This window comes from Nicotiana tomentosiformis, chromosome 1 (genome assembly GCF_000390325.3).
Source record: "Nicotiana tomentosiformis chromosome 1, ASM39032v3, whole genome shotgun sequence".
Classification (NCBI taxonomy): domain Eukaryota; kingdom Viridiplantae; phylum Streptophyta; class Magnoliopsida; order Solanales; family Solanaceae; genus Nicotiana; species Nicotiana tomentosiformis.
The window spans coordinates 73809358-73881446 of record NC_090812.1 but is presented as its reverse complement, the minus strand read 5'-3'; the positions used below and the strand labels follow the sequence as shown (position 1 = coordinate 73881446).

Sequence of the window (72089 nt, the reverse complement as noted above, 5' to 3'; positions counted from 1 at the left end):
CATCAATTTACTTCACGTTTTCCTCCTCCTTCCAAGATCAAATATTCAAATCGTCCTCCGTCGATTTCATGGTTATAACATCGATAAACTATGAATCTTAACAATCCGAATATTACTTTGTAATGAAGTAAGGTATCGGGAAGCTTTAAAGAGGTGATCTAAGTTTGATCCATTGTTTACGATCTTCTACGAGCTCATACGATCAATTAAGGTATGTTAAGGCTATGCTTTCTTTCTTTTTGGTATGATCCAAATGATACAAACGAAACGAGCAAAATACGCAACTTTCATAAATGACTCTATTCATAAAATACTAGGGATATCTATATTCTTGATTCTCCATATGAATTATTATTATATCCTCTGTTCATGGGTCTCAGAAAAATACGTATTTGATAAAGTTTATCCGAAAGGCATATTGATTTTATGATATTCCGAGAAATCTTATTTACGTATTTCTTATGCATTTCCTGCAATTATACATGTACATTGAACCATGACCAGATGGCGTTAGATACGCATATATATATATATATATAATATGTATATGGGATATGGGAAAAGGTTACGGTGTTATATACGCACCACCACCTGATCAGCTGGTATACGTTTATGATTTGCCCATAGTGGCCGAGATGATATGATGGGATGCCCTTAAAGGCTTGATGATGTTATGAACGCATATACCTATGCATGGTATGACATTTATATGCATATGCATGACATTATAAATATAAAATGATTTACAGAGCTATTCAGACTTACATGTTGAGTCTTTTAATCCATGTTTCTCTCATGTCTATTGTTTACTGATTTTCATTCCTTACGTACTCGGTACATTATTTGTATTGACATCCATTTTGCCTGAGGACGCTACGTTTCATGCCCGCAAGTCTCGATAGACAGGTCGAGAGTCCTCCAAGTAGGTTGTCAGCTCAGCGGAAGATGTTGGTGCACTCCATTTGCTCCGGAGTTGCTTATTTAGTCAGTATGATTTGGATGTGTATTGTTTAGTATGGCGGGGCCCTGTCCCGACCTTTATAGTATTTATCTACTCTTAGAGGCTTGTAGACATATGTCATGTATATGAAAGATTGTATGGCCTTGTCGGCCTATGTTTTGAATGTACAAATGATCATGTCAGCCTTATAGGCCAGTATGTCACGTGACATAAAATTCTATATCATGTCGGGTCGTCATACGAAATATACATTACGTTGCTATTCGGTTGAGTAAGGTGTCGGGTGCCCGTCGTGGCCCATCAGTTTGGGTAGTGACAAAAGTGGTATCAGAGCAGTTCTGTCCTAGAGACTCTACAAGCCGTGTCTAGTAAAGTCTTGTTTATGGGTGTGTTGTGCACCACGCTTATAAGCTGGAGGCTACAGGGCATTTAGGATTGTCACTCTTTCTTCTTACTCTAGATCATGTGGTAGAGCTTAGTTGTAAGAACTCAATATCCTAAACTTTATCTTATTCATAATACGACGATGCCTACATCTAGAAAGGGAGTTGGTAAGGGATTGAATGTGGCTATGGAAGAGTTAATTCAGAGGAACTCGATTTTGCATGATGCTCATGATGAGTAAATATGAGATCTTCAGCAGATCATGTGTGTACTAAGACGTGTAAGTCTCTTGATAAGGAGCCTTAAGGCAAGAATATCTATCCATCCCTATGGTGAAAGGCAATGAGAGATTCAGAAGCTAGATACCAGTTTCAACAAGTAAAAGAAGCATGGTGAAGAAGGGTATGAGACGCATAGTTAATAAAGATTATTAGTATTTACAATTCAAGCAGAGAAATATAAGCATTTTGAGTTACCTTCAGCAATAACAGAGGTATGTACAATTAGCCACACCTACCTCATTTATGCCATATGGGCGCTAACAGAAGTAGTATAAGAGAAGGCAGGATATTAGGATCTAGCTAGGGTTAGGGTAACCCAAATTGGTGGATGGATCGTTACGTTAGCTGACATTTCCGTAGGATATTACAAATGTGCTAATAAATCTCCTTGTGAGACACCCAGATAGAGCACTCTAGAATAGTAAAGCTAGATATGAATACTAGAATGTTCAAAAATAGGCACTGGAATCCCGAAAGGATAAATATTACCTTAGTATGGCTCCCGTCCCTAGTAGAGAGAGAATGTTAGGCAACCCGAAGAGCTAGTGGATGGAGCAAGGGGAGCTAAAAGCAAAAAAAATGTCTTGTTGAAGTTTTCAGAATAAAGTAATAGACAGAAATGTTAGCAGGGAAATAAGAAGAGGATTAATAAAGCATTATGAGTAAGATTTGATACATGGATGACAATGGTAGAAAAATAAATACAGTATTATAGAGTCTATAGTCAAGTGAAGGAAAAGACGAGAGGTGACAGGCCTTGAGACAACAAAAGAGTATAGGCCATATAGTCATACCCTCATTTTGTGAAATAAGTTCATGACTCTAACGCGACTACCAAAAGGAAAAGTTAGACCGCAGAGTAACAGAAATCAGTATGGACTGGTGAACAAGATAAACTAAACATGAATTAGGGACTGAGTGATTTGATAATAGTCAGCATCATGGGAGATTCAGAGATTGCGTTCCGGCGATAATTGAATAGACAACAGAAGAATACCCTTTATAGGTCATTCAGGAAGACGCTTCCCTAAAAGCAAGCAAGGTGAGCAAAGTTTAGCTTAAGGGACTGTATGTGCCAGTTACACTAAGTGTCACCCTCGCGAGTAAGGAATTTCGTTATCCTTGGTACAGAAGGATTACCGCGAGGTGAGTAAGGATCATCGATGATGTGGAAAGACGCCAAAGATAAGGAGGTAAAAACATCTATACGTAGATCATCGTAGCACTAAATATTAGTACTCCCCTAAAGGGGAAATATGGAGTGATGTGGCATTAAGTCAGAATTAAGCGGTTCTAGTAACTATGGAATGGTAAAGCAAGAATGCGATAAAGATGAGAAAAGGGATGAGATTGCATTGATTCAAATCCTACAGATATGCTACGATTCTAGAACATTATGCAAACACCACGTCTAAGAAAGGAAGTAAGGGTTCCTGCCCGAGATGTTATTGGTAGATAGGGGGCCAGTGCGGCACGTAAGTTAAGACAAAGAAAATAACCCAAGAAATATTACGCGTAATATTGATATGAGAATGGGCTAACGAGTAGTTAGTAGTTGATTCAGGAAGAGCCTAGTTATGGCTAGACAAGAGGATACAGACAAATCAACAGATCGTGCAAGACAAACATAGTGACCCCAACATGGGAATTCAGTCTCGCAGATATGACATCGTGATCCTTGAGAAATATTCAGATAGGAGTTAGGATAGTTAAAGGTACCGTATGAGTGTTACGGAAATAGAAGAGAGTGCCACTAGGAAGACAGTCAAAATATCAGTTCAGAAGCAACCCTACAAGCATAATGGCGTGGAGGTAAGTAACTACGGATAATTATAGGCAAGGAAGAACATCAAAAATTCCGTCGAGTATACGTTGTAATAAGCTCACAGCTTTACAAGAATCAGAGGGTCCTCCCTAAGCACTACAATGAAGGACTAGCTAAGGAAATAAGGAAGAAGGCTTCAACCTAAACATAGTAACTTGAAGAAGAAATGGTCTTGTAATAACAGTCTCACTACAACATTGTATGCACTCCATAAGAAAGTGGTCTGGCACCTATCGTGACTAATGAGCGGGAAGAAAAATCAAAAGTAATAGTCGAGATCATATGAGTTGCACGAAAATTTTGGCATGCGTGGGAACTAAGATAAGCTATGTATGCATGCAACAAGTGGCAAAACGACCAGGAAAAGTAATTGCTTACATTTAAAGAAAGTTGAAAAGGAACGAAAGGAATTATTCGATCAATAATCCAAAATGAGGTACGTTATGAATGCACTTAATATTTTAGAGTATTATTCATGCAGCATATATGTTGACAATCATACAGCTGTAGAAGACTCTGGTATAAGTTAAAAGAAAAAATTGAGTCCAGGTCATAGACAAATGATTGAATTGTTAGATGATGGTATCATGGATATTCCATAGTGTCTATGAAAGGCTAAAGTAATAACTAATACCATGAGCCGCAGATTGGAAGATAGCTTAAGCCTACATACAGGCTGATCAGAGGGAAGAGGAAACGAAAAGAGTTACATCAACTAACTAAATCAGAAGTCTGATTATTGGACCCGAAAAATTATTGAAAGCGTGATTGAGATCATTATAGAATCACTCTTAATATCAGAGGTACAAGAGAGATAGTACAACAACCATATTCTATAACGGCTCTATGTGAAATCCAGTTAGAAGAGTACCAGCCTCATAAAAAGTCAGTATGAAGCTCCCACTGGATTGTGTATGCACCATAAGGATGTCTCGCTTGATGTCCCAGAATAACATAAGGAAATCTATGGTGCAAGCAAGTTGAAGGAAGGTTGTGTGTAGTATAAATGGATATGTGTAGATCGCAAGCTAAAGTATGGTAATCGACAAGGTTTTAGGAAGACATGAATGAGGATAAGAAAGGGAGAAGTAAGAAGGTGACGAGAATCGATAAGTCCTCGGGATTAAGCCCATGAAAACAAGAGAGATGATGGGTTCTTTAAGTTATAGAAAGCTCAGTATAACCTGAATGAACTCAAAAGAGTCTAAGACTAGTAGTATTTAGAAGAAATGGAATGCTGCCCTGGTAGTAGAATAAGGGTGTAATTATGATAGATGAAGGATGACGTTTGGTCCTTCGATTGAGTAATGATTTCATGAATTGTACAGGATTAAAATACCCACGTAAGGTGAATCACATTGGGATGCTATGAAATACAGTTATAGAAGTATAGTATCGCCCCTAGGTGGATCAGGAAAATGTTCCCCGATGAGACGTGAGCCCTAGCGGCAGTGTTACATAAGAGGTCAAGTTATCAGTATTAATTTATCGATAAAATTTACAAAGTATGAGATGAGAATAGGCCATCACTCTTAAAATGAACAGCGATGAAGAAACATTAAAGGACTTAGATTTATACATATAGGATAAGCAACGAAAGTAACCTGGAGTTTGGTAGCAGACCTCAGTAACGATAAATCAAAGTAAGAGTTATGGTATAGTATGACTTACCTTAATACAGTAAAGTCATACGGATGGATAACCGGGTCTATGAAATAAGGTATAACAATATTCGTAAGTTTAAAAAAATACCGAGAGAAGAACTTCAGTATACCTATAGATGCCTAGAGGGATATCTTATCAAGCTCTGTATATGTTTACAAAGTGAGGCCTAGAGATTGGCTAAAAACTGAAGGAAAAAGGAGAGAAGAGTCGCATAGACACATTTACAAGGTCAGAGTCGTGGTGTGAGAAAGAGGCCTAAAGGGGAGAATGCCCTGGCCCTTGGATTTATTCACAAAACGGTTGCCTAGATGGAAAGAAGAGTACTAAAGTATTCGCAAGAACTATAGGTGATGATAATGATAAGTGCATCAATCAACAATCAAGGACGAATGTTCCAAAGGGAGGAATGATGTTAGATCCCGCATTTTTGTATGTTAAAGTTTCATCGTAAGCTAATCGGCGTAAGCTTAGGAATGAGATTATTTGAGATTATAAGTATTACGCTATTTCAAACAAGTGATAAGTAAAGTCATGAATGGACTAGGCGCAAATACGGTCCAAGCTGTAATACCCCGTATTTATGGACTAGTGCCATACCACATGATCATGATAGTAAGGTATATGAAGTATATTTGTACTTAAGGGAAATAAGTGTAAGAATTGTATTGTCCACGTGGGACCATGGCAACTAAAGAAAGAGGTGACTAATTTGTATTAAAGTGTGCCATTTATCTGACAATCATGATTTTTAAAAATGGGGGGGACCCCAAACGGACCCCAAACACACACACATATGCTTTAAATTATACATTTGATTTGAGAAAGTTTATACATGGGATTTTCTTTGTTATAAAGATAGAAATTATTTTCTCACAAGAAAAGAAGGTTATCTTTTTACCGTTTTGAGAATTAAGCGTACGGAAATTTGTACTCTTTATATGAGATTAGAAAAATTAGAAGTTGATAAAAAATATATATTTTTATATGGATATTTTAATAAAATATTAGTGTATGTATTAATTTTATATGGTACATGATTTATTGATATTTTAATATTTGAATAATAGTACTTTAGGATGAGGACAAGATTTCTAACTTTTTTTTTGACATTATCCATACTAGTTCACGTGATAGTGTCTACTCAATTTGATATCTATATATTATTATATTAATAAAATTGTTAGAGGATTCAATCAACCTCGTGGATAGGATCAAAGTCCCTTTTCTTTAATTTAATGAAGGACTTGACTTTATATGCTTATAACCCGTGTGACTATCATTTTTGCTTAGTTGATATCTCTTCTTGAGAGTTAATAGCTAAGGCTTTTAAAAAGGAAATGTCGGTGCCTTATACAAGATCCATAGGCAATAACGTTCCCTTATTCATCTCTGTATCAACGTACATTAATGGTGCCTTATACAAGAATTATTTATACATGTACATTGACCCATGACTAGATGGCATTATATACGCATATATATATAATATGTATATGGGATATGAGAAAAGGTTACGGCGTTACATATGCACCACCACCTGATCAGCTGGTATACGTTTATGATTTGCCCACAGTGGCCGAGATGATATGATGGGATGCCCTCAGAGGCTTGATGATGTTATGAACGCATATACCTATGAATGGTATGACATTTATACACATATTCATGACATTATAAATATGAAATGATTTACAGAGCTATTCAGACTTACATGTTGAATCTTTTAATCCATGTTTCTCTCATGTCTATTGTTTACTGATTTTTATTCCTTACATACTCGGTACATTATTTATATTGACGTCCCTTTTGCCTGGGGACGCTGCGTTTCATGCCCGCAGGTCTCGATAGATAGGTCGAGAGTCCTCCAAGTAAGTTGTCAGTTCAGCGGAAGATGTTGGTGCGCTCCATTTGCTCCGGAGTTGCTTATTTGGTCTGTATAATTTGGACGTGTATTGTTTAGTATGACTGGACCCTGTCCCAACCTTTATTGTATTTATTTACTCTTAGAGGCTTGTAGACATATGTCATATATATGAAAGATTGTATGGCCTTGTCGGCCTATATTTTCAATGTACAAATGATCATGTCGGCCTTATAGGCCCGTATGTCACGTGCATAAAATTCTATATCATGTTGGGTCATCATACGAAATATACATTATGTTGGTACTTGGTTGAGTAAGGTGTCGGGTGCCCGTCGTGGCCCATCGGTTTGGGTCGTGACACGAACCATGGCCAAATCGAGTACATGACAAACTCATTTTCCCCTTGTGTACGGTGCTAAAGCCCTAATCCCGGTGGAAGTAGGTGATCCCACTTTGAGATATTTTCACGCGGATGAAGAATCGAACAACGAAGCAATGTTAATAAACTTGGAACTGCTCAAGGAACGCAGGGACTTGGCGCATATAAGAATGATAGCTCAAAAGCAGAGAATGGAGCGATATTATAATCGAATAGCCAACTTTCGTTATTTCAAAATAGGAGACTTGGTTCTGAGGAAAGTAACTCAAAATACCCGGGAGCTCAACACATGGAAGCTAGGTCCATCGTGGGAAGGTCCCTACCAGATTTCAGCTATCATTGGGAATGGATTATACGAGTTAGAGAACCCAAATGGAGACAAGTTTCCTAGCAACTGGAACGTGGCACACCTCAAAAGATATTATTGCTCATGAAAATTATTCAAACGAAAAATATGTGCTACACTCTTTTTCCCTTCGTTCAGTTTTTGTCCTAATTGGGTTTTTCTGGCAAGGTTTTTAATGAGACAGCAACAGAAGAGCATACTACGAAGACAACAACAATAATACTTTTGATAGCAAGGCAAACGAGCAAGCTTACACTCGGGGATGGTTAGATGATCTTTGGTTCGATAGCAAATTCTCACTAGGAAGTTAAGTTTGCTATAGAACAAAGGTTACCCAACCGTTCACGAGCACAAACCACTAGAGAGTTTTTAGATATTCCTTCGCTCGATAGCATAAATTCCTGAGGGGAAATAAATATTGTGTTACCAAGTTGAAGATTATCTAGCAATTCATTAGTGAAATCTTCGAAGATACAAGACTTTAAGTGTTCTAATTCGCACTCTTCGCATTCGAACACTGGGGAATGATATGAGGATACGACAACAACGGCTGCCACGTCAAACGGGGAACAAAAATCCTAAAACTAAATGCATCATCGGAACCGGGGAATGCGCAGGTAGACCCCGTAGAAACAAGCTATACAAGATAGGCCACAAGTAATGGCAATTTCTTTTCAGCATAGCAAATGCTTATGTATCTTTTGAAAATAGAAGGAATAAAATGAAATTCTTTTGTTTTTATCTTGTTTCTCGTCTGAACGATGAATAAACTATCATTTGAAAGTTAAACAAGTACTTCAAATGTTAGTGTCGTAATGAACATGAGACGTCCTTTTCAAGAGCACCGTAAACATAAGAGGGCCCTCTCTTATAAAAACCCCCATGTTAAAGGGTTGATTATAGAAGAATCTATGCCCGGAATCAAAAATGCCTTCGGAAAAAAATACACCTGAAGCCACATATGAAAAGGACGAAAAAAGTAAACTTGCGCAAATACTTATAGAAACCCTCACATAAAAAGGGATAATGCTCGGAACCAAAATGCTTCGAGGAAAACACATTCAAGACTACACATAGCAAAGCGCGAACAGGAAAACGTGCGTTGAACTCTTGAGCAAATGCAAAGATTAAAGACTTGCATGGATATTCAAACAAAAGTAAGACTCAAACGATACTTGAGCAAAAATATGTCTTTATTTACAAGAACGTGCCAAAGCAGTAAAACTTCAAAATGGGAAAAAAAGAAAAGAAAAGAAAAGCTAAACTGTAACGCCTCCAGAACCAGGAGGAAGAGAAGTGTCTGCATTCCCGGGAGAAGTAGGTGAGTCCACCGATGGCTCGACGTTTTCCCCAGTTTGGGTGTGTTTCTCCCCCACAGTAGTAAGCTCTTCGAGTTTGGAGTTCAAGGCTACTTCTAAGTTAGTTACTTTTTTGGCAGTAGCAGCCTCGCTTGGTTGCAGCAAGAATGACGTCCTGGATTTCAGCCCATTTGGCCTTAGATTCATCAAAACTAACCCTCAACGGGCCAATTTCTTGGCTAAGGGTTACCTCCTCCTGCTCGCTTTGCTGCAAGCAAGCCTCCAAAGCAACGACCTCAGTAGCTTTGGTTTCCAGTTCCGAGAGGCAGATAACAGTTTGGTCTGGTTCCACCAAAAGCTGATTCCATTCAAAAGTAAGTTCTTCCTTTTCACGAATCAACCTTTGAGGGCCCTCAGAAGAAAGAAAGTTGGCCTATAAAATAAGAAAAAGTAAAACTAAAAATACATTCATACAAAAGTAGAAGAAGTAATAAAGGAAGAAAAGAACGTACCGTTGCGGCGTTATGCATGGCATTGTTCAACAAGCACTCTCTCGAGAGTGCCTGGATATTTTTTCATTCTTTTTCTGATGCCAAAGGCTTCATATAGTTAGCAAGCTCTACCGGCCGGGATAGCAAGTTGCATCCGGTAGAGACCGAAAGAGTAACGTTCCTCTTCCTTTATGGATCTTTAGAAGGGGCAGCATAATATTATCCCAAATTCTCATGAACTAGGGACTGTGGAGGAGGAACACCTTCTTCATGGTCAGACGCGACCGATGGAGGTGATGTAACAACTGTTGGTGAAAGAGTGAATGAAGATGAAAATGATGTAGCCATTGCTGGTGTTGGTGAAGGTGAAGATGAAGCTGATGGAGTTGAAGAGTGAGAAGCAGCTGCATCAAATGCAGTGCTGGTTGTTGGATGCTCGCCAACCAAATATGGCAAGGTCCCGATAATCAGTCCCGCAATACCAGTTACCACAACTGGGGCCCGAAAACAGGAGTTGGCATTTTCTACCAAATTAGATTCTCCCCAAAATGCTGAGACATCATCTTTAATTGGTTTAACTATCTCAACAGGTCGAGCATCCTGTTGAGATGATGAGAGTCGTCGCCTTCTATGTAGAGAAGCTCTCTCATCACTAGCTTATTCATCATCATCAATCATCACGGTGTCTATGACCGACCCGGAAGGTGGACCAGTTGTCATTGCCACCAGAGATGGCTCGGAGGCATCAGTCTTTGCCCTCTTATTTTTCTCCCTAACCACGAAGGGACGTCTTCTCTTTGGCTTCTTATCCTCCGGTCGGGGACTCCGTGAAGAGGTGTTTGCGCCCCAAATAGGCCCGGAGATACCTGTTCTAGTAAATGTTTCCTGAAGCAGCCTCACTGCATTAGCAGGATCTGCCAAAACGTCTTTCTTGGGGACAACAACAGAGCCCGCAAGTAGACCTAGTTTCGTGAACAAGTCAGAACGATTCAACCAAGTTCTCCATATACAAAAAAAAATGCAAGCAAGGTAAACTAGAATTACCATGATTTTTGGCCTTCCACCCGTATTTAAGGGCCAGTTCTTTCCACAAACTAGTTTCGGGCGTCGTGACCTCCAAGATCTTTTGAATCCACCGGTCCAAAACTTCCACCACCGGTGGGATCCATCAAGTTGCTGAAACATGCGAAGGGTGAAGAGTTGATATAACCATAAAATAATATCTAGTAAAAACAAATACTAAACAAAGAGCTTGCGAGTGTGGTTCCAAGCGACCGAAAATGATGAACACTACAAGAAAATTCACTATTTGAGAGGGACACTTCCGTCACAATTTAAGGTTTGTGGCAGATTTGTGACGGAATCGATGGCGTATCAAAATCTGAGTCCAGAACCAAAGTGTGGTTCTTTTGGACACAAGAGACCGAAATAGGTGAAAAAAATTGGTAATCTTTCTATATATAATGCCCTTTTAAAGGGCGCTATACTTTAACGTCAGTTTTGTCCGTTAAGGTATAGCGCGGTAAATAACCGCGCTATACCCAGTGTTTGCATTTTAAGGCATAACGCTTTAAATAAATGCGTTATGCATCTGCCTCTTTTGTTCATTTTTATTATTTATTGATCTCACCTTTTATCCTTCTCATTCTTTTCAATTTCCTTCTCTATTTTCATTAGTTCTTTTCTCTCTACTTTGAAAATTACATTTTCTAAAAATATTTTTCTAAAAAAATACTTTTGATGATAAATAATTTGTGCTAATTAATTTAAAATAACTTCTGAGCAGTAATTAGTGTTTGACCTAGTTTTTAAAAGTTATTTCTAAGTATTTTTTTTAAAAAAATAATTTTAAAAAATATATTTTTGGGAAGAAGCTACTTTTTTCTGCTTATCAAAAATTTCTTCTGCTTATACTCAAAAGTATTTTTTTTGTTCCTTCTAATGGCTTGTTTGGATGGTTGTTAAATAGGTTCACATAAATTGAAACTGAGGAAATAATATTTATATCAATAATAAAATTCAATACAATAATATATTCTATCATGGGATTAGTATCTTTATCTTGATAATCAAATATGAAATTTTTTTATCTTAATATATCACTAACAATTTCTTTTTTCTTTTTGAATTATTTATTGGTCAAAGTTTAACTTGAAAAGCCAAATATAGCAAGAATACATTACTATTTGCAAGAAAAAGGAAAAATAATAGCATAAGAAAATGTATTCGAATTTTTTTAATAAAAGTCAAGAAATTATTTTATGTAAGCACTATCTTAGGACCCGTTTGGCCATAGAATTATTTAATAATTATGAAGGGTGAACTAAGAGAAAAGACAAGATAACAACGCGACCACATCAAATCGATCATTACGTAAAGTGGTACATTTCATCACATGTAACAACCATCCAAACAGGTTGTTAGAAGGAACAAAAAAAAATACTTTTGAGTAGAAGCAGAAGAAATTTTAGATAAGCAGAAAAAAGTAGCTTCTTCCCAAAAATATATTTTTAAAAATCATTTAAAAAAAATACATTTAGAAAAAACTTTTAAAAACTAGATCAAACAATAATTACTGCTCAAAAGTTATTTTAAATTAATTAGCACAAATTATTTATCATCAAAAGTATTTTTTTTGAAAAATATTTTTAATTTTCAAAGTAGAGAGAAAAGAACTAATGAAAATAGAGAAGGAAATTGAAAAGAAAGAGAAGGATAAAAGGTGAGATCAATAAATAATGAAAATGAACAAAAGAGGAAGATGCATAGCGCATTTGTTTAAAGCGTTATGCCTTAAAATGCAAACACTGGGTATAGCGCGATTATTTACCGTGCTATACCTTAACGGACAAAACTGACGTTAAAGTATAGCGCCATTTAAAAGGGCGTTACATATAAAAAGATTACCAATTTGTTTATTCACCTGTTTCGGCCTATTGTGTCCAAAAGAACCCCACTTTGATTCTCGACCACTCAAAATCTTGGGTCGCAAATCAGTTTTGACGGATTTATTTTCCGTCACAAATTCTCGTGACCCGATTTGACGGATTATCTGTCACTACATTTTGGATCTCCACTCTGTTTGATTCCGTCACAACTGTTGACTGATTTGTTAGACTCTGTTCGTCATTAAATTTGCAGAAATTTATCCGTGACAATTTTATTTTTCTCACCAACCCATTCTTGATAGAAAGTTCCATCACAAAAAATATTTGCCACGGAAAAATTTGCATCACTAATTTAATGATTGGTTAAATAGTTGTGACAAACTAAATCCGTCACAAATTTAACTTTTAAACTTTCACATCTAATAAAAAATAAATACATTCAATAAGCTAAAACCATAAAATAATTAACAACGACAACCAAAATATAACAAAAATAACTTCAATATATTAAGCAAAAGTTTGAAGTTAAAACATAAAAACTTCACATGTTCAATTAACAAAGTCTGCTAATAACACTAATCCAGTAACAAAAATAGCAAAATATTCAATAGTTAAGCATGAGTTAATCCCCTCTTAGAGGGACAAACATGATCACCAGATGGCCAGGGTGATAAGCCCATCTTACCCATCATGCTCTTCCATTGTTCCATCAAAGAACGAAGCCCATCTTCACTTTGTTGACTCAAACGCGAAACCTCCTGAGCAATGTGTTGTTGCACCTCTTGCTCGACGCGTTGTTGCGCCTCTTGTTCGACGCATTGCTAAAGAATCCTCTCTTGAGTTTCTCTCATACGCAACACCTCCTCCTCAGGAACTTTAATGCGTTCTTCAGCAACATGATCTGGCACATCATGTAAAGTGCGTGAAGTGGCAGAGTTGGAGTCTGGATATAAAGTCAAAGCTTGTGATCCCAAACCATACACACGTCGTTTCTTCTCTCCACCCACAACCTCAAAATATAGACGATTCACATCGACTTCCTGTGAATCATCTGATGAGTTCGAATTAGCAGCAGCCATCACAACCTTCATTTCTAATAATAAGTGTTCAGATATGACTTTATGTTCTTTTAGCTATGAAATCTGATGAGTTTTTCTTATACAAGAAGTCACATAGGTAATCCAATATGGTTTTGATAACTTAGTCTTTTATGGCACAGTCAATTCCACCTGCAAGTGATCAAGGAGGAACATTCTCTTAAAAGCCAAACTATTTCTTCTTAATGATGTAATTTCAATATTTGCTCTCACATTTTGCTAACTAAAATGAATGGAGCAAGAACAAATTTATTTAACTAAGTGTACTAGCTAGGTAGTTTCCTCTTTGAAAGCTAGGAAGAATCTTGTTAATGAAAACTTCTACAATTAAGTACTCAACTTTTAATAGAATTTGGTTGCTTAATAAGTTTTGGCTTTTTAAAAATCTTTTTGAAAGATAAAAAATCTGATCTCATGTTATTTTCTTGGATATAAAGAGATGCATGGGTCATCTAATCCAGAGGGTGAAAAGGACCAAACATATCGAATCTATCCATTTTTAGAAGAAAGAATCGCTTTTGTCCGATTAAAGGGCCGATCAATGATTATGCTGAAGTGGGAGAAATATATAAAAAGATAAAGATAAGTTAGAAAAGATATTTGAATAGATAAAGGTGACAATAACATAGGAAAGAATGGTGTTTTCCTAATCCAACAGATAATATACTAAGCACATAGTAAACCTCACTAAGTTTTTACATGTATTTAAGTTAAAGTTGCTACATGGAATTAATGACCATGAAGTTATCAACGTACCAAAGTTTACCAGAAACTAGGAAAGCTGACAATTAGAATAAATTAGCACTCGAAAAAGTTGTCATACAAGATCATGAATAAGGAACTTACATGAACGCTTATAGATTTAGCATCAATAAAGTTGCCATCTTTTCTTTGATGCAGCTTATTGAATATATCCCATGAATTTGGTGGACGACATAGCTCTACTACATGTAAATAAAATCTAATATTAAAATTAAAGATAAGAATAGGTAATTACTCTATTAAAAGGTTAAAAGAAATACCAATTTTATAGTATGCTCCACCGTAGACTTAGAACCACCAGTATGCTTGTTTGGACAGTGCCGGACCACCTGTATCGCTGCACCGGTTCTAAACAGCAATACGAGATTTTTCAAGCCACTTATCAGAGGACCAATGTGTATTCAATCTATTCCATACATCATGTGGAATCCAAGTAGGCCTGACTTTACCTTTTCACCAAACGTACATCTTCTTATTGTACAAGGTGGATGTCACTTTATTCCAGGTATGTTTAATTATTGCATTTTCAGTAGCAGTCCACTGATACAATTTTTATTAAAAAAATATCAATGAGTGACAACAATATACACAAACATATACATAATAACAACCAATAGTTACCATAAATTCATGCCAATATAAGTCACGAGTGGATTAAGAAACATCCTTCCATGAGTTACCAGTAGCATTTTGTCGCTCCTTGAAGGTCTCCGTGATAGTTGTCGAGATAGCATGACCATTAGGAATGAACCTGGAGCATAATTAAAAATAAATACTTTACAGATTTCATGATATTTACACTTAGAAAAGTTAAAGCATATATACATAAGTATTTTTTCATACTTTTCTCCCTTAAATGAAATGACCGACCGACCAGATATGCATAAGTTGGTAGTTGATCCAATAGAGACATCTAGAGTACTAGGAGTACTGAGAGTACCAGGAGTAGCCGGAACTGATGATGTCGAATCACTCATTCTTAACTAAATACACTTGAAGATCAAATTTACCAAAACGATCAGTAGTGGGACACTTGAATCAAAAAGATCATGACTCTTCACACCAAACATTTTAAGGTTACACATATCGACACATCTACCACCCATGTTAGACACATAACCATAAAAAAATCTCAACTCTTGCAACTAGTTATAAAGCACTTCTTTTTTATTCTTCTCCAACATATAACAAGCTTTCAGATTGTCATGACCCAAAATCCAACTAGTCGTGATGACACCTAACCCAACCCGTTAGGTAAGCCAACTTTTAATTATCCAATTCCAATAATAATTATTAAAGCAATTTAAGTGAATAAAGATCTTAATCTTATACATCCCCCAAGAACTGGTAGTACAAATCATAAACTTCTAAGAATAGAGTAAACAAAGCGAAAATGAAATAAATACATAGTTTGTTTGAATAATTCATAAACACAGCTTTTATAAATCTAAGGCTACTCTGAAGAAGAGGCAGCTACAACAGGAACGCAGGTACATCTTCAAGTCCCGCAACCATCGAGCACAGCAACAACAACAGCCAAAATCTGCACATAATGTGCAGAAGTGTAGTATCAGTACAACCAACCCCATGAACTGAGTAAGTAACAAACCTAGCCTTAGGTTGAGAGTAGTGACGAGCTTCTACCAAGGTCACGTCCAAAACCACTAGTCCACAACAGTCCATAACAATATAAAGCAAATAATACCAGAAGTAACTCAGAGATAAAATGCTCAGCCAAATCATGATTTCAAAAATAATAGTTCTTCCTTTCAAGTACATCAGTGAAAAACCCAAATCGTTTACCGAAATTTCCAAAAATATGAATAAGTTTGAAAGCAATAATTTTTTCAAAATCCTTTCAATAATAAATAAAATATCTCATTTTCTTTCCGAGATAACCAATGTAAAATAAATGCATCATTATGCCCATCTGTCAGCATGTGTGATATATCATGAATAATGAGATACCGTGCAGCATGAGGAAAACATATCTCTATGCATATATGTCATGTGTGCATGTCAATGCAATGTATCTCAGAGATTGTACTCACACTCTCAGAGTTCTCAATCCCACTGTCTCGCATTCTCTCTCACTGTGCTCATCACACTCAATCACCCAGCGCTACACAATACCTGCTGCGGCGTGCAGCGCGATCCCTGTTTATAGCTGACTGCGCTCACTAGGGGTGTACAGACTCATGAGGGGCTCCTACAGCCCAAGCACTATAAGCACGGCCAACTCACGTGCAATAATAATATAAGGATTCGCATGGCCAACTCACATGCAATAATAATATAAGGATCCGCACAGCCAACTCACGTGCTGCACGACTAACTCACGTGCAATAATAAGCCAATAAGGCCTGCTGCAGGCGGGCAGCCCCGATCCATATAATAGTAATAATATATATAAAGCCAACATGACCTGCTACGGCGTGCAGCCCGATCCCAAAAATATCCTCACAATCAGGCCTTCGACCTCCCTTAGTCATCAATCTCTCCAGTCTCTCTCTCATGGGCTCACAATGTCATGAGAATAGCCCAAAAATGATGATATGATGTATCGATAAATAAGAACAGAGACTGAGATATGATATATAATGACATGAATATGACTGAGTATAATTTTCAATTTAAAACAAATAATTCACAGTTATGACCTCTGTGGGTCCCAATAATACTGGCACATAGCCTCAACATGATTTTTAATATGCTTTTCAGCTCAATTTCTTTAACACATAAAATCGCATGGAAAATGGCAAGATTATTTAACTACAAAATTTCACAGAAACAATTATGTCACAATTTCTATAGTGCACGCCAACACGCCCGTCACCTAGCATGTACGTCACCTCCCAACAATTCACGTAATACATATATTCAGGGTTCATACCCTCAGTTCCAAGATTAGAAGAGTTACTTACCTCGAACAAGCCAAATCCAATGTCGAGCAAGCTAAGCAATGCTCCAGAAATTCCATTATGCACGTATAACTTCCAAACGGCTCGAATATAGTCACAATTAATTTGTTTCAGCTCACAAAAATTAGAGTAATTAATTCCATATCAAAATACTAATATTTTTCAAAAATTCAAAATTACGCCCCAAAAATTACCCGTGGGGCCCACGTCTCGTAATCCGATAAAACTCACAAAATCCGAACCCCATTCAACCACGAGTCCAACCATACCAAAATTACTCAAATTCGACCACAACTCGGCCTTCAAATCCTCAATTAAAGTCTATGAATTTTTCTACTATTTTCAACCCAAAACACTAATTTGTTGATAAAAACAATAATAGATTCGTGTAATTTAACCAAAACCGAGTTAGAATCACTTACCCCAATCCATATGGTGAAAATCGCCTCAAAAATCGCTTCAATCCGAGCTCCATAACTCCAAATGTCTTAAAATGACCGAAACCTTAAAATATATCTTTTGTCCAGGCATTTACTCTTCGCGATCGCGAAACACAAAAATTGTCAGCCAAAAATTTGCCTTTCGCGATCGCGAAAAAGAAATTCTCACCACTTCTAGACAACCTCTAATATAATGGTCTTAACCTTTTGTATAAAACTCCAAATTGCAAATGGTTTATCTTTCTGAAAACTAGACACCAAGGGCTATAATTTTCATTTGTTTCTCATCTCCCAATTCCTTACATATTTCTAGATATAAGCTTCAAAAATCAGCCCTGTGCAACGGAGATTTCCAAACTCTTCCCGAACAGCCTATAGTGTATCTACCATAACTCTTTGTACACAACTCCAAATGACAAATGGTTTATATTTCTGAAAACTAGACATCAAGGGCTACAACTTTCAATTTTGGATCATCTCCAAATTCATTATAGATTGCGAGATATAAGCTTCCAAAGTCGGGTCAGTGCAACAGAGATTTTGTTCTACGCGATCGCGAAAGAGCTTCCGCGATCGCGATTCACAAGGTTCCAAATTGTTGTTTGCTATTCGCGAATGCGACCAAATGTTTGCGATCACGATGCACACCTCTGTAGGCAGAAACCAGCAACTAAAAATGGCCTAGAAATGGTCTGAAACTACCCCGAAACTCACCTGAGCCCCTAGGGACCTCAACCAAATATACCAACAAGTCCCTAAACATCATACGAACTTAGTCTAAGTCTCGAATCACATCAAACAACGCTAAAACTACGAACCGCACCTCAATTCAAGCCTAATGAACTTTGAACTTTCAAATTCTATATCTTGTGCCGAAATACATCAAATCAATCTGGAATGACTTCAAATTTTGCACACAAGTCATAAATAACATAACGAAGCTATTCCAATTTTCAGAATCGGATTCCGACATCGATATCAAATAGTCAACCCCCGGTCAAACTTCCCAAAAATTCAACTATCGGCATTTCAAGCCTAATTCTACTACGGACCTCCAAAAAAAATTCCGGACACGCTCCTAAGTCCAAAATCACCATACAGAGCTATTGGAATTATCAAAATTCGAATCCGAGGTCGTTTACACATAAGTCCACATCCGGTCACTATTTTAACTTAAACTTTAAACCTTAGAACTAAGTGTTCCAATTCATTCCAAAGCCTCACCGGACCCGAACCAATTACCCCGACAATTCACACAACAACTGTAAAGTATAATTTGAGCAGTAAATAGGGAAACGAGGTTGTAATACTCAAAATGACCGGCCGGGTCGTTACATTCTCCCCCACTTAAACATACGTTCGTCCTCGAACGTGCCAAGAGTTGTTTCCAAGCCATCAAATCATTGTTCCATCTTACCACACACGTACCCGGGGGTGATCTTATGTCACCCTATTCTATATAGACCTGACCACACAACATAACTAAAAATTATTAATTTAACTTTAGCCCATAAACCTTGGAATATAATTTCCAACCTTTAGAATTTTTTTCAAGACACGAATCTTACATTTATACCCTGTATGAGTTTGAACAAGCTGTATCAAGCCATAACCATAACCATAACCACGGACATGATCACCTAACATATTACACAATGCGCATGCTCATAGAACCATTTCTGACCACAGTGACTACTCCAAAACCAACCAAATACTAGTATTAAACCCATATCGAACCAAACCTCATCCCAAAACCTTCGTACACTATTGATAATAAAAGAAACATGCGAAATTTCATGACCACTTACCAGATCAAAAAGTCACGGAGCTCTCTCGCCTCAACCAAAATCATAATCACTTTTTGAACCGACCCACAATATTATACTTTCGAATATACCGAAATCAAACCTGATACTACTCATTCTAGGTTCAATGACCTTATATTACTAAACATAACTGTTCCATAGACATACCACACCAATATAACTTAGAGCCACGACCCGTGCAATTCCTGCACCAATAAGCAACAATTCAAATGTACCCAGTCATGGAAAATTACTCAAATGAGAAAATTGCCCCGCCAGATTAACAAGTACCGCCACAACGAAACGCTGAAAATTCATCATACACCATAGAACCATCACCCGATTCTAACACAAGGTTCATACCTTAACATAACTCTGCTGCAATGCGTGACCCCATCCAAACGCTGGTCCATAATATATACCTCGAGCCACCCCGCTCAAAATCAATAACCACAGAGAGGCAAAGGACAAAAATGCCACACAAAACCTGAAAGAACATAACCATTACGCAATCGCTCATGCAATACCCAAATATTCTCAAATTCCTTTATAAAGCTTAAATAGAACCGCATCATCTGTGCACATAACCAATGAATCACAACTCCTCGTAGCATAAAGGAGTAACTCACAGATCATTTCAGAATACGAATAAGTTCAATATCAACCGAATGAAACATCCCTCAACAATAGCAGTATGGAGCTAACCATTCCGGCTCGGTGTAGAATACACATCTTAATTGGGACTACCTATGGACCCCAAATCAACTCTCGTCACGACAATAGATAAATAACCCTCCGAAAATTCACCGCGACTGATTCATAATACATCATATCATCTAACTCGCTTCGGTCACGACTTCACAGTCCACAACCATAAAACAATCTGCTCCTGAGAACTCCCAGTCTCCAAATCCATAGAATACACGAATCACTATTTATGATTCTATCAAATTTAAATCTCTCTAACTCAACCAAGCCGCGCAGGTCACCAAACCTAAGAGTATTGCCACAAAGCACCTGTAGAAAACCCCCACATCATAAGCACTCAAAGAACCGATCATATCCATTACCATACTGATCCAACCTACTACCAAGTTGTCCTATTTCTCCAAGTCCCTTCTGAATTTGTCTTGAAATTGATACTTCTCCTTGCTAAAACACCATGATCTTTAACCATAACTCACCCCACAAACCTTAGCAACTGTATTCTTCTTAAGCACCTTCAAAAATATCACAATTGTAACACTTGCTCTGAAAATACCTTATGTGAATTTCAAATTGTTCTCCTCACCCTCCTTATACTAAAACATAAAATCCATAGTCATACAGAATTTTTGCAAATCCAGGCACCATCCAGTGTAAATCTCAGGTTTTATCCATACACAAATCCGGAGAAATTCTCAATTGCTATATAAAATTTTCAAACCCACTAGAATTTTCTCGGGAGTCACCCACTTTGTTCAAATCTAATTGCACTACCCAAATGGGTCAAAAGACACCTGCCCCATTAGCACAATAACACTCAAAGAAGTAACTCTACTTTAATACCCCCAATCAAATTCATACTCCGTGCGTACTACGTATTTTGAAAATAACAACTCACCCATCCCATGATTTTTCACATACTCATAAAGTACAATATAATCCGTATCTAAGAATTCGTTTATTCAAGTCATTCTCGAACTCCATCTCTGCAACTCATAACTAATCCACAAGTATGCTTCAAACCAAAACTAAAATTTAATATATAACCATGAAATTAAGCCGTCTGCAGCAGGCTCCCCCACTTGGCTCAAAGCCATAAATTTAAACACTCCGTAACTCACAATATCCACACTCTACTACTGCCCTAATACTTCCGTCAGTTCAACGAAAAATTCTTCTCAAGCTCATACAACGCCAACCATAAAAATACCCCAAATTATCTGCTAAGCTCGCAATCATTCTCTTGACACTCAAGTCAACTTTCTCAGCCATATTCAAATTCAAATCTCCACACATACGCCCTGCTGGCGGAAAAGTAACTCTCCACTCACATATAATGAACACACCTACGTAGATTACTCTCCAGGAGATAATCCACCTCCTTAGCCTAAAATTGACATCTTGTTATATCTTTTCGCAATCAAAATTACTATGCAATCACTTAGTCAATATGAGTCCAAACTCATTAACCAGACATGAGAATTTAATTTACCCCAAAATTGAACAATATGAAAGATCCTTCAAAATATTCATACTCGAGACTGTACGTTACATTAAAACGAAAATCAAGCACTCAATGGCCATTTCTTTACATTTCAAGAAAATACTTCTCGTCACATTTAAATCGTCTTAACACATCCCGCGGTCACATCATATCCATTATACCGCTATTCCACCGCTCATCGAGCCACAAATTCCACTGCAAGGTCATTACCGGACATATGAGTCCACCTGTACAAGTTATAACTGAAGCTACCGAGCTTAAACCGCGGTCTAACCATGGCCTCAAGTCTTCCAGACTGGCCCATCACCAAAACGTAGAATTCTCATCTCGCGCATCATCCCGGAAATCACAAGCCGACGATACACAACTGATACCGAGGCGCTCATGTGCGCATACGAATACGTGGAAGGAAATTCAAAGAGTTATGTCCCAAGCTGAATCAATCCCACACGATAAGGAAAGAAAGATGGGAAGTATATATCCTAAATGCCCTGTAGCCTCTCGAAGATAAGTATGTGGTCATCATACCGATCCGCAAGACTCTACTAGACACTTGCTCATGACTTGTAGAACCTATGAATCCTAGATCTCTGATACCACCTTGTCACGACCAAAAATTCAACTAGTCGTGATGGCACCTAACCCAACCCGCTAAGTAAGCCAGCTTTCAATTATCCAATTCCAATAATAATTATTAAAGCAATTTAAGTGAATAAAGATCTTAATTTTATACATCCCCCAAGAACTGGTAGTACAAATCACGAGTTTCTAAGAATAGAGTAAACAAAGAGGAAATAAAATAAATACATAGTCTGTTTGAATAATTCACAAACAGAGCTTTTATAAATCTAAAGCTACCCTGAACAAGAAGCAGCTACAACAGGAATGCAGGTACATCTTTAAGTCCGGCAACCATCGAGCACAGCAACAACATCAGCCAACATCTACACGTAATTTGCAGAAGTGCAGTATTAGTACAACTGATCCCATGTACTGAGTAAGTAACAAACCTAGCTTTAGGTTAAAGTAGTGACGAGCTTCTACCAAGGTCGGATCCAAGACCACTAGTCCACAACAGTCCATAACAATATAAAGCAAATAATACCAGAAGTAACTCAGAGATAAAATGCTCAGCCAAATCATGATTTCAAAAATAATAGTTCTTCCTTTCAAGTACATTAGTGAAAAACCGAAATCGTTTACTGAAATTTTCAAAAATATGAATAAGTTTGAAAGCAATAATTTTCTCAAAATCCTTTCAATAATAAATAAAATATCTCATTTTCTTTCCCAGATAACCAGTGTAAAACAAATGCATCACTATGCCCATCCGTCAGCATGTGTGAGATATCATGAATAATGTGATACCGAGGAAAACACATCTCTATGCATATATGTCATGTGTGCATGTCAATGCAATGTATCTCAGAGATTGTACTCATTACTCATACTCTCAGATTTCTCAATCTCATTGTCTCGCATTCTCTCTCATTGTGCTCAGCACACTCAATCACTCAGCGCTATACAATACCTGCTGCGGCGTGCAGCTCGATCCCTGTTTATAGTTGACTACGCTCACTGGGGTGTACAGACTCATGAGGAGCTCCTACAGCCCAAGCGCTATAAGCACGGACAACCCACGTGCTGCACGGACAACTCACGTGCCATAATATAAGTATCTGGATCCGCACGGCCAACTAGGTGCTGCACGGCCAACTCACGTGCAATATTAATATAAGGATCCGCACGGCCAACTCACGTGTTGCACGGCCAACTCACGTGCAATAATAATATAAGGATTCGCATGGCCAACTCACGTGCAATAATAATATAAGGATCCGCACAGCCAACTCACGTGCTGCACGGCTAACTCACGTGCAATAATAAGCCAATAAGGCCTGCTGCAGGCGGGCAGCCCCGATCCATATAATAGTAATAATATATATAAAGCCAACATGACCTGCTACGGCGTACAGCCCGATCCCAAAAATATCCTCACAATCAGGCCTTCGGCCTCCCTTAGTCACCAATCTCTCCAGTCTCTCTCTCATAGGCTCACAATGTCATGAGAATATCCCAAAAATGATGATATGATGTATCGATAAATAATAACAGAGACTGAGATATGATATATAATGACATGAATATGACTGAGTATAATTTTCAATTTAAAACAAATAATTCACAGTTATGACCTCTGTGGGTCCCAATAATACTGGCACATAGCCTCAACATGATTTTTAATATGCTTTTCAGCTCAATTTCTTTAACACATAAAACCGCATGGAAAATGGCAAGATTATTTAACTACAAAATTTCACAGAAATAATTATGTCACAATTTCTATAGTACACGCCAACACGCCCGTCACATAGCATGTGCGTCACCTCCCAACAATTCACGTAATACATATATTCAGGGTTCATACCCTCAGTTCCAAGATTAGAATAGTTACTTACCTCGAACAAGTCAAATCCAATGTCGAGCAAGCTAAGCAATGCTCTAGGAATTCCATTATGCACGTATAACTTCCAAACGGCTCGAATCTAGTCACAATTAATTTGTTTCAGCTCACAAAAATTATAGGAATTAATTCCATATCAAAATACTAATATTCCAAAAATCCAAAATTACGCCCCAATAATCACCCATGGGGCCCACGTCTAGAAATCCGATAAAACTCACAAAATTCGAACCCTCATTCAACCACGAGTCCAACTATACCAAAATTACTCAAATCCGACCACAACTCGGTCTTCAAATCCTCAATTAAAGTCTATGAATTTTTTTTACTATTTTCAACCCAAAACACTAATTTGTTAATAAAAATAATAATAGATTCATGTAATTTAACCAAAACCGAGTTAGAATCACTTACCTCAATCCATATGGTGAAAGTCGCCTCAAAAATTATTTCAATCCGAGCTCCATAGCTCCAAATATGTTAAAATGGCCGAAACCTCAAAATATATCTTCTGTCTAGGCATTTACTCTTCGCGATCGCGAAGCACAAAAATTTTCAGCCCAAAATTTACCTTTCGCGATCACGAAGAACAAATTCCCAGCACTTTCAGATAGCCTCTAGTATAATGGTCATAATATTTTTTACAAAACTCCAAATTACAAATGGTTTAACTTTCTGAAAACTAGATACCAAGGACTATAACTTTCATTTGTTCCTCATCTCCCAATTCCTTACCGATTTCTAGATATAAGCTTCCAAAGTCAGTCATGTGCAACGGAGATTTCCAAACTCTTCCCGGACAACCTATAGTGTATCTACCATAACTCTTTGTATACAACTCCAAATGACAATTGCTTTACATTTCTGAAAACTAAATATCAAGGGCTACAACTTTCATTTTTGGATCATCTCCAAATTCCTTATAGATTGCGAGATATAAGCTTCCAAAGTTGGGTCAGTGCAACAGAGATTTTGTTCTACGCGATCGCGAAAGAGCTTCCGCGATCGCGATTCACAAGGTTCCAAACTGTTGTTTGCTCTTCGCGAACGCGACCAAATGTTCGCGATCGCGATGCACACCTCTGTAGGCAGAAACCAGCAACTAAAAATGGCCTAGAAATGGTCCGAAACCACCCCGAAACTCACCCGAGCCCCTCGGGACCTCAACCAAATATACCAACAAGTCCCTAAACATCATACGAACTTAGTCGAAGCCTCGAATCACATCAAACAACGCTAAAACTACGAATCGCACCTCAATTCAAGCCTAATGAACTTTGAACTTTGAAATGCTATATCTTGTATCGAAGTACATCAAATCAATCCGGAATGATTTTAAATTTTGCACACAAGTCATAAATGACATAACGAAACTATTCTAATTTTCAGAATCGGATTCCGATCTCGATATCAAAAAGTCAACCCCCGGTCAAACTTCCCAAAAATTCAACTTTTGGAATTTCAAACCTAATTCCACTACGGACCTCCAAAAAATTTTCCGTACACACTCCTAAGTCCAAAATCACCATACGGAACTATTGGAATTATCAAAATTCGAATCCGAGGTCGTCTACACATAAGTCCACATCCGGTCACTATTTTAACTTAAACTTTAAACCTTGGAACTAAGTGTTCCAATTCATTCCAAAACCTCACCGGACCCGAACCAATTACCCCGACAACTCACACAACAACTGTAAAGTACAATTTTAGTAGTAAATGGGGAAGCGAGATTTTAATACTCAAAACGATCGGTCGGGTCGTTACACAGATACTTTTTGGTACGTTCATCTTGATGTAACTCTGGACGATGGCATAATACTTTCAAATCTGCTCTAAATTTGGCAATCTTTTGTTTTCCCCTTGACATTCATCACAGCGTTAAATATATTATTAAACACATTCTTTTCTATGCGCATTACATCAAGGTTATGCCTAATGAGATTTGTTTTCCAATAAGCCAAGTCCCAAAATATATTTCTTTTTTTCCAACCACATAAATGATTCTTTGAAATTCTAGCATTTACTGCTTGCTTCATAACCAAGTTCTGTGACTTTTCTCAGTCCAAAATCCTCATCTTCTTAAGTATTTCTGAACCTGATTGTTCAATGCATACAACCTTATGTACTGTTTTACCCTTCTTGAACCACCTTTTGTTCCTTCGAAAAGGATGGTCTGGTGGTAAGAACTTTATGTGATTTTCAGACCATGAGGTCTTTCTACCATTTGATGGAGTAAAAGCATCTGAGTCCCCCATACAATAAGGACAAGCTAACTTTCCTGCTGTACTCCAACCTGACAACATTGAGTACGCTGAAAAATCACTTATTGGCCACGTCAATGCAACTCGCATTTGAAAATTGTTCTTACTTGAAACATCATATGTTTGGACCCCTTTGTCCCACAAATAATTCAACTTATCAATGAGAGGCTGCAAGAAGACATCAATTTTCTGTTTAGGATTTTTTTGACCAGGTACAATCACTGTTAAAAACATGTATTCATCCTTCATGTACATTCTCGGTGGCAAATTATATAGTGTAACTATCACAGGCCAAGAAGAATATTGTTGGCCTGAATTACCAAACGGATTAAACCCATCAGTGCACAAACCCAATCTGATATTTCTCACTTCAGATGCAAAATGTGGATGTGTCTCATCAAAATGTTTCCAAGCAGGAGAGTCTGAGCAATGACGCATGACACCATCTTGATTATGTTTAGAATGCCACCTCAAATGTTTTGCTGTAGAGTTAGATGCATACAACACCTTTGCAAACGCGGTGTTAATGGAAAATAATACATCTTCGTAGAAGATAGTAGTTTTTGGCCGAGTACATCTAGTTTTTGATCTCTTGAACCGAGTGTGGCTACAAAATTTGAAACTATCAAGTTCACAATCTTCACGCCAATAAATCATACAACAATCAATCTTCTCTACCAGTAAGCCCAAGCCTCACATTAGATTTTTGGTACTATAAAAGCTATCTGTCATTATATTATCGGCCGGCATCAATTCCGATAAAAATTGACATAAGTCATCATAACACCTTTCGAAAAAATGATGTTCTGCCTTTAGATTCAACAATCGAGCAACGACAGATAATTGTGAATGCCCATGAGGGTTTCCTTCCAAATTTCTTGTTCTGATGCTTTGAGCATATTATAAAGACTTTTAGTTGTTGGATTCGGGGTCCTCTTCCAAGTTTCAGTTATAAGATGGCCCGGCAAAATCAAAAACCATAGACTGAAATGAATTATGAGATTGAAGGTTCTCAGTTTCTTGTTGTATAGTTTCACCAAATATTTCTTCTTCATTAATATTATGTACACTTGGATATGGACAATAATTTTTCCCGTGGTGATACCAACGATCATAATTTGGTACAAAACCGTATTTCCCAAGATGTACCATAACTGTAATCTCATCTAAAATATTTCTATTCCGACATTTATGATGATTACAAGAATATCTTAGCTTTTCACCATCCATGCATTGTGGATGACTTTTAGCAAATGCAACAAACTCCTCAACCCCCGCAATAAACTTACGATTAATGAATCCATTTTCCAATCTAGCATACATCCACTCACGATTGGAATTCATATTGTACACTCTGACACAATTAATAATAAAACATATGTCGTAGGTTACATGATAATAAACAAGAATAGCTTGCATAAAAACTGAAAACTTGAGCAGCAAACCACATATATAAATTTATATAAAACCTTTATATGAACAATCAAAAAGAATTAAGATCGATGTTGCAAGTTGGAGATACCAGATTCTACCAAATTCATATGTAAAAATCGTTATACAATGATTCTCCATCAAAAGTTATTATTAGTGCCATGTAGTTTACATTATACAATCAAAGAATCAAATATGAAGCTGAACATGCCATAGTATTATCTCAAGAGCTAGGAATCCCCCCTCTCCTTTTTTTATATTTGTATTTTTCACATTTTCTTACGCATAGGCAAAATAACATACACGAGTCTGTTAAACCATTAATACAAACATCATTGTATTCTTGAAGAGGAAGAGCAACACAATATCTCATTTTAAGACTCAGAAAAATTAAATCGATTACATACATCAGTGCTACATGGTCAATCCAAACAACTAAAGAGAACTTCTAATAGAGTTCTTTATTTGTATATATACCAGAAATTACAAATTAAAAAACTTTCCATATCTCAAAACTCAAATATAAAATGAAATAAAATAAACTATCTTTAAAAGATCACTTATCAATAAAAATTTAAGTTTCTTTTTATTTTACTAGAAGAGAAACTAACTCATTTAGGTTTTTCACTTCACGATTTCTCTATTCTAGCATGTTTGATGAAGACCCACTAAGATATTTTCACAAATTTGAAGTATTCAGAGATGTGGCAACGATTATATTCACTTCAACATACCCCTTTGTTCAAGCAAAATCTAACTGAGAATTGAGTAAACCATGAAGTAGAAAAAGAACCAAAAATCTGTCTAAATGCTTCTAAATTTATGACCAAATATATTTTCTTTTAAATAGCAAATCAGAGTAAAAGAGATACCAACAACAATAGTATATCGTTGAACAACTGGAAGTGCTCCCTCAAAAAATGGTTCCTCACAACCTTGAAGTAATCACTGTAACTGACCACAAAATACATAATATGAAATTTAATTTTACAACCAAAACAAAAAAAAAAAAAAAAAAAAAGACAAAATGAGAGTGAAAGAGGAGATACTAACAAGGGGAAAGCAGTCGACAGAGCACCAAAATACAAAAAAAATCGAAGCTTGTTGGTTAAAGAACGTTGGTTGAATGTAGTCTACTAATGGTGGTATAGAAGGGATTTGTGAAAGGAGGCTCTCTGTGGGGATTTCATTTTGCGGAGAAACAAAATGGGTCTTTGGACCGTAAGAATTTTGATATGGGTGGAAAAGTAAGGTGGGAACAGTAAAAGTTAGTCCCAAAATTTTCTAAAAATGTGACAGACACATGCTTCACTAACTTTTATATTTAAAACATAAGTGGGTATTTTTATTTTTGTGACGGATTTAAATGACGGTCACAAATTTGAGACGCATTTGGGCGTCACAAAAAAGTTCTATTAACTATACATATTTTTAATAATATTTGTGACGGAATTTTGTCAGACTATTTTACCGCCAAAATTTCGTGACTGGTTATTTTTGTCACAAAACTTTTTCGCTAAATTCTGTTACGAATCAGTCACAAAACCGTCATAAATAGAATTTATGTTAAAGAAATTATTGTTTCCTCAAATTTTCGACTATGTAAGGATGATCCATCATAAATCTGTCAAAAATTCGTCACTAATTTGGGATGGACCTATATGTCACAAGATTTCCGTCACAATTTTGACTTTTTTTTTTTTTGTAGTGAGCCGTTATCGGAATGATGTCGTTGGTGGCGACTGCAACGAACCATTCCATCCACCCACAATCGTTGTCATCATCCATGCTAGACAGCAAAGTATGGTGGCCACGTTTGCAGAAGTTTTATCATTTCCCCGAGGAAGATTTTGGGAGAAAAGAGATTCATCATATGAGCTAAGGTTAGCTCCTTTCTAGTTTCCTGGCACAAGCGTCGAAGACAGGCGACCGTCCTCCACACTGAGAGACTTATGTGCCAAATATACTTGGTAGCGAAGGCAAAAATCCGCAATCACGGAATCAAGCTCTCCACTCAAAGAAAACGCACCCAAAGTAAAGAGATACGTGTAAAGGTATGTAAAACCTTCCTGGGAATGCTCACTCGCTCCGATAGATCAGAAGCAATGATATCCAACTCATGGCAGCGGCAATCTTCTTTCACGACAGGAATACTGGAAGGACGAATGGAAGAAGGGTACCTACTAACAGCCTATCTTCAAGGTCCTTTGTGGTACTTAATTTTCTTGGGATGATGAAATTCACCGTTGGAGGAGCAAAGTTCTCGGCTTTGTTCTTGTTCTTTGAAGAACCAACACGCTTGGAGGAAGAAGCCATTGAAAAAGAAGAAGAAGAAAAAGGTTTTGTGTTTGAAGAGAGATTAGAGAAAGGGTGGAAAACAAAGATGTAAATCAGAAGCACGATAAATTATGAAACGCAAAGGAAAAGAATGTCGCGCATAAGTAAAATTTTGGCGGCTGAATTCGTGGCCATGATCATCTCGATAATCGGCAAAAGTTATGCTGAATCATGGGATGACGCGTGTTCGGAGCATTAAATACGGAGAGACGTGCATCTAATCAGCCGTCAGAAACGTTCAGAGGGAGTTATAGTAATTCCCGCCAAAAAGGTATTTCTACCAACTTCCGGTAACACAAACTTATGTCACCGGAAAGCAGGGGACTATCTGTATAGGGTGAAATATGATATGACATGTGGTCGTCTAAAGGGAGGACACGTGAAACCCAAGACGGGGATGGCCGAAGACCAAACACAGCCATTCCGCTGGTCACCGGAAAGGATAATATTTATAAAGGTGTGTTAAATGCTCTGCGCCCGGTAGCATTTAATAGAGAATATTCTGCACCATCAAGAACGACGGCCCGTTATAAAGAATTTAGCATTTATGTGCACCATTACATCTTCATCAATGACCCTCATAATTGACATTAAAGGAGGACATGATCCTAGGACCTCCTTTCCTAGACATAGCTATAAATAGTCATGAGCTCAGTTACCATTATAAAGGACACCATTCTCTGGCAAAACTTATATTGTATTCTACACAAAGCATAATTCAATCTTATTTTCTTGCTCTTTGATCTCATCATTGGTGTGCTCGGAAACCTTATTCCCGCAACTATCATCTCTGCTATTTCATCGACATTTCAAGGCTAAGTATTATACATTTCTTCAAATATTGTATTATTTTAGGATCAAATTAGTTCACTTGTCTAGAAATTTATTTACCGAAAAAATCAGATAACGTTAGATTTTGTGTATGGTTCTAAGGATATGCAATACAATTCGATATAAATCGTGTAGAGAAATAGAGATACGTATATTCTTGGCTATGAGAATGCAAATAGTGGGTAATAAGAATGAATGGGATAAAGTAAAGCAAACACAAAGGGATATCTTTCAATCTGAGTAGTGATTTGTTTTTGTCTCTCCCCTTTAGCTTACAAGGATTTCCCCTTTTATAGAAGAGGGTCATTACAAAAAATAATAAAATAAAACATATAGTGGAAGGCCCATGATAATTTGTCTCTTCCTTGATTCTCGCCAAGATTCTCTCTCTTGGTGCGGTCGCAACGGCTCTTGTCTGTGTTCTCGATACTGGTTCGAACTCGTTACTGGGTCGGGCCCTCCTGTCTTGGCTCGAGTTCGACCTTCGAGATGGGCGTCGCGCATTTCCGACCTCGAAGTAGTGCCTTGCGGATCGATTCAGTCACGGGCTCGATAGGGTTATCGAGCCGACTCCTCGAACGACCTTCGAGCTCAAGGCTCGTTAGTACCGACTTCGGAGCTCACTCCCAAAATCTCATTCCGACTTTTTAACACTCGAACTCGATCGAACGTAGGAAGGCCGAAATCTATTTTGACCGTATACAGATAGTCCCCTCGTTTCTCACGAAGGATGTGGTGAGAATCGATGTGATTTTTGGTGGTTCGATCGGGTCATAAGCCGATGTTTTCACAGGGATCGATTATGACGTATGTGATAGTTGTCCTATCGATTTAGCCTTTCAAGGTATTTAATGCTTGTCAGATGGCGGTCAGCCAGCTGTGATATTGAACCGTCACGATGCGAGCCTATAAATAGCTCTTCCATCTATCATTTACTTCTTTCACGCGTTCACTCCCCCAAATTTTCTCATCTTTTCTTCCTTTCTTGTTGCTACCAGAGTTTTTGTGTCGTCAATTTTTCACTTTCCTTTGTCTTTCTTCCTCCCATATCAATGGCCAAGACTTCAAAAACTGTGCCTCAGAAGGAGAAATCTTCTTCTTCACAACCGTCCGACGACAAGGCGCCGATGGAGCGCGTCCACCTATGACTACATTCCCGACCCGTGTACTCTAAAGATCAATTTTAAGGTTGAGAATCCTTCATCCGTCCCGGGTCGATGCGAGCACGTGTCGACGTATATGTGCTCTATAACTGAGGGTCATCTCGAGGCCGTTAGAAAAGACTGCAACTGGGGTTCCGAGGTTGTGTTGCAAATTCCATCCCCCGAAGAGAGTGTTGTCACCTATGTGGAGGGGTTTTTAAGTGTTTACACTTATCCTTTCACATTGGGTCCGGTTGACCCGATGATCATCGATTTTTGCAGGAGATATCAGGTCACCCTTGGTCAGATTCATCCCTATCTGTGGCGTATTGTAATCCTACTTCGCTTCTTCTCCACCAAAGCCGGGGGGGATGGATTTTTCCCTGAATCACCTCATACGGTTGTATCGGCCTCAAATATTTCGAGGGTTAATCAGACTTCATCGTCGGGCATCGAAGTCTTTGATGTCGAGCATCGACGAAGACAAGGATCGAGGTTGGATGGGGCATTACATTCGGGTGAGGACCCGTGACCTTATTCCGGAAGAGAAGATGTCGTTCCCCCGAGGAATGGAATTTCGACCGTAAGTTGTTCACATAAGACGTTGCCTTTTGTATCCTTTCCTATAGTTTTTTTTTTGATGTTTCTTCCCGATATACAGCTGCCCCTTGGATGCCACAAGCGGTGCCCTACCTCGAGGATTGGGTTCGGAAGTTAGCCTCGACTTCCTCTTATGCCGAACGCGCTTGGCGTGATTTGGCTAAAGGCAGATGGGAAGCCAAGAACCATGGTAAGGTTTTACTTCTCGTTTCCTTCGAAGCGCTCTTTGTGCTCCATTCGTTACCGATTTCCTTTCATGCAGGTGTAACCAAGGATGCCGTTTTGAGGCCTTCGAGCGGTGAAGAAGGAACCAAGTTCCCGATCCCGAAACCGGGGAAAGACAAGAAGCACAAAGTTGCCTCTCGATCAGAGGGCCCCAAGCCCGAAACTCGAAGGGTGAGGAGGAAAGCAATTGCCCTTTCGATTGACTCGGTCCAACGAATGAGAGAAGAAGAAGAAGAAGACGAAGAAGAAGAAGAGGAAGAAGGAGGTGCCTCGGCTTTGGTGCCCCGATCTGTCAGAGCTATCGAGGTCACCGAAGCTCCTAAACCGATGGCAGTTGTATCGGTCGGGGTTGACTCCGGGATCCCGAGTCTTGATCGGAACGCCCCGAGTGATTCACTTGGGACTATGACAGTGGGTTATTCGCCTTCTCTTCCCACCTTTTCTGAGGAGGCGTTAAAGGAAGCTCGAGAATTGAAGACCCCCGATATGGGCGGAGGCTCTAGTGCAGGGGATCCCTTTCGGGATTGCTTTATCGGAGTCGGTGATGCTTCCGATATCGGGGACGCTTCTCTTCTACTGGAAGAGGCCCAACGTTTCATTACTCGGGTAATGATTTTACTATACTTGGTTTCTTTGTTCTTTTCCGAATTTGACTTGTGTTCTTTCCCTACTATGCAGGCCGTTAGTAGATTTCGGGTCGACCTTAGCCAGTGTGAGGTTGAGCTTCAGAAAGTCTTGGGGGAGAAAGACGTTTTGCGGCTTCTTTGCATCCAAAAGGACGAGGCTATAAAGGACCTCCAAGCGGATTTGGCTAAGGCTCGTGAAGAAGATGCCAAACTTGACAAGCAGGTAAGCCTCGTTCTGTTAAAGTATGGGTTTGACTCGACTGTGGAAGTTAACCCTTCGTTGTCTCAGCTGCAGCAAAAGGTTGAAATGATCGGGTCACTTCGGGAAGAAATCAATCAAATCAAAGCTGAATGTAATCGGTGGAAGGAGACTATCGATCGCCTGGCTACAGAAAAAGAGACCATTTTGACCATCTTATTATCGGCCGATGTCCATCTTCGAAACGTTAAACAAAAGGGTTAGGCTCAAGCTAAGAGGATCAAGGAGCTTGAAGCCCAGCTTGCTGAGGCCAAGGCCGAGGTTGAGTCGTCGAAAATCTTGGTGGATAAGTCCATTGTTGTGTATCGGGCTGATGCCGAGACTGCTCAGATGGAGGCACAAGAGGTGGCAGATACTGCCAACACCCGAGCACATTGGATTGTTGAACTTGCAAAATGTAGGTCTCGGAGGGAGACCCTCGAGGAGATACATGTTCGGGGTTTCGACCTTACTGAAGAAATAAAAAAGGCTAAAGAGCTCAAAGTTGAAGCTGAAGCCTTGGCTTCTGATGGCGATGATGATGACGATGACGGTAGCAAGAGCGGATCTGAGTATGGGGGAGAGCCTGATAGAGAAGCAAATGCCCTGAGGATGATCAGGAAGCCTAGTTCATAGTTTTTTTATGTTTGTAATCAATCATGTAGAAACTTTTGTATATAGACAACTTTGGCCGATTTGTGAAGAATTTATGCGTGCCTTACAAATGTTTTCACAAGGATTTTAACAAATCAATCAAATTTGGACTTTGTAGTCTCTATTATTGATTTGTTTGAAGTGACGTAGCCTTTGGTCTTACTTGTTGAGTTAATGATTCGAACTTGAAGAAATATAATCCGTAGGCGTAATAGTCGAGTGAGTGCTTTGCTTGAACTCGAAGTGAAAGTAACTCGTAGGCTTTAATCGTCGAGTGAATGATTCGAACTAGAAGTAATATAGCCTGTGGGCGTGATGGTCGAGTGAGTGATTGCTCGAAATCGAAATAAAAGTAGCCCGTAGGCTTTAGTCTTTGAGTGAATGATTCGAACTTGATGCAATGCAGCCCGTAGGCATAATTTTCGAAGTAGCCTGTAGGCTTAGTGTTCGAGTGAGTGCTTGTTCGAACCCGTAGGCTTATCAGTCGAGTGAATGATTCGAACTCGATGCAACGTAGCCCGTAGGCATAACGGTCGAAGTAGCCCGTAGGCTTAGCAGTCGAGTGAATGATTCGAACTCGATGCAACGTAGCCCGTAGGCATAACAGTCGAAGTATCCCATAGGCTTAGCAGTTGAGTGAATGATTCGAAGTTGATACAATGTAGCCCGTAGGCATAATGGTCAAAGTAGATCGTAGGCATAACGATCGAAGTAGCCCGTATGCATAACGGTCGAGTGAATGATTCGAACTCGATGCAATGTAGCCCGTAGGCATAATGGTCGAAGTATCCCGTAGGCTTAGCAGTCGAGTGAATGATTCGAACTCGATGCAATGTAGCCCGTAGGCATAATGGTCGAAGTAGCCCGTAGGCTTAGTGGTCGAGTGAGTGCTTGCTCGAACTCGATGCAATGTAGCCCGTAGGCATAATTGGTCGAATTTAACTTGATTTTGTTTGCCTAATAAATCTCCAAATAGAGGAATTTTCCTTGGATATAAGTCGCCGATAAAGAAGAGAACTTTCTTCGCACGTTATTACACACGTGTTCATGTTTCGCGCCTGGGTTCGGGCCAATCTACATGAGCATGGTTCGTTTCGACCATTTGGATCTTATAATTTTTCCTATTGGAACCCTGTTGTTGTGAAATAACTATCTTGCATCTGAACTCGATATATTTGAGGGCCTAATGCCCCCTCAATATTCGAGGTCGATTGTAAAGAGGCCTCGGATATTGTTGTAAGTGCAGCACGATCAATGGTTGCCTCATTAAAAACCTTGACGAAAAACCCATTTGGTATAAAACCGGTCTAAGGGAAAAAGAGTGCAACACGTGCTTTCAAGCGAAAGATCCATCTTAGCCCTCGTTCGGACTTCTGCAGGGGTCAGTTTTGAAATATAAATGAATATGGAAAGGTCGTACCTTAGCAGTAGTACCGTTTTAGATGTGATACATTCCAGCTGCTTGATAGTTGTTTGCCGTTTATAATGTCGAGCCTGTACGATCCCTTTTCGATGTTCTCGAGCACCTGTTATGGTCCTTCCCAATTCGGTCCTAGTTTTTCTTCGTTCGGATTTCGGGTATTGATGGTAACTTTTCTTAACACTAAGTCCCCGGGCTTGAAATGGCGGAGCTTGGTTCTTCGATTATAATATCTTTCGATTCGCTGCTTTTGGGCGGCCAATCGGACGAGAGCAGCTTCTCGTCTTTCGTCCGATAGTTCGAGGCTGGTATTCATAGCCTCATTATTTGATTCTTCCATCGCGAATCAAAATCTGGCACTGGGTTCACCAACTTCGACTGGTATCAATGCTTCGGACCCATATACTAAGGAGAATGGGGTCGCCCCTGTACTGGATTTTGACGTCGTCCGATATGCCCAAAGGACTTCGGGCAGGATTTCTCTCCATTTTCCTTTAGCGTCGTTCAACCTCTTTTTTAGGTTTTGAATGACAATTTTGTTCGTTGATTCGGCCTGTCCATTCCCACTGGGTGGTATGGTGTCGATAGTATCCTTCTTATTTTGTGGTCTTCGAGGAATCTTGTTACTTTGCTGCCAACGAATTATTTTCCATTGTCACATACTATTTCGGCGGGTATCCCGAATCGGCATATGATATGATCCCAAATAAAGTCTATAACTTCTTTCTCTCTTATTTTCTCGAACGCCTGCGCTTCAACCCATTTAGAAAAATAGTCAGTCATAAATAAAATGAATTTGACTTTACCTAGGGTCGATGGCAGAGGGTCGACGATATCCATTCCCTATTTCACAAACGGCCATGGGGATATGACTGAGTGGAGTTGCTCTCCGGGTTGATGGATCATTGGTGCAAACCTTTGACATTTGTCACATTTATGAATAAATTCCTTCGCATCTTTCCCCATATTGATCCAATAATACCCTGCTCTGATTATTTTTCGAACTAATGTATCGACACCGAAGTGATTCCCGCAAGTGCCCTCGTGCACTTCCCGTAGGATGTAATCGGTATCTCCCGGACCCAAGCATACTGCCAATGGTCCATCGAATGTTCTTCGATACAGTGTTCCGTCCGAAGACAACGTGAATCGAGCAGTTTTAGTCCGTAGGGTCCTAGAATCTTTAGGGTTCGATGGGAGCTTTCTGCTCTTTAAGTATTCAATATACTTGTTTCTCCAATCCCAGGTTAAGCTTGTAGAATTTATCTCGGCATGACCTTCTTCGATTACCGATCTCGAAAGTTGAAGAACATTCCCCAAGCCCAAGTCATCTACCTCGACCGACGATCCCAAATTCGCAAGCGCATCGGCCTCATTATTCTGTTCTCGTGGAACATGCCGTAAATTCCATCATTTGAAATAGTGCAAAGTGACAAGCAGTTTGTCTAAATACCTTTGCATTCTACCTTCTCGAACTTCGAAGGTTTTGTTTACTTGACTCACCACCAGGAAAGAGTTGCAATTAGCTTCAATGACTTCTGCTCCCAAGTTTCTAGCTAGCTCGAGACCTGCAATCATGGCTTCATACTCGACCTCATTGTTAGTCAACCTGATAGTTTTAATAGATTGCCTAATAGTCTTACCCGTGGGTGGTTTCAAAACTATGCCTAGCCCGGACCCCTTCGCGTTCGAAGCCCCATCCGTAAAAAGGATCCATACCCCCGATGATGTGCCTGATTTCAACAGGAGTTCTTTTTCGACTTCGGGTACGAGGGTTGGCGTGAAATCGGCCACGAAGTCTGCTAAAATTTGAGACTTGATGGCCGTACGGGGTTGATATTCAATATCGTACCCACTGAGTTCGACGGCCCATTTGGCCAGTCGGCCTGATAACTCGAGTTTGTGCAAAATATTACGAAGCGGGTAAGTGGTCAACATGCATATGGGATGACATTGAAAGTAAGGCCTTAACTTTCTAAAGGTGCTTATCAGTGCAAGTGCCAATTTTTCTAGGAGCGGATATCTAGTTTTCGCGTCTCCTAAGGTTCGACTCATATAATAAACGGAGAATTGCGTACCTTGCTCTTCTCGAACTAGGACACCGCTTAAGGTGATTTCCGATACTGCCAAGTACAAACAAAGTTTTTCGTCTGTTTTTGGAGTGTGAAGTAGTGGTGTGCTTGATAGATATCGTTTTAGTTCCTCTAATGCTTGCTAGCACTTCGGGGTCCAAGAAAAATCGTTCTTCTTTTTGAGTAGAGAGAAAAATTTGTGACTTCAATCAGATGATCTTGAAATGAACCGGCCTAAGGCTGCAATCCGACCCGTTAGCCTTTGTACGGCTTTCACGCTGTCCACAATGATGATGTCTTCGATGGCCTTGATTTTATCGGGGTTAATCTCTATTCCCCGATGTGACACCATGAAGTCGAGGAACTTGCCCGAACCGACCCCGAAAGTACATTTTTTGGGGTTGAGCTTCATATTGTATTTCCTCAAAATTTTGAACGTTTCCTGCAAATGGGTCAAATGGTCCTCTACGCGCAGGGATTTAACTAGCATGTCATCAATATAAACTTCCATTGATTTTCCTATTTGTTCTTCGAACATTTTATTTACTAGGCGTTGGTAAGTTGCCCCTGCATTCTTTAGCCCGAAGGGCATCACATTATAACAATACGTTCCATATTTGGTGACAAATGAAGTCTTTTCCTGGTCCTCCGGGTTCATCTGGATTTGATTATACCCCGAATAGGCATCGAGAAAAGTGAGGATCTCGTGGCCGGCCGTGGCATCGTTCATGCGATCGATGTTGGGCAGCGGAAAGGAATCTTTGAGGCATGCTTTGTTCAAATCCTTATAGTCCACACACATTCTAAGTTTGTTCCCTTTTTAGGCACTACAACTACGTTGGCTAACCATTCGGGATATTTCACCTCCCGAATGGACCCTACTTTGAGAAACTTGGTTACCTCGTCCTTTATGAATGCGTGCTTTCCATCTGACTGGGGTCTTCTGTTTTGCTTCACCGGTCTGAACCAGGGGTCCAAACTTAGCCGATGCGTCGTTATGTCCGGCGGGATCCCTGTTATATCTAAATGAGACCAGGCAAAATAATCAATGATATCGATAAGAAATTGAACGAGTTTCTTCCTGAATTCGGGGCTCAACCCCATTCCCAAGTATACCTTTCGATCGGGCCAGTGCTCGATTAATGTGACTTGCTCTAGTTTCTCGATTGTTGATTTGGTGGCGTCGGAGTCATCGGGAATCATGAAAGATCGAGGGACTCATTGATCATCATCCTCTTCGATCTTCTGGTTATCTGGCTAGGTCGAAGCCAATGTCTATGATTGCTATTTGGTGTCCCATTCTCCTTCTGAGCCCGATCCTTCTATCGGCGAAGGTGAGGACGTTGGTTTAGCTTTCTCGATGACGAACACTTCCTTTGCGGGTGGTTGTTCTTCGTACACCGTTTTGACATGTCACGACCCAACTGGAGGGTCATGACTAGCACTCGGGCCATACTTGCCGAGCACCAACGTATATTTTATCTAACCTTCCTTATTATCTTTAAGGGCCGACAAGATCAATATAAATAGTAGACATGGATCATGAACATCCAACAATGAAAGATAATATCATGAACATACATAACATGGGACGACAAGACTGTCAAGAAACTATATATAAGGTACGAGCTATCATGATGCCATGAAAGACTATACAACAAAAATCAGCCGAAAAGGCATTCTAAACCATACATAAGTCGACACCTGTCTATGAGCCTCTAAAGGAACATAAGTGCTACAACATTGCCGGAACAGGGCCCCGACATACCCATAATGTCTATAACAAAAATGCATACCAAGACCACGGCAAGTCCGGAGAAGGGATCTCGCCAATAACCGCTGAACTGGACAGCCTACTGTGGTGGGGAGCTACGTCTACCTGTCTATCAGGACCTGCAGCACGACATGCAGTGTCCACAAATAAAAAGGACGTCAGTACGAATAAAGTACTGAGTATGTGAGGCAAAAAAGCATAAGTAAGAATAGTAATGTAAACAGGGATAGAGAATATACAACCTGTGACATCTGGGTACCTCTGAGGGCTACTGACATGAAATACATGATACATACATATATATACATAAACTTTTAAAACATATGCCTTTGTGGACATCACCATCATCATATCGTACCCGGCCGTAATAGGCTCGGTAAAACGTACCCGGCCATCATAGGGCTCGGTAGAATCGTACCCGGCCACGTGGAGCTCGGTAAAACCCAACTGATCAGTGGTTGCACAATAGGTGCCATACCCGGCCGACTATAGCGCGGCTCGGTAGAGTAAAATAGATACATATATATGATGCATGCTGGACTCATTGGAATCACATTTTGAACCTTTCGGAGTGACGTAAGGTCGGTATCCTTCGTACATGTTATTAGGATTAACTCTTCATCAAGAATCTTATAAGAATCAGGAACTACCAACAACATTGATAATATAAGAATAAGAGAAGTAACATCAATATCAATCGTTTCATAAGAAGGGCAGCAATGTAAGTACTGCTAGCTTCTAAGAGTAGAGTATCTTTGGGAGCTCGTTCATTACATTATGTACAATCGGAGTCGTGCAAAAGAATGAAGGGGATAGCCTCACATACCTTGTATATACTGCCCAACCTCAAGCTATGCAAATGTCACGACTCCTTAGTCTACAATAAGACAAATGACACTATCATTATCGTTTAAGCGTCGTAACTATTATGTATCGACCACAACCTATTTTACGATGAAACGGACAGCACCTACCCTATTTATATGACTTCCCACAAGTCAATACAATCACCAAACAGCCCAAACAACATCATTAATAATCATATTGAGCCTCCAAAACAGTCCACCAACCAACAACATTACTACCAAGTCTTTCGATATATATTTCACAAGTTCTAGCTTCAACGACTTAGCTGCAACTTGGATAATCTTAAATATATATAGAGTAAGAGGTTCCTTACCTTTAAACAGAAAGAACAACTCCAATTTGACCTTAATTTTCCGCGAAATATCCCTTCAATTCTGCCACTAGAACAAGGAAGCGAAACTAGCAATTAATTCGGGTTTTTCGGCACTAGAATTACTTTAGAAGACTTGAAATCACCTAGGGTTGATATTAAAAACTTTAAGGTGTATTTACAGGACATAAAACACTTAAAACAACCTCCCACACGAGCTGGAACAACACAAAAATCAGCAACAACAAGAAGAACAAGAAACTTACTAGCGCCACGGGATTTCCGACATTTGATTTGTGTTGTTTGCCCTTTGTTTGGGTCTTGGATCATGAGAGAACCTTGAGAGACTGTTTTTAGGGTTATAAGGTCTGAATATACTGAAAAATAATGACTTAAAACGGGGTTGAGGTATCTTATATATGTCCATATGTCTTAAACCGCCTTTGTGGGCCCCATAGAGAGCAGCTTGGCGCACTCTCGCGAAAATACAAATATCTCTCTATTCCGAGATCGTATCGATGAATGGTTTAATGCGTTGGAAACTAGACTCATAGATATTCAATTTGATAGGTAGATCACCCCATAATTCCAAGCACATTGGGAGAAAAATGCAGTAACATTTGACCTAAAGTTTAAGTAAAATTATAAACCTAAGTTGCGACAACTTTTATCGACTTTTGTTTCATAACTCGCTTGACTTCAAGACTTATGATGCGGATATTATATGATTCAAATACATTAAAACAAGACCTCTTGGGATAATTAATCACCTCTAGTGTTACCCGAAAATACGGGTTACAACATCCTCGATTCGTTTAACTTCAAATACTTGTTAACTACTCTTATACACCCTTGTATTGTTTAAGACCAATAGGATTAACTTCTTATCATCTCAAAGATAATCTCTTATTGGATTTACGTCGACTAACTTACGGCGTGATCTATGGTATGCGAATTTGGGTTGTAACATGACACCTCTCGATGTCGGGAATTTGAGGGCCTGGTGTAGGGTCGAAGGTACAGCTCTCATGTTGTGGATCCATGGCCTTCGGAAAAGGGCGTTATATCTCATATCGCCTTCGATCACGTGAAACTTTGTTTCCTAGATGGCTCCGGCCACGTTTATTGGTAGGATTATCTCGCCTTTGGTAGTTTCACATGCCATATTGAACCCGTTTAGAACTAGAGTTGTAGGTACGATCTAATCCTGTAGGCCGAGCTCTTCTACTACCTTCAATCGGATGATGTTGGCCGAGCTACCTGGATCGATTGACACACGCTTAATTTTAGTTTTATTCATGAGTACAGATATTACCAGTGCATCGTTATGAGGTTGGATGACCCCTTCTGTATTTTCATCATCAAAGGACAAAGTCCCCATGGGTGCGTAATCTTGAGTCTGAGATCGCTTTTCCCTTACAATCGATGTTTTAGTGCGTTTAAGCACTGGTACCTGAGGGGTATCGATGCCACCGATGATCATATGAATGACGTGATGCGGTTCTTCTTGCTCATTTTGTTTGCTGAAATCCCTATTTTTAAAATGGTTCTTCGCCCTATCACTCAGAAATTCCCGAAGGTGCCCTTTGTTAAATAAGCGGGCTATTTCCTCTCTTAGTTGCCTGCAATCTTCCGTTCTGTGGCCATGGGTACCATGATATTCGCACTTTTGATTGGGATTTCTTTGGGCAGGATCGGTCTGCATGGGTTGAGGCCATTTAGTGTCATTGATGCGTCCGATGGCCGACACGATAGCAAATGCACCAACGCTGAAGTCATATTCTGATAATCGAGGTGCTTCTATAGGATCAACATATTTATTGAAGCCGCTCTTACTCATAAGTCCCCGAGAATTTTTCCCTCGGTCAATCTTTCGATTGTTCCGAACTGTATTGCGTGCTGAACTATTGTTCACCCGATCTGCGATGTACGGTCAATATCGGTCTCTGTCCGACCTTTGTTCTCTGTCGATCTCCTTTTGGTTTTTAGTAGCTATCCTATTCTGATGCACGGGTCCATACGGAGCTCCCAACTGATCATCCTCGACCCTAATTTTCGATTGGTATCGGTTGTGTACATTTGCCCAAGTTATCGCTGGATACTCGATCAAATTTATTTTCAGTCGATGTGATGCTCTCGAACTTAGCTCGTTCAACCCTTGGGTGAAAGCTTGTATGGCCCAATCGTCTGTGATCGGTGGTAATTCCATGCGTTCCATTTGAAATCGGGATACGAATTCCCTCAGCATTTCATTCCCCCTTTGCTTTAGCTGATTTCCTTATTGCAACCTTTATGGCACCAGCATGTGCCTTTACAAACGAATCTGCTAACATGGCAAAAGAATCGATGGAATTTGGCGGTAAATTGTGATACCAGATCATCGCTCCCTTCGAGAGGGTCTCCCCAAACTTTTTCAACAATACGGATTCAATCTCATCGTCCTCCAAATCGTTACCTTTGATGGCACATGTGTAAGAGGCGACATGTTTGTTAGGATCAGTCGTACCGTTATATTTGGGAATTTCTCGCATACGGAATTTTTTGGGGTTTGGTTTAGGTGCCGCACTAGAGGGAAAAGGCTTTTGTATGAATTTTTTTGAATCAATCTCTTTTATCATTGGTGGAGCCCCCGGGATTTGATCGACCCTGGCATTGTATGTTTCCACTCTCTTGTCGTTGGCTTCGACTTGTTTTGTGAGTTCCTCGAGTAATTTAGTAATTTCGGGAGTAGTCCCCAATTCTTGCTCGTTTGATTTCACTATGGCGGGCTCTGTTCTGGGGGTGATTTCTCGAAGTGGATTGGAATCTGGCCTGCTTTGTGCGCGAGTTTGGCTCTGTAATTGAGCTATCGCTACTTGTTGGGCTTGTAGCATCTCGAAGATCATACGTAAGCTGGCCCCGATTTTTCCTGCGTTTTGGGTATCTCGGGCTACGGATCGAGTACCGCCCTGAATGCTTCATTCCGGTTCGGAATGCTGATTCGCCTCCAAAGCTATTTGTGAATTGACATCCAATGGTATTTCGACTCGAATTTCGGGTACTTCGATTTGAGCCTCGGTGCCATCGTTAATTGGCCTTCCGGCCCCAGGTGCCAAGTTGTTGGTTTCATCTTGAAGGCCGGCTTCGTGGTCGATAGGTAAAGCCATTGCTGATTTGAAGTTGCAAGCTGGCGTGTACTTTAGATTTGTATCAAATGATCACTGTTACCCTTAGCTCCACGGTGGGCGCCAAACTGTTTAGCAAAAAAATCGAATAACGTTAGATTTTGTGTATGGTTCTAAGGATATGCGATACAATTTGATATAAATCGTGTAAAGAAATAGAGATACGTATATTCTTGACTATGAGAATGCAAATAGTGGGCAATAAGAATGAATGAGATAAAGTAAAGCAAACATAAAGGGATATCTTTCAATATGAGAAGTGATTTTTTTTGTCTCTGCCCTTTAGCTTACAAAGATTTCCCCTTTTATAGAAGAGGGTCATTATAAAAAATAATAAAATAAAACATATAGTGGAAGACCCATGGTGACTTGTCTCTTCCTTGATTCCCGCCAAGATTCTCTCTCTTGGTGCGGTCGCAACGGCTCTTGTCTGTGATCTCGATACTGGCTCGAACTCGTTACTGGGTCGGGCCCTCCGGTCTTGGCTCGAGTTCGACCTTCGAAATGGGCGTCGTGCATTTCCGACCTCGAAGCAGTGCCTTGCGGATCGATTCGGTCACGGGCTCTATAGGGTTATCGAGCCGACTCCTCGAGCGACCTTCGGGCTCGAGGCTCGTTAGTACCGACTTCGGAGCTCACTGCCAAAATCTCATTCCGACTTTTTAACACTCGAACTCGATCGAACGTAGGAAGGTCGAAATCTATTTCGACCGTATACAAAATTACGTACAAATTCAACTGTACCATTTTACGGATAAACAAAAGTATAAAAAGAACGGTGACGGTTTGAATGCAGAAAGAGAGATCTTGATGCTGCCTGAATTTTATTCTAAAAACAAGACCTAAAAACGTGAATTGTTAGAAATTTAATTTCCTGAAGATTTCACAAAGGTAATTTTACGCACTGCAAGTCTGCAATATGATTCATACGTTCAATTCCTAGTAATATTGTGAGTATTTCACTAATTTGTATAATACGACTATCAATGTATTCATATTGGAGGACTGCACGAGGAATATTCGTCTCAAGCATACTAACTCAGAACAAGTCGGAAGTTCGCCGGCTCCTTGATACTTCTATAGATTTTTATATTTTTTATACTTCTATAGATTTACTTGGGTATATGTAGTTAGCCAAGAAGAAAAACGAAAGGCAAAGAATTGATGATATTTTGTGTACTAAAGAATTACGTTGTGTACTAAATATGTTTTTATTTTCGTTATGGTGTCTTAACGCATGTGTAATTTTAATTTGTTCTCAAATGCGCGTGTTGAACTGCTAGTAGCTTATAAATGGCTGTAATGTTATTTTTTGTTTTGTGTTTCTTGCATCAACTTGAACAATCGCTCGTCCATTTCAAAATTTGTAACCGTATATTCAGTGCTGGTCATGGCCAAAATAGAACTGAATTTGAGAAGATATTTATGCAACTTTTCTGGATTTTCCTTTCTATGATTAAGAAAAATAAAACCAGCTTTTGGGGCACAAAGAACAATATGTCAGAAGCAAAAATCAAGTATAAAAAATGTCAACATAGTAGATGGATATATATTGCATTGTGGCGTAATCTCAAGTCTTGCCTCTCCAAAAATAACGTGAAGAAATCGGAGGATGGAGCAACTATAAGATTGTTAGTCCCGTCAATATTGTTGTATTTGTAAATAATAATATAAGTTATCGTAATAAAACAGTAATTAATTTGAGCCCACTGAATTTACAGTGTTTCCTTAAGAAATTTAATCCCCTCCTAGTACCCAAGGTTATGGATTATTTCCTCCCAGGATAGAACGAATCACACACTGGTGTAGCGGTACTTCAAACCCCAGTGTTTCAGCAAACACAAAGTTCGGTAGCAAATCACACTTACAGTTGCTTTGTTTGAAGTTAAAACAATGCAGAACAAAGGAGTAGAAACTCAGAAAATCGTATGAAAATGCTGAGAGGAAGGAGTGCAATGTATAGCCAAAGTTGAGCGTTTCAGTTTTTGTGTTGTATTTCGTTTGGTGTTGTGTTTCTCGTTTTTCGTTCGTATCTTTCTTCAACAGCTGCTGCACATATATATAGCAGCCACCTTTGAAGATGAACGACCATCCACCCCCCATGGTGGAGCATGCACTAGTTTGTTTGTGGAGCAAGCACTTGGCCATGGTGGGAAGAGCATTAGGCGGCTGCTATTGCAGCTGGTGGTCAATACACAGATTGGAACATATCCGTTACAAATGCGGATAATCTTACGTTAATATTTACTATTAACAAATAAATTTGGTCCAAAAAATTAATCAATCAATCATTTGACCAAATCCGAATCCGAATCCGAATCCGACGTCGTAGCCGAAGCCGAAGCCGAAGCCGAGCCGAGCGAGCGACGACGACGACGGCGCGAGGCTTGATTTCTTCTTAACTCTTTAAGAGCTACAAGAAGAGCAATTATATATATACCCACCAAAAATCTTTTCCTCTTCCAATATGGGATAATGTCTCATTGTCAAGAGGGGGAAACTTAAAATTTTACTCAAAAATTTCATTTTCCCTCCATTTCTCATTCACCCTCATTTTAAGACTATTTCATCTTAAATAACAAAAACCTCAACAATCCCCCACATGAATGGGGAATAGCTATATCACGGAAGTATGCATGGAAAAACTGTGTGATTTGCAAGCAAGGATTAATCGCATCTGGATAAGTAGGTTTCCCTTTGAACTTTCCGTAGTGAACTTATGTCGGATATACTCGGTCAATCGGTAGATTTGATATCTTTGAACCGTCGAACTTTGGCGTATACCTAGACAACCATAAGTCACACAACCGACCCTTAACCGTATTTGGCTCTCATTGTTGTGTTCGTTTCAGCCATGAACACCGCCTGGTTTTATAAGTGCGTAGAGAACTGCCTTACAAAGTTCTCCTTGAAGCGGCTAACACTTCACACTTACATAGGTGATTCCTAAACGTGTCATCCTGTAGATACACTATTTGATATACCCCGTATCAAATTTAGAAATCATTAAAAAGCCTTAATGCTTTATCCTTGGTACTGAACATTGTCTCATCACGAGAACGGACTAAAATTTTATTTGACAATGTTGAACCGTCATTAATGACTTTGTTTGATCTCCTTGAACCTAGATCTTGGGATCTCCAGTCTTCTAGGTAGAGTTACCGCCACAATGACTTGTTCTCGGCCATAGCCCCATTCCCCTTGATAATTTCTCAACTACCTCTCTAGTTAGGCCTTTTGTAAGTGGATCCGACACATTATCACTTGACTTTACATAGTCAATCGTGATAATTCCTCTAGAGAGTAATTGCCTAACGGTTTTATGCCTTCGTCGTATATGACAAGATTTACCGTTATACATAACGCTCCCAGCGCTTCCAATTGCCGCTTGACTATCACAATGTATGCATATTGGTGCCAACGGTTTGGGCCAAAATGGAATGTCTTCCAAGAAATTTCGGAGCCATTCAGCTTCTTCACCGGCTTTATCTAAGGCTATGAATTCAGCCTCCATTGTAGAGCGGGCAATACATGTTTGTTTGGACGACTTCCAAGATACCGCTCCTCCACCAATAGTGAATACATATCCACTCGTGGACTTAGAATCAGTTGAACCGGTGATCCAATTTGCATCACAGTATCCCTCAATCACCGCAGGGAAATTACTGTAGTGCAATTCAAAGTTCTGGGTATGTTCTAAATATCCCAAAACTCGTTTCATTGCCATCCAATGAGATTGGCCTGGATTGCTCGTATATCGACTCAGTTTACTTATAGCACAAGCTATATCTGGTCGTGTACAATTCATGATATACATTAAGCATCCCAACACACGAGCATAATCCAATTGTGATATGCTTTGGCCTTTATTCTTTGCTAATGCAAGATTCACGTCAATTGGAGTCTTTGTGTTTTGCTATGGGGCACTCGATTTAATATTCGATTAGCCGTAAGAATGGCTTCCCCCCACAAGTTCTGTGGCAAACCAGAACTTATCAACAACGCATTCATCATCTCCTTTAATGTGCGATTCTTTCTTTCCGCAATCCCATTAGATTGGGGCGTGTAAGGGGCTGTTGTTTGATGAATAATTCCATATTCTAAACATATTTCTTCAAAAGGAGATTCATATTCACCACCCCTATCACTTCTTATCATTTTTACTTTCTTGTTAAGTTGCGTTTCAACTTCATTTTTGTATTGCCTGAATGCGTCTATTGCTTCATCTTTACTATTCAGTAAGTAAACATAGCAATATCGAGTACCATCGTTAATAAAAGTTATGAAATACTTCTTTCCACCGCGAGATGGTATTGACTTCATGTCACAAATATCTGTGTGAATTAAGTCTAAAGGATTTGAATTCCTTTCAACTAACTTATAAGGATGTTTAACATACTTAGATTCTACACATGTTTGAAATTTTAATTTTTCGCATTCAAACTTAGGCAGTACTTTCAAGTTAATCATTTTCCGCAAGGTTTTATAATTGACATGACCAAAACGTACATGCCATAAATCATTTGACTCAAGTAAGTAAGAAGAAGCTGAAATATTATTATTGTTTTCCACAACCATTACATTTAGATTGAAAAGGCCCTCGGTGAGGTAACCTTTTCCTACAAATATTTTATTCTTACTTATGACAACCTTGTTGGATACAAAAATGCACTTAAAATTGTGCTTAACAAGAAGTCCAGTAGAGACTAAATTCTTTCTCATTTCGGGAACATGAAGGACATTGTTCAAAGTCATGACCTTGCCAGAAGTTATTTTCAGAAATATCTTCCCATATCCTTCAACTTTTGCTGTTGAAGCATTTCCCATATAAACTGTCTCTCCAGGTCCAGCAGGAGCATAAGTAGCAAAAGCTTCTCTAACTGCACAAACATGGCGAGTGGCTCCTGAATCAAACCACCACAGTTTAGGATTTCCCACCAAGTTACATTCAAAAAGCATGGCACACAAGTTATCAACATCATCATGCTTTACTACCATGTTTGCTTGACCCCTTTTCTTGTCTTTCTTCGGAGCACGATACTCCATAGATTTGTGTCCGATTTTTCCATAGTTGTAGCAGTTTCTACTGAACCGCTTCTTGCTTGGGTTGTATTTCGGACTAAAAGCCTTCTTCCTCTTTTTGTTATCTTCAATAATATTTGCTCCCATTATTGTTGAATTTTTACGGCCTCTCCTTTCAGCAGCTTTATTGTCCTCTTCGATTCTCAACCGAACAATGAGATCTTCAAGGGACATTTCTTTTCGTTTGTGTTTCAAATAATTTTTGAAGTCCTTCCACAACGGAGGCAACTTCTCAATCATTGCTGCTACTTGGAATGCTTCATTGATGACAAGACCTTCAGCAAGTAGATCATGAATAATCACTTACAATTCCTGAACTTGGGTAATAACAGACTTGCTATCTACCATTTTGTAGTCCAAAAATTTTGCGGCAACGAATTTCTTCATCCCGGCATCTTCAGTTTTATATTTATTTTCAAGCGCATTCCATAATTCGTTTGACGTCTCCACGCTACTGTATACATTATACAGATTATCATCCAGTCCGCTAAGAATATAATTCTTGCATAAAAAATCAGAATGCTTCCACGCTTCAATCACGATAAAGCGTTCATTCTCTGGAGTTTTATCTGGCAGATCAGGAACATCTTCCTTGATGAACTTCTGTAGACATAACGTAGTTAAGTAAAAGAACATCTTCTGCTGCCAGCGCTTGAAATCAATCCCGAAAAATTTTCCGGATTTTTCTGTCGGTGCCAACGCCGGTGTTCGGCTTGTCGATGCATTGGCAGTCACCGTCGGAATAGCTTGGTTTTTACTTTCAGTCGTCATTTTTTCTGTAAAAGAATGACACAAACAAACGTTTAATACACGTTTTCAAACTGGAGTAAAAATTACGTAGAATTTAATCTCCAACAAAACGCCACGAAGGCTTTACTCTCCAAAACGGGAGTACACAAAACCACAAAGGTTTTAGTTTGCAGAATAATAAGAATAACACAAATACAGAAATAAATATTAAATTTTTTAAGATTATTAGTCCCGCCAATATTGCTGTATTTATAAATAATAATATAAGTTATCGTAATGAAACAATAATTAATTCAAGCCCACTGAATTCACAGTGTTTTCTTAAGAAATTTAATCCCCTCCTAGTACCCAAGGTTATGGATTATTTTCTCCTAGGATAGAACGAATCACACACTGGTGTAGTGGTATTTCAAACCCCAGTATTTCAGCGAACACAAAGTTCGGTAGCAAATCACGCTTACAGTTGCTTTGTTTGAAGTTAAAACAATGCAGAACAAAGGAGTAGAAACTCAGAAAATTGTATGGAAATGCTGAGAGGAAGGAGTGCAATGTATAGTCATAGTTGAGCGTTTCAGTTTTTGTGTTGTATTTCGTTTGGTGTTGTGTTTCTCGTTTTTCGTTCATATCTTTCTTCAACAGCTGCTGCACATATATATAGCAGCCAGCTTTGAAGATGAACGAACCTCCACCCTCCATAGTGGAGCATGCACTAGCTTGTTTGTGGAGCAAGCACTTGGCCATGGTGGAAAGAACATTAGGCGGCTGCTATTGCAGCTGGTGGTCAATACACGGATTGGAACATATCCGTTACAAATGCGGATAATCTTACGTTAATATTTACTAATAACAAATAAATTTGGTCCAAAAAATTAGGCGAAGCCGAGCGAGCGACGACGATGACGCGAGACTTGATTTTTTCTTAACTCTTTAAGAGCTACAAGAAGAGCAATTATATATATACCCATCAAAAATCTTTTCCTCTTCCAATATGGGACAATGTCTCATTGTCAAGAGGGGGAACTTAAAATTTTACTCAAAAATTTTATTTTCTCTCCATTTCTCATTCACCCTCATTTTAAGAGTATTTCATCTTAAATAACAAAAACCTCAACAAAGACGAGTACGATGAATGAATTCAAATTGAAGAACTGCTCGATGGAATATATTTTTCTCAAAACAAAGCGGTTCTAGCTAGGGTTTTAGCTTATCCTATTGAGATGGCCGCCGAGGTACCATTAGTGCTGAATATGACCTTCTCATCTAATTAAAAACTTAAGTTATTAAAGAGAGTATATTTTTATTTATTTATTTTTATCTTCGACAAACTCACTCACGTGCAAGTCTGATTTTTCCATAGAACATTAAGCACGTAGAAATTCATTTTATAATAGGTGGTGTGGTGATGAGACTTGAATCGAATATAAAACGACCTATTTGCTATAATATCATAATAAGTTTGATTCAAGGCTGCGTTTTGAATATGTTGGAATTCATGTTTTTGTTTTGTCTAATTAATATTGTAAAGTGCACTACCAAAGTGTTGTACAAGATTTTGACCATCTAAAATTATTGTCACAAAGAAGAAGAATCTAGCTAGGCTATTCTAGTTTATCCTCTATTCAAGTTTTTAAAATTTTTGTATTTTCGTACCAAGAATTCTGTCGCAATCCATGCATGATATAGTGTGTAAATTAAGCAGTTCTACGTAATGAAATATCCATCGTCTATCGGTGTCATGTGCTGACCTCTTTGGTATTTGATTATAATTACTTAATGATATGTAGTTATGTCCACAACGAACTAGAGAAGGGTACGTAGTTAAACATTAATTTGTGAGGTTTTGCACGTAGGAAAAATATGAGATCATCGGAGGCAAATCTAATGGGTGTACTATAATATGTGTGGAAATGACACAAGGTAGCCACTTTTAAGCATGCTATTTAAAATATATCCACAATTTACAATGTATTTAAAGATTAGTCAATTTCGCTCAAACTTCATGACACGGCGTCCTAAAATTCGAAAATAGTGTCCAGAAGTTCGAATCTTATATCCTGAATTTTAAATTAGCAGTTCAAAAATTCAAGACACTTTCAGTCCTAAATTTCAAATTAGCAGCTCGAAAATTCAGGACACTAAGTCCTGAATTTGCAAATTCAGGATACTTAGTCCTGACGTTTGGGTGAATTGGCTAAATTCTAAATACATTATAAATTATGGATATATTTTAAATAACGAGATTAAAAGTGGCTATTGTTGCACTTCGCCCGTAATATGTTGCTACTTAGATTAAGGTCCTTCAGACCCCAATCCTTTGCATAACCTTGGAATGTTTGGTATGAAAGGGAAATATTTTCCTTGAGAAATAGGTGATTTTCTTACTTATTTACTGGTGTTTGGTTAGGTAGCAAATGAGTTTATGAAAAAAATATTTTCTAAAATATTAGGTCAACCAAACATAAAAAAACTAAAAAATATTTTTTTTTATACCAAACGAGACCTTTAATGCTAATCGATCACCGTGAATACGTAAATAAATCTCTGAAACTTCCTTCAGCCAAGTACTTCAAATTATATTCCAATTAATTTCACATGTAAACTTCATCTAAAGTGGGGAATCAAAATGTACAACCCTACAGTAAACTTGAATATAATGTAAGATGCACGTCAAACAAGGACTACAACCATCATTAAAATTGACATGTATCAGATCGGTAGCTTAAAGCTAGAATGTAATAAGACGCTATAAACTTTAATAAATTCATGTATGTTTTTAACATATTTGGCTGGTTTTTAACGGATAGGTTATTTCTTGTAGTTCAAGTAGTTATACTATTGATCTTCGTTTTACTTCACCTCATTGTTTGTGACATTATAGTTGCTCAAATATGTTACTGTAGGTTCTTTTCTTTTTTATAGTAGCATATTGTGTAGATAAGCAAATAATTAATGACCGGGAAAAGGGAAATCATGGGATCTTTGGAAAATATCTCTCTTCGTCTTTCTCAAAAGAAATCAGATTTTTCTCCTCTCTTTTCGGATTTTCTCCGTATCTTGTCTTATTTTCAACAATTACTCGATCTAGCAGCGGGATTTCATTACAATTACTGATTTTTCTCTCAATCATTCCATAATCAAGGGCGGCCCAACCCTAAAGCAAGTGAAGGCCCCAAATATTTAAGGACCCCAAAATTACTAGTATTTCTCTATATATAGTAGTATATTATTTATATAATTATCTTTTATTATTGATAAATTTATTTCTTTATTGTCATATTAATTTTTAGTAACTCGATTTCTTCCTCTAATTAATATAACTAAAATAGTTTTCTGTCAATCTTATTTTACTTTTTTACTTAATTATATTTCTCTATTCATTAGTTGGTCACGTAACTATATCTAATAATCTAACTTATTATTTATTTTCCTTACATAAATTATACTCTCTCCGTCCCAATTTATATGAAAGTATTTGCCTAGACATGGATTTTATGAAATAAAGGAAGACTTTTGAAATTATAAAAGTTTTTGGACTAAAAATTATCTCATTAATGGTAAAAAGAAAAATCTAAAATTGAATTGTTACCTAATATAGAAAGGGACTTACTAAAAAAAAGGAGTCACTTATGTTTTCTGGGTTCTCCCATTTCAGTTGTGATGCAATCAACGTTAAATTCATTTAATTTTCTGTATTTTATAAAACCAAGTTCTCATTTTTTTTTAATTCCACATCCTCACTTGTCTCAAACAATTCACAATATATTCATATATATATATATATATATATATATATATATATATATATATATATATATATATATATATATATATTAAAGCCTCTTATTAAGATTTTGCTTTAGTCCTCCGATGAGGTTGGGCCGCCCCTGTCCATAATATTCGAAACATATGAAATGGGATTTTCGAATTTCGCTCAATCTTTCAAAAAAATCACAGAGATTTTGCTCAATCATTCCGAAAATTCAGAGAGATTTCGCTCCCCTCATCTTATCCGTAAAGATCTACATGAAGACTCTATCAATTAGCTAAACAAAGAAAACAATGTTGATAATTTCAATTTAGTACATTATATTCAATGAATATCTACTTCAACTCACTTGACACATCTTGCGTGCAAGCAGTTAGTGAGGTCCCTCTATGAGTTGATTTTAGAAAGTTGCCATCAACAACTACATTAGGCATGGAGTATTCTCAACCTTTAATTAATGGGTAGAGTGCTACATATACATGTCACATCCTTTTTTACCCCAAAAAGAATATGCGTTATGAATTATTGTGGGTTAAATAGTTTTTTCAATTAAAGTGACAAACTTGAGTAAGGATTATTTTATTTACAGAGTCGCCACTTGGAATTGAGTTTCTGGGTGTTCCAAGTCACCTTTTATTTTAATCTCTAGTCAAAGGAAGGTTTGACTATATTATTATTGGTCTGCGAAAACAAAGTCAGGGTAAGAAATTATGTTGACTGGGGAGAAGGTATAAGGCATTCCCCGAGTCCCGTGGTTCTAGCACCGTCGCTTTATTGACTATATTTGGCTTATATTATTTTGGATAAACTGTGATTTATTGGTTTTCATATTTTATCTATCTGCTTTTAATCATTAAATTATGAAATTATCTTTGAAACGAATCACGTGTGTGAATCCGTTTTTTTATTGTGACAAAATTATGTAACGCATACGTGTACACAATTAATACCATTTTATTATAATAAGATTGTTTTGGCCAAAGATGCGCGTACACATACTTCGGTTTTAATTTTAGAAATTACAATTATGCCACACGAACATATACATAATCGCGATAAACTAACTAAAAGCACGCTTAAATTACTCTATCAGTGCTCATTATTCTTCCTAAACTTTGAAATTATTGTAAGGTCATGAATTATGGAAATCATTGTAGAAATGTGTATTATGATTGCAGTTAAGAATATTATCTACACTGCAGGTCGTTGACGGGCTAGTAATTGAACATAATCAAGATTACTTCAAGTCCAATTTTAAAACAAGAATTCAATATCACATGGCCCAAAGGCTTAACCACCGATCAAATGGACTATTAATAAAACAACTCAGAACCAAAAAATCAACACAGCCAAACTTATCAAATTCATGTCATATTTCCAACAAATCATGAAACTAAACAAAACCTTATAACAAATGAATTTCACCTTAAGAACCCAAAAAACAGACATGCTAACAAATGGCTAAATGTATTATAATGCCAACAAGCACAAAATCAGCTTTTACGTAAACCACTTTTGAGATATGAAATGAACATTCACATAAATATAAAAATTTAATGAAATAGTTATTCAACCATAATTGCGGAATCAAATTAGGAAGACATGGTACACATATAAAAGAAACAGACCTTTATTGTCGAAATCTGAATTTTAAAGGTTTGCAATTTAACAACCGGACAAAACAACAGCGAGTCAGCGACCATGACCGGAAACTAGCGAATGCGAACTCGACCTCGACTCTCACAAATTCTTTTAACTTCAGTTGAAGAACCCACTTTTTACTGATTTTTTAGGACTGCTCGGAGCTGTTTTGAGCTGGAATTTTGAGAGTATTTTGATGACCTTATGGAGGTATTTCAACATTGTTTTGTGATTGAATTTCCAGCAGTAACACGACTGTTTTGGGGCTCCATTTTGAGCTTAGTTTCAAGCTCGTTTTTGGAGCCCTTTTAGAGAAAAATCAACAGAAAATTTGTACAGGTTTTGGGACAGTGTTCGGTAGTGTTTGGGGCTATTTTTCGGGCTGAATTTTTGCAATTTTGGGGCATTTTTAGATAAGGTTATGGCTGCACTTTTTTTTGGTTCCAGAAGACCAACTCCCTTCCTTTGCGTGTTTGTATTTACGTAAAGGAAAAATGGGGATATGTGGGTTGTGAGTGGGGAACAAGCATAGGGGATAAGGAGTGGGGGATAAGGGAAAATAGAGTAGGGACAAAGAGTGGGTCAAGGGAAAGTGGAGTGGGGACACGCGTGGGAAGATTGGAGCGGGAAAGATGAAGTAAGAAGTGAGGTATTGGTGAGATGAGTGGGTAAAAATTCAAGCATAGTCAAAAATTAGGTGCTCACAACATGCCCCTCTTTACTTGAAAATATGAAGAGTTTTCAGGTAAAGAAAAGATGAGCGATAGGACTAATTTTTGGCCATACCATTATTCAAAAGGGAAGAGATAAGAGAAAAGAGTGTGACCGAGTCTTGGTTATGGACAACCTTCATATCCCGGGTTATAAGGGAATCAGGTCATGTGTAGCTTAAGAAAAGTGATGTAATGATGAGTTGGAGAGTCGAGTGAGGTTCCATCGAGGCTTCGATCTGCGGTCCTGTTATTACATCAAAATCAAAAGAAACTAAACAAGTCTATCAGCTATCAGTTACAAGATTCTTATTTATAAGTCTTCTAAAACTTGATCTTGAATCTTGATTGGTTCTTCACGCAGACTCTTATCTGAACCTTGATGCTTGCTAGCTTCAGGAGCTAGTTCATTCTTCTACGACTTCTTCTAACTAAAATGAGAAATGCAATGCTCGTGACTTCAGTCATGTCCGAGCAATCCATAACTTTTCATCCGCTTGCATTTTGGATTCACTTCTTTTTGTTTTCTTTTCTTTATTCTGGATTGAGAATTCTTCTTTTGGCCATCTCGAACCCTGTGACTCAAGGTAAAACCTGCTCAGACACCAAAATAAACAAACGAACAAAATTTTTCTGCTCCAATTTTCACTAGAAAAATTTCGTGAGTTATTATAACACAAACTCTATACTACTTTATTATTAAAAACAATAAAAGGTCAGGGTTAGGGTACCCTGGGAAAATATGATTCTTTGGGGGTGGTGTACCCTGATTATCTAAATAGTGTCTCAACTAAGGATTGGTATACCTTATGTTGGAAAAACGTGATTAGGGAATAGTGTACCTCGTATTATCAAAGATACCAAGGAGTGGTGTACCCTGCATTTCAGATGAGATCAACTAGGGACTGGTGTACCATACGTTGGAAAACACAGCTAGGGATTCGTATACCCTATATTGGAAAGGATACCAGGGAGTGGTGCAGCCTACATTTCAGCTCGACTCAACTAGGGAGTGGTGTACCCTATGTTGGAAAACATAACTACGGATTGGTGTACCCTATATTGATAAAGAGACTAGGGAGTGGTGACCCTATGTCTAAACTATCATCAACTAGGGAGTGGTGAACCTATGTCGGAAAACACAGCTAGGGATTAGTGTACCATATGCTAGTAAGGTAATGTAACCAGGGGTTGGTACCCTATATTACGGAGAAATAAAGTACCCAGGGGTTGGCACCCTATATTACAGAGAAGGAAATGTAACCAGGGGTTGGTGCCCTGTATTACTGAAAAGGGATGTAACCAAGGGTTGGTGCCTTGTATTACTAAAAGGGAGGTAACCAGGGGTTGGTGCCCTGTATCACTGAAAAAGGAAATGTAACCAGGGGTTGGCGCCCTGTATTACTGAAAAGAAAATGTGACCAGGGGTTGGCGCCTTATATTACTGAAAAGAAAATGTAACCGGGGGTTTGCGCCCCGTATTACTGAAAAGAAAATGTAACCAGGGGTTGGTGCCCTGTATTACTGAAAAGATGCTGAATTCCCTGGGCGAAAAGGTTCTACCTGGGTTAAACTACGAAAAGCAAACCTGGGCGAAGAATACTTCTACCCAAAAATATGAGCTGGATCCCTCTAGGCGAAAAGGTTCTACCTAGGTTAAGCTACGAAAAGCAACCTGAATGAAGAGTACTTCTACCCGGAACTATGAGATGGATCCCCCTAGGCGAAAAGGTTCTACCTGGGTTAAGCTACGAAAAACAAACCTAGGCGAAGAGTACTTCTACCCGGAACTGTGAGCTGGATCCCCCTAGGCAAAAAGGTTCTACCTGGGTTAAGCTACGAAAAACAAGCTCGGGCGAAGAGTAATTCTACCCGGAACTATGAGTTGGATCCCCCTAGGCGAAAAGGTTCTAGCTGGGTTAAGCTATATAAAACATCCGGAGCGAAGAGCACTTCTACCCAGAACTATGAGCTGGATCCCCTAGACGAAAAGGTTCTACCTAGGTTAAGCTACGTAAAATATCCTGAGCGAAGAGTACTTCTACCGGGAACTATAAGCTGGATCCCCCTAGGCGAAAAGGTTCTACCTAGGTTAAGCTACGTAAAACATCCTGAGCGAAGAGTACTTCTACCCGTAACTATGAGATAGATCCCCCTAGGCGAAAAGGTTCTACCTGGGTTAAGCTACATAAAACAACCTGAGCGAAGAGTACTTTTACTCGGAACTGTGAGCTGGATCCCCCTAGGCGACAAAGGTTCTACCTGGGTTAAGCTACGTAAAATAATTTGTATGAACAATACTGATGCATGCTTAAAATAAAAGAAAATGGAGATTTTGTGGAATCCTACTTTTGGTGACATTCGTCCTTTAAGAATTTTCATTCTGCACTGCTTTGTTCCTACTTCAAAACAAAGAAACATTGTGAGTTTTAAAAGTTGTGGTCGGTATGTGGCCTTGATTTCTTTGGCAGTTTGGCTTTCTGTCCATCTTCTTTTGATGATGATTTCAACCTTCCACTAGATGTTTCCTGAATACCACTTGCATTTCTGGCCCCAGAGAGCCTTTGACTTTTTAAACTTTTACATGACGGTTGGTCGCGTGAGACTTAACCTTTTCAACTTTATTTTGCCTTTTGGCATTTCACTTTCGATTTCTTTCCTCCAAAACTTTCAATTTCAGAGAATCGGGGAGCATTTGGCTTTTCAAACTTTGCCAAAATGATTAGCCACTTGGGACTTTACATTTTCAACTTTATTTTTCCCCTGTAGGCACTTTCAATTTGATTTCCTCCTTTCGAGAGTTTTTGATTTCAAATCATCATCCACCATGGCCAGTCGGGGTTGACTTGATGCCCCTGCCGAGGTTAGGTGCCTTTTTAATATATCTGTTTGCTTCAAACGAGAGCCCTGTAATCGGTCTTACCATCCTTTCTTTGCCTTTATTTTTAACACGAATTTATATCGAAAGGGATTCAAAGAGAGCAACATGGAATGGAAAATGAGTTTAAACAAAAGGTGCCCCTTTCGATGAACAGAAATTAAAGAAGGACTTATCTGGGAGTGCATGCAGACTTCAATGAACATGACATGCCTTTTGGACTGGATGCCTGATCTGTGTAAACCAATGGCTTTGAAGATCCTCTTTCCGATCAGTAGTGCTCTTTGCGGATTTTAACTAGCTGACCTCTCTCATTTCTCTTCTCACCATCGCCTTATAGTGCCTTTTGCGGGTTTTCAATTAACAAGACTCTCTTGTTTTTATTTTCTCTGCTCGACATTGCCCTACGATGGCCGTGAGGATTTTCACCAATAAGACTCTCTTATTTTATTTCTCTCATTTGGTTGTATCAGATCCAAGTAACTGTATCCTCCAATTCTTGAAAATTCTCGTTGATTGATTGGAAGAACTTGAAAAGGATTTCGGTAAAAAGAATTTGGATTGAATTATAACTTTGGAACCTTTAAGGCGAAACCATCGCCGAACCATTGTAACATCTGCCTTAGTTTTAGTTTTTTTTTGGAAATATTCATTTTTATTTTGGTGTGACTGAACCCTAGAGAGAGGCTGCCTACACATCCTTTCGAAATCAAATCGGACGTAGTTCAAGCAACATGAACTTGTTTGATTTTTGTTTTGTTTTTCTTCTCTCCTTTTTTTCTTTTTCCTCTTTTTTTATTTTTCTTTTTTTTATTCTCTTTTACTTTTTTTTTTCAATAACTCTTTCAGGTTCCAAATAGGGTAATCAAAGAAAGGTAACCGACTCAAAGGGTTGGCAAAAGGGTTAATGATGTTTGGGTAGCGAGAATGAAAAGCCTTCGTCATCCCAATCGGAGAACATTAATGCTACACAGAGGGTCAAACATTAATGCACTTTCTTGTTATAGATACGGAACTGCCCGTGGCAAACTGTGGCCAATTATTTTATATCAATCAGTGTCAGTTGTTCCAATCGGTTCTTGACCCAATATTTATCCTCAATCTCTGCTTCAACAATGATCCGAAGAGAGGGAGTCTCAACTTCGTTCCAATTTTCTATTTATTTTCTTACAAGCCTTGTCTTCAAAACATTCTGTTTCTTGATTCATTATTTCGGGGTCTGACAGTGTTTTAGGATCTGGGCATGAAATCTGCAAACATGTTATGTCATTAAAATCTGCATTAACAGAACTGAAAAGAGAATAAGAAAAGTGGCAAGATTAAGAAAAGAAACATTCCTCGACAATGAAATATCAATTTCATTTGATTTTTTAAATTTTTTAAGTTAGAAGGGTTTACATCAAAAAATAAGACAATAAGAGTAAAACGTCTGGATTACACCTTGAAATAATCTGGACGCAGAAAGGATAGCAAGACCGGGTACCGTGACTCCCATTTGACAGGGGACTTTGAGATTTGGTGACCATTTTTGGCTTTCCTTCTATCTCGGTAATGGTTGCAATGGCCTTAAGTGCCGGATCATCAATTCTTCAATTGCCCCTTTGAGAGTCCAACAGTCCTCTGTATCATATCCCACTGCTCTAGAGTGGTATTCACATCTAGCATCAGCTTGGTGCGAGGGGGACTCGGGGTTTGGCCGGTTCGGGGCCACTGGCTACAGCAGACCTAGCCCGATTAGCTTTTGAAACAAACTTGAATATGATTCACCAATATGGGTGAATTGATTCCTTCTGAGGGGCTCTCCTGCACGAGGATTGTATTGGGGAACATTTGATTAGGGATAATATAGAGCTTGGTAGGGACGGGATTTCTGGGATATGGAGCTCGTTTTTGTGTATAATGATCTAGCTGCATGTAAGGTTGCGCGTTCATCACCGCATAGGCAGGTGGTGCCATGACATAAGCATCATCTTGATGGGGATAATAGTTTTGTGGGATCTTAGAAAGCATATATGATTGGCTGAATGACATGTGGGCTCCCCTAGAGCTCGAAGCCATCATGGGTCCCTCTTCCCTCCTGTTTATGTTCATCAAACCCCTCGAACCATTCTGAACAGTCTGTGATGTGGCCTTAAAGGCAGCATAACTCAAGATTCTGCCTGTTTATAAATTATTTTCGACCATCTCCCCAATTTGATAGCTTCGGCGAACGGATTACCCAAAATAGAAATCATGTTCTGAAAGTAGTCCGCCTCTTGGGCTTGTAGAAAGACCGTAACCATTTCTGCTTCGTCCATTGGAGGCTTTACCCTGGCGGCTAGCTTGCGCCATTTGACATCATACCTACAGAAGTTTTCCGCGATTTTCTTTTTCAAATTGGACAAGAGTTTTTTTTTTCACTCTTGCTTTCTTTTTCTCTCTTTTTTTACTCAGTTTATTTAGTGGCAATGATGGAATCCCTATTATTTTAGTCACACTTTTCTTCTTCTTTTTTCACTCAATTTTTTTTCTTAATGACAATAATCGAATCCGATGGGGATTGCCTACGTGTCATGACGCCGCATGAATCAGATCATTACGTAGGTAAGGAAGATCAGAAATAAAATAGATAAACAAACTCTTTTTTTTTTACTCATATACAAATAATCCAACAAAATCTCCTAGCAATGAAAATATTTTCAATTTATTTTTCCGATTTTGATTTTTCTTGGAGAATTGGTAAAAGAAAGACTTCTAAAGAAGAAAGAAAATATTTTTGGATTTTGAATTTTTTTTTGTAAATTTTAAAAGAAAGAAAATATTTTTTTTGGATTTTGATTTTGATTTTTTTGTGTTTTTGAATTTTGGGAGAAAACGTTTTTTTAAAAAAAGGAAGAAGATATTTTTGAATTTTTGGATTTAACGTCTCAAAGAAAAACTTCTAAATAAGAAATTAAAGGAAAATATCTTTTTGGATTTTTAAAAATTGGGGGTCAGAACCGATGAGGCTTGCCTACGTATCTGTCACGACCCAAACTAGCCCTGTCGTGATGGCGCCTATCGTAGAACTAGGCAAGCCGACTCATTTCCAAAACAAACCGATATTTTCATTTCAAAGAAAATTTCAAGGCTATTTAACATAAAAATCTTCGTAAAGGAGTTCAAATCAAAATAAAAGTACGGAAAAGAAAAGTCCGACATCGGGGTGTCACTAGTTATGAGCATCTACTACAATTTATCTGACAATATCGAGACTAACATAGTCTTGAAAATAGCTAAATACAACTAAAGGAAGATAAGAGGGAGAAGAGCAGGGCTGCGATCGCCAGCTACCTTGCTATCCCTGAGAAAATCTGCAACCGGAATAGTCAATAGCCGCTACCGTGTCCAGCTACACCTGGATCTGCACACAAGGTGCAAGGAGTAACGTGAGTACGCCAACTCAGTAAGTAACAACAATAAATAAAGACTGAGCAGTAGTGACGAGCAATAAAGCATATAAAGTTCATATCATGAAATTTCAGTAAAATACCACATGCTTTAAAAAAATCAGGGTTTGAATCAAAACATCTCTTTTAAATCCATCTCCAATAAAATCATTAAAAGATATTTTTCAACAGTTTTCAAACAAAGGCTCAATGCAAAAGTGAGCAAAAATGATGAAATCATAAATAGCCCATCGGGCAAAACATCACTCATATACAACCCCTCGGGCAAACCTCATAGTCACTCATGCCTCTCAGGCATACCTCACCACCACTCATGCCACTCGGGCATACGTCACAATCACTCATGCCTCCCAGTCACTCAGCACTCGGCACTCGCACTCAGTAGATACCAGTGCTCACTGAGGTTATGTACAGACTTCGGAAAGGCTCCTTCAGCCCAAGCGCTATATCAAGCCAAATCATGGCATAAATCACTCAGGCCCTCGGCCTATATCATACATGCTGTGACATGAAGCCCGATCCCATAAATATCCTCACAAATCAGGCCCCCGGCCTCCCTCAGTCATAAACCTCTCAAGCCTCTCGGGCTCTCGGTAAAAACAGGGTGCTCAGCCAAAACAACATTTATATGCATCAAAACAGAGTAATAAAATTGAGTTATGCAGTAAATAGGTATAACCATGACTGAGTATGGATTTTCAATCGAAAACAGTGAGAGGATAGTAAGAAAAAGGCCCCTAAGGGTCCAAACATCACTGGTACAAGGCCCAAACATGGCATTCCACCCAATTTACATAAACTCATTTCTAAAACTCATAAGTATCATATAATTTCAACAAAATATGCAACTTTACAGTTGTTACGGGACGAACCAAGTCACAATGCCAAACGGTGCACGCCTACACGCCCGTCACCTAGCATGTGCGTCACCTCAAAATAGTAATGATGCGAAATATCCGAGGGTTCATACTCTCAGGACTAGATTTACAATCGTTACTTACCTCAAACCGATCAAATCCCTACTCCGCGATACTCTTGCCCCTCGATTCGACCTCCAAATGCTCCGAATCTATTCACAATTAGTACAATACCATCAATATACGCTAATGGAATGAATTCCACAAGAAAAACTATCAAATTAGCCCCAAATCTAAAATTGGCACGAACCTGCCCCCCGGTCCCACGTCTCGAAAACCGATAAAATTTACAAAACTAGAAAACTCATCCATTCACGAGTCTAATCATACCAAATTTATCAAAATCCGACATCGTTTGGTCCTTCAAATCCATAAATTACTCTCCAAAAACCCCAAGCCCTAACCCATCATTTCACTCAAAAGGTCCTACTAATTAATGATGAACAAAGTCATAGATTCATGAAATTTATACCATTAAGGATTAGAATCACTTACCCCAACGTTGCTCCTTGAAAACCTTCGAAAAATCGCCCCTCTCACGAGTTTCTCAAATCCAAAAATTGAAAAATGAAGACAAAACCACGAGCTGGGGCTTTTCTGCCCAGCACATTCGCACCTACGGCCAAATGTCCGCTCCTGCGGAACTGCTCCTGCGGAACCGCACCTGCGGTCGAATCTTCACACCTGCGAGAACGACTTAAGTCCTCAAATTCCACACATGCGCCCCAGGTTTTGCACCTGCGGGCGCGCACCTGCGCAACACTTCCGCTTCTGCGGAACCGGCTCAACTCTCCCCTTCCGCATCTGTGCTCAAGGCCTCGCACATGCGGCCAATCCTTCGCACCTGCTTTACCAACCTTGGCCTTCCATTTTCGCATCTGCAGCTACCCCAAGCGCACCTGCGACCTCGCACTTGTGACTCCCCCTTCCGTAGGTGTGGAAATATCAGTTGTAGGAGCTTCAGCTGCATTTTCCAACTTCAACAAATCCGTTAATCCCCCGGAATTACCCCGAGGCCCTTAGGACTTCAACCAAAAATACCAACAAGTCATATATCAACATACAAACTTAGTTGAACCTTCAAATCACTCAAAACAACATCAAATCACCAAATTACCCTCGTATTCAAGCCTAAGAACTTCTAAACTTCCGAATTCGACAATCGATGCCGAAACTAACCAAACCGCGTCCGAATGACCTCAAATTTTGCACACACGTCACAAATGACACTACGAACCTACTCCAACTTTTGGAATTCCATTCCGACCTCGATATCAAATTTTCCACTACCGACCAAAATCGCCAAATTTCTAATTTTCGCCAATTCAAGCTTAATTCTACTACGGACCTCCAAATCATATTCTGGATGCACTCCTAAGTCCAAAATCACCTAACGGAGCTAACGGAACCATCAGAATTCAAATCCGAGATAGTTTACACATAGGTCAATATCCAGTTGACTTTTTCCAACTTAAGCTTCTACTTTAGAGACTAAGTGTCTCATTCCACTCCGAAACAACTCTGGACCCGAACCAACTAACCCGGTATATCATAATATAGCTTAAAAGAATAAAGGAAGTATAAATGGGGAAAATAAGGCTATAACTCTCGAAACGACTGGCAGGGTCGTTACATCCTCCCCATCTTAAACAATCGTTCATCCTCGAATGGGTCTAGAAACATACATGGAGTCTCGAATAGTTGTGGATATCTGCTCCGCATCTCTCTCTTGGTTTCCTAGGTGGCCTCCTCTACCGGCTTCCCTCTCCACTGCACCTTCACTGAAACTATGTCCTTTGACCTCAACCTTCGAACCTGCCGATCCAAAATAGCCACTGGCTCCGCATCATAAGTCATATCACCCTCCAATTGAAACGTGCTGAAATCCAAAACATGGGACGGATCTCCAATATACTTCCGGAGCATGGAAACATGAAATACTGGGTGCACACTCGACAAGCTGGGTGGCAAGGCAAGCTTATAAGCCACATCCCCTATCCTCTGAAGCACCTCAAAAGGCCCAATGAACCGGGGGCTCAACTTGCCCCTCTTCGCAAACCTCATAACACCTTCATGGGTGATACCTTCAGCAAAACTTTCTCCCAAACCATGAAAGATACATCACGGACCTTCCTGTCCACATAGCTCTTCTGCCTAGACTGCGCCGTGCGAAGCCTCCTGGATCAATTTCACCTTATCTAATGCATCCTGGACCAAGTCTGTACCCAAAAGCCTAGCCTCAACCGACTCAAACCATCCAACCTGAGATCTACACCTCCTCCCATATAAAGCCTCGTACGGAGCCATTTGAATACTCGACTGATAATTGTTGTTATATGTAAACTCCGCGAGTGTCAGAAACTGGTCCCATGAACCCCCAAAGTCAATGACACAAGCACGCAACATGTCTTCCAATATCTGAATGGTGCGCTCGGACTGCTCGTCCGTCTGAGGGTGAAAAGCTGTGCTCAACTCAACCTAAGTACCCAACTCTCGTTGCGCAACCCTCACAAACTGCGATGTAAACTGAGTACCTCTATCCGAAATGATGGAAACTGGGACACCATGCAGGCGAACAATCTCTCGGATGTAAATCTCAGCCAACCGCTTTGAAGTGTAAGTAGTACCAACTGGAATGAAATGCGCGGACTTGGTCAGCCGATCCACAATAAACCAAATAGCATCAAACTTTTTCGACGTCCGTAGGAGCCCAACTACGAAGTCCATGGTGATCCGCTCCCATTTCCACTCTGGGATCTCTAATCTTTAAAGCAAGCCACCCGGCCTCTGATGCTCATACTTAACCTGCTGACAGTTGAGACACCGAGCTACAAACCCAACTATATCCTTCTTAATCCGCCTCCACCAATAGTGCTGTCTTAAATCCAGGTACATCATCGTGGCACCCGGATGGATGGAATACCGCGAGTTATGGGCCTCCTCAAGAATCAACTCCCGAAGCCCATCTACTTTAGGCACACATATCCAGCCCTGCATCCTCAACACGCCGTCATCACCAATAGTCACATCCCTAGCATCACCTCTCCAAACCCTGTCCTGAAGGGCGAGTAAGTAGGGGTCATCATACTGACGCTCCCTGATACGGTCAATAAGAGAAGACTTGGAGACCACGCAAGCCAACACCCGACTCGGCTCCGAAATATCCAATCTCACAAGCTGGCCTGATAAGGCCTGAATATCCAATACCAAAGGTCTCTCTGCTACTGGAAGATATGCTAAACTCCCCAAACACTCTCCTCGGCGACTCAAAGCGTCGGCCACCATATTGGCCTTCCCCGGATGGTATAAAATAGTGATATCATAGTTCTTAAGAAGCTCCAACCATCTCCGCTGACGCAAATTAAGATCCTTCTGCTTAAACAGATGCTACAAGCTCCGGTGATCAGTATAAATCTCACAATGAACCCCATACAAATAATGACGCCAAATCTTCAAGGCGTGAACAATGGCTTCTAACTCAAGATCATAGACAGGATAGTTCTTCTCATGAGTCTTCAACTGGCACGAGGCATAGGCAATCACCCTACCCTCCTGCATCAAAACACAACCAATGCCTATCCTCGAGGCATCACAATACACGGTGTAAGAACCTGAAGCTGATGGCAGAACTAACATTAGAGCTGTGGTCAAAGCAGTCTTGAGCTTCTGAAAGCTCTCCTCACACTCATCCGACCACCTGAATGGAGTACCCTTCTAGGTCAATTTGGTCAAGGGAGATGCAATAGATGAAAATCCCTCCACAAAGCGACGGTAATAACCCGCCAAACCAAGAAAGCTCCTAATCTCCGTGGCTGAGGAAGGTCTAGGCCAACTCTTCACCGCCTCTATCTTCTTCGGATCCACTTGAATACCCTCACTAGACAGCACGTGCCCCAAGAATGCTATTGAACCGAGCCAAACCTCACACTTGGATTCTTTGCATAAAGCTTCTCCTCCCTCAATCTCTGTAATACAATCCTCAAATGCTGAGCGTGTTCCTCCTAGCTACGAGAGCACACCAGGATGTCATCAATGAATACAACAATGAATGAGTCCAAATAGGGCTGGAATACATTGTTCATCAAATGCATGAACGCTGCTGGGGCATTGGTTAGCCCAAAGGACATCACTAAGAACTCATAATTTCTATATCGGGTCCTGAAAGCTGTCTTAAGAATATCCGAATCCCGATTCTTCAGTTGGTGATAACCGGACCTCAAATCAATCTTGGAGAACACCCTCGCTCCCTGAAGCTGGTCAAATAAATCATCAATACGAGGCAAAGGATACTTGTTATTGACTGTGACCTTGTTCAGCTGCCTGTAATCAATGCACATTCTCATGGAACCATCCTTCTTCTTCACAAATAGAACTGGTGCACCCCAAGGTGACACACTACGCCGAATAAACCCCTTATTAAGGAGTTCCTGAAGCTGTTCTTTTAACTCCTTCAACTCTGTCGGTGCTATACGATACGTTGTAATAGAAATGGGCTGAGTGCCCGACACCAAATCAATACTAAAGTCAATATCCCTATCAAGCGGCATGCCCGACAGGTCTGCAAGAAACATATTCGGAAAATCACGTACCACCGGAACAGAATCAATGGTAGGAGTCTCTGCACTAACATCCCTCACAAAAGCCAAATAAGACAGGCAACCCTTCTCAACCATACGTTGAGCTTTCAAATATGTAATCACCCTACTTGGTAAATAATCTATAGAACCGCTCCACTCAACCCTCGGAAATCTCAGCATAGCCAACGTCACGGTCTTTGCATGACAATCCAGAACAGCATAATGTGGAGATAACCAATCGATACCCAATATCACATCAAAGTCAATCATACTGAGTAACAATAGATCCACTCGGGTCTCCAAACCCCCAATAGTCACCACACATGATCGATAAATGCGGTTTATAACAATAGTATCGCCCACAGGAGTAGATACATGAACAAATGAAACTAAAGACTCACGAGGCATATCCAGAATATGGCCGAAATACGATGAAACATATGAATACGTGGAACCAGGGTCAAATAATACAGAGGCATCTCTATGATAAACTGAGGTAATACTTGTAATCACAGCATCTAAAGCAATAGTATCTGGTCTGGCAGGAAGGGTATAGAAACGGGCCTACCCCCCCTGATCTGCCCTTCCACCCCTCTAGGGCAACCCCTAGCTGACTGACCTCCACCTCGAGCTGACTGGGCGAGTGGTAAAGTAACTGGTGCTGAAGTAGAAGGCCGACTCCTCTGCTGAGATAGACCTACATGACGATGAGGACACTGCCTCCACATATGCCCAAACTCCCCACACTCAAAACAACTCCCTGGTGCTGGTGGCGGGAACTGAAGGGAACCTCTAGCACCGGAATAATTGGTAGAAGAACCTGGCATGGAGGAGCCCTGAACTAGTCGAGCACGGGATGAACTTTGAGCTGGAAGGGCACCGAGTGATGAGTGGCCCTGATAAGAACAGCGAGAACCATGGCCAGATGATGTACCACAGTGAAATGGCTGAGTTAACTGAGCCTGTCTAAAATGACGACATCTACCATGCTGGAACTAACCCCCAAAAGGAGCACCGCTGAATCCACCCTGACCACGAGGCCTCTTGGCCTCCCTCTCAATTCTCTCCTGACCACGAACCATCTCAATCTATCGAGCAATGTCGACAACCTCATCAAAGGTAGCACTAGACACCCTCTCTCTCGACATAAACAGTTGTAGCTGAAAAGTGAGACATCAATAAACCTCATGATCCTCTCCCTGTCCGTGGGAACCAACCAGATAGCATGATGGTCCAACTCCGAGAATCGCATCTCATACTATGTCACAGACATATCACCCTAGCGAAGCCGCTCAAACTGTCTGCGCAGCTCCTCTCTGCGGGACCGAGGCACGAACTTCTCCAAAAAGACCATGGAGAACTGCTGCCAAGTAAGGGGAGCTGCGCCAACAGGCCTACGCCTCTCATAAGTCTCCCACCATCTGAGTGCAGCCCAAAAAACTAAAAAGTAGTGAATGAGACCCCACAAGTCTCCAGAATACCAACAGTACGGAGTATCCTTTAACACCTGTCCAAGAAGTCCTGAGCATCCTCTCTCTATGTGCCACTGAAAGGTGGCGGCTGGAGTCTCCCAAACATCTTCATCCTACACTGATCATCCTCAGGTATAGCAAGAACCACATAATCCTGTGCAGCTACTACCGGCTGGGCTGGTGGTGCCACCGGTGTCTGGAGTTCCTGAATAACCTACTCGGGTGTGCGAGCGACGGGAGTCTGAGTGCCTGTGCCTTCCCCGGCCTGAGAAGTGGTTGCGGCCATCGAGATAGAGACCGCCTGAGCAAGGCCAGTACACGCTATCAGAATCTGAGCTAGGGCCTCTTAAAGGCCTGGAATCATAATAGGCACAGGTGGTGCCTGAGCTGGTGCATCAACAACTGGAATCTAGTCCTGATTGGGGCAACTGGTAGATCTGCAGATACTACACCAGCTGCGGTACAGGGTGCACCTCTGCCCCTACCATGACCTCTACCGCGGCCCTGGCTGGTGGTACTAGTGGCTGGCCTTCCTGACTGGTAGTATGAGGCATCACCATCTGTGAGACAATGAAATAACAGATGTTTAGTTACTAGAATCAACAGCTTCACACGATAAGAATTCAAGAATGTGGAGTTTTCTAAGGGTTCTGCAGCCTCTCGAAGATAAGTACAAACGTCTCCGTACCGATTCGCAAGACTCTACTAAACCCGCTCATGACTCGTGAGACCTATGTAACCTAGGCTTTGATACCAACTTGTCACGACCCAAACTAGCCCTGTCATGATGGAGCCTATCGTGGAACTAGGCAAGCCGACTTATTTTTAAAACAAACCGATATTTTCATTTCAGAGAAAATTTCAAGGCTATTTACCATAAAAACCTTCGCAAAGGAGTTCAAATAAAAATGAAAGTGCGAAAAAGAAAAGTCCGACATCGGGGTGTCACTAGTCATGAGCATCTACTACAATTTGTCTGACAATATCGAGACCAACATAGTCTGAAAAATAGCTAAATACAACTAAAGAAAGATAAGAGGGAGAAGAGCAGGGCTACGATCGTCAGGCAGCTACCTTAAAATCCCCAAAAAAATCTACAACCGGAATAGTCAACAGTCGCTACCGTGTCCAACTACACCTGGGTCTGCACACAAGGTGCAGGGAGTAACGTGAGTACGCCAACTCAATAAGTAATAACAATAAATAAAGACTAAGCAGTAGTGACGAGCAATAAAGCATATAAAGTTCATATCATGAAATCTCAGTAAAATAGCACATGCTTTAAAAAAAATTAGGGTTTGAATCAAAACATCACTTTTAAATCTAGTTCCAATAAAATCATTTAAAGATATTTTTCAACAGTTTTCAAACAGAGGCTCAATGCAATGGTGAACAAAAATGATGAAATCATAAATAGCCCCTCGGGCAAAACATCACTCATATACAGCCCCTCGGGCAAAACTCACAGTCACTCATGCCTCTCGGGCATACCTCACCATCACTCATGCCACTCGGGCATACCTCACAATCACTCATGCCTCCCAGTCACTCAGCACTCGGCACTCGCACTCAGTAGATACCAGTGCTCACTGAGGTTATGTACAGACTTCGGAGGGGCTCCTTCAGCCCAAGCGCTATATCAAGTCAAATCATGGAATAAATTACTTAGGCCCTCGGCCTATATCAAACATGTTGCACGCGCGCAGCTCGATTCCATAAATATCCTCACAAATCAGGCCCTCGGCCTCACTCCGTCATAAACCTCTCAAGCCGCTCGGGCTCTCAGTAAAAACAGGGTGCTCAGCCCAAAACAACATTTATATGCATCAAAACAGAGTAATAAAATTGAGTTATGCAGTAAACAGGTATAACCATGACTGAGTATAGATTATCAATCGAAAACAGTGAGAGGATAGTAAGAAAAAGGCCCCTAAGGGTCCAAACAGCACTGGCACAAGGCCCAAACATGGCATTCCGCCCAATTTACAGAAACTCATTTCTAAAACTCATAAGTATCATATAATTTCAAGAAAATATGCAACTTTACAGTTGCTAAGGGACGGACCAAGTCACAATCCCCAACGGTGCATGCCTACACGCCCGTCACCTAGCATGTGTGTCACTTCAAAATAGTAAATGATGCGAAAAATCCAGGATTTCATACCCTCAGGACTAGATTTACAATCGTTACTTACCTCAATCCGATCAAATCCCTACTCCGCGATGCTCTTTCCCCTCGATTCGGCTTCCAAATGCTCCGAATCTATTCACAATCAGTACAATACCATCAATATACGCTAATGGAATAAATTCCACAAGAAAAACTATCAAATTAGCCCAAAACCCGAAATTGGCGCAAACCCGGCCCCCGGGCCCAGGTCTCGAAATCCAAAAAAATTACAAAACTAGAAAACTCATCCACTCACGAGTCTAACCATACCAAATTCATCAAAATACGACATCGTTTGGTCCATCAAATCCTTAAATTACTCTCCAAAAATCCCAAGCCCTAACCCCTCATTTCACTTCAAATATCCGACTAATTAATGATGAACAAAGCCGTAGATTCACGAAATTTATGCCATTATGGGTTAGAATCACTTACCCCAACGTTGCTCCTTGAAAACCTTCGAAAAGTCGCCTCTCTCCGGAGTTCCTGAAATCCAAAAGTTCAAAAATGAAGACAAAACCACGAGCTGGGGCTTTTCTGCCCAGCACATTCGCACCTACGGCCTAATGTCCGCTCCTGCGGTCGAATCCTCGCACCTGTGAGAACCACTTAAGTCCTTAAATTCCGCACCTGCGCCCCAGGTTCCGCACCTGCGGGTGCGAA

The 72089-nt window shown here is 39.5% G+C and overlaps 2 long non-coding RNA genes across 2 annotated transcripts; both read right to left on the bottom strand.

The window, feature by feature from the left end:
* Positions 1–12865: 12865 nt before the first annotated feature.
* Positions 12866–14774, bottom strand: LOC117279848 (uncharacterized). Its single transcript, XR_011415705.1, has 3 exons — positions 14502–14774; positions 14326–14420; positions 12866–13422 (listed from the first exon to the last, which is right to left on the bottom strand). It is a non-coding gene; the product is annotated as an uncharacterized lncRNA (long non-coding RNA).
* Positions 14775–22287: 7513 nt separating this feature from the next.
* Positions 22288–29053, bottom strand: LOC104109316 (uncharacterized). Its single transcript, XR_689200.4, has 3 exons — positions 28829–29053; positions 28648–28729; positions 22288–22560 (listed from the first exon to the last, which is right to left on the bottom strand). It is a non-coding gene; the product is annotated as an uncharacterized lncRNA (long non-coding RNA).
* Positions 29054–72089: the final 43036 nt, after the last annotated feature.